This window comes from Barbatula barbatula (genome assembly GCF_947034865.1).
Source record: "Barbatula barbatula genome assembly, chromosome: 9".
Lineage (NCBI taxonomy): Eukaryota > Metazoa > Chordata > Actinopteri > Cypriniformes > Nemacheilidae > Barbatula > Barbatula barbatula.
This window is the reverse complement of record NC_136772.1, coordinates 1,214,723-1,281,589: the sequence shown is the minus strand read 5'-3', so window position 1 is coordinate 1,281,589 and position 66,867 is coordinate 1,214,723. Positions and strand designations below refer to the sequence as shown.

Sequence of the window (66,867 nt, the reverse complement as noted above, 5' to 3'; positions counted from 1 at the left end):
GGGCGACTGCCCGGTTCCCCGTGCCTAAAACCGCTACTGCCCAACAACATCACAAAATAAACACAAAAGGGCTTTTGTGCGACCAAAGTCAAACAACACATATCAGAGTTAAACACTAACACACACATGATCAATGATTCACACAGGGTTTAAAACAAACACACACAGGCTTGGAGTTTAGCGCACGCACGCACACACACATGATCAGAGATAGACACATACTATACACACACAGAGAGTTCAACACACATGAACACACAGACACTCATAGTTTCATGCAAACACACACACAGTTTAACACAGAAGCTCCAGGGTTGTTGAATACTTTGATCACATCTTACAGTATCACACCTGCAGCTAATGCACTACATCTGAAAGTACTGTGTGCTGGTTCCTGGAACGTGTGCTGTTCTTTTGTCGTATCATTTCTTTGCAGTTTTTAACAGATTATTAGTGTCAGGATGTCGTAGCGGTCAGCGCACAGATTTTGTGTGTGTGTGTGTTATCTGAAGTTAGCACTGCCACGTCTCCGATACTGTAAATACACACGAGTGAGGAATTTGGCATCTGCTGGTCCGAATGTGTGTGTGAGATCTCTGGAGATATCCCGACACATGCCAACACACTCTTTATTAAGAGTTGAGCTCAAGGATTGTATCTCATCGCCACATGGTGATAAAACACACACAGACGAGCCAATAAAAACTGTTATTTCAATCCAAACCTTTGAGGAAACAAAGCAATATTCCCTGCGTTCCCTTTTAAAGCAGATGGGTGTTTACTTGACATTTAGATTCTCATTCGCCGCTGACATTTCCAGGGAGATAAAGATGTGCACGCTGTTGTGATACATTATTCAGAAGAGACATCCATGGTCGTGTCTTATTGCATCACATTCTGACACGAGATCATATTTCCCCGTCCGTTTGTTTCTCACGGGAGTCGCTTTAGACCCAATACATCTTGAAAAGAAGAACTGTTGGGGTGGAATTGTACGGGTTGTAGCACATTTGTGATTTAGGAAAGTACACTTCAAAGTGTACTCTGAGTTAACTACTTGTTTGGTATTTCTGTGTAGTTCAAGTACATTTACATTTATTCATTTAGCAGAGGCTTCAGGCAAGCGATATGTCATAAAGGAGCAATAATACAATAGGTGCTAATACAAAGTTACTAGTTTCAACAAAAGCCAGAACAATAGCTGTTGAGAGAAAGAGAGAGGGTTAGTTTTTTTCTTTGTAGTGTACTTAATATCATACTTATAATTATTTAAGCACTTATAAGATATTCCACCCCAAAGCTGACATGTTACCAGGGGCGGACTGGGCATCTGGCGTAACAGGCGGTTTCCTGGTGGGCCGCTATCATTTGGAGCGAGTAACGTACACTTTGGCCGTTCACACGAACGTATTATAAATGCGATAGCAGGCAATGCAAATGAAAAATAAATGCAAATGCAAAGGACACTTATGCGCAACACCACCCAAATCCCCAAATCATGTCCTTGACTTTCTGATGTCTGATGTCCAGAACTGTTTAACAATTGCAATTACAATCTGTGATTAAACGAAGCAGAACTGTTAAAACATCGCCTCTGTCTGGCCTTGGTCTCATAAGGATGACACATCAAAGCAGAACGAATGACGGTTTATTTTCTTTAGCATCTGCACCATCACCCCAATAAATCTATGTCTCTCTCTCCTTGGCATGCAGCTGTTTGCCTTCTACAAGGATGCTACATATAAATATATATATATATATATTCATATCACAGCATGTCCCAGACATCGGGCCAATAAATTCATGTCATGCTTCATTCCCCTAGAGCTTTGACTTATTAGAAGACTTTAATGGAGTTTTGTAGCTCCGGTTTTGTCACGTATTATTTAAACGGGAGGGTTGCTATCACCTTGCTTGACTTCTATAGGCAATCTGGACTTCTAAAGAATAATCACGTTTGAGAAAATGTTAAAAAGGCCGTCGGTTAGAGAGGACACCTTTATATGAAATTGATTCATTCTTTATTGCAGAAATTGAAGTGATAATGTGGAATCAAAGACATCGCGAGAACAGACACACATGTCTCCGGTGATGTTTATACAGTGGAGTCACTCTGTATTCAATCTACAAATAACACCTGTGAAATTGGATGTGGACGCAGCTGTGTTTTGATCTGGAGAAGGTTGGCTCTCTGTGTTGTTCATTAAAACGGGTTTACGTGGCATTAAGGCTCTCTGAATAGATCAGCAACATTGATTTATTGTAATCTGCCTTTGTTCGGCAGTGCTTTGTGGCGTTTGTTTGGTTTATATTATTTTTCCGTTTAATTTCTCTCCGCACGTCGACAGATAAAATGCCTCTTCACTTCGCTTTTCCTCATTCTTGCTCACATTTTCGTTGTTGGAGCTGTGAACGTGAGACACCGAGCGGTCAATCTGTGTCATTTCGTAACATTCAAAAATAAGATGATTCTTGAATAAAATAAGAAGAGAATTGAATTCTCAGTCGGACACGAGTGCAAAAACCCATGAACATAATATAACAGTTCAAACCAAATATTAACATAAAATTCCCTAAGACTGAAACAAGAGGGAAAAAGTGGACAACTGCTTTTATATAAAAACATTCACTGCAGAAAACAAGGTAACCATTGGTTCTCATCTTTCCCCTGAAAACCATGTACCAGGCCTACCTTACACTTGTTAACGGTACTTTAACCTTCAAACTTTTCTGGTATATTTTTATTTAATAAAAAGGATAGATGTTCTTTCAGAGCAACCCAGAAAAACTTTCTTAATAGCCACGTATCTAACACGTCTCTAGACAGAAAGCATTCAGGCAGCAGTCTGATTCAAACAATATACTTTTGTTCCTATAATTTACACATTCATAAATACTGTATCTACATACTGTACCTACATCAACTATGTTAGTTGTTAAAGAAAGTACTGTACAGTATTTTAACTGTGAGCAGTGTGCAGCTGAAGAAGTGTAACCTGAGGATATGATTAATGATTTATTGTCAATAATATATCAGCCTATATTGTATTTTTTATTTGAAACAGAATATAGTCTTAATTATTTTTAGGGATGCGGGATAAATTATCGGCCATATCGGTGTCGCCCGATAAATAGTCATTTTTAATGTTATCGGTATCTGCCGATAAATAGTCATTTTTAATGTTATCGTATCGGCCGATAAATAGTCATTTTTAATGTTATCGTATCTGCAGATAAATAGTCATTTTTAATGTTATCGTATCGGCAGATAAATAGTCAATTTTAATGTTATCGTATCGGCCGATAAATAGTCATTTTTAATGTTATCGGTATCTGCCGATAAATAGTCATTTTTAATGTTATCGTATCGGCCGATAAATAGTCATTTTTAATGTTATCGTATCGGCCGATAAATAGTCATTTTTAATGTTATCGGTATCTGCCGATAAATAGTATTTTTTTATGTTAACGTATCAGCTGATAAATAGTCATTTTTAATGTTATCGTATCTGCCGATAAATAGTCATTTTTAATGTTATCGTATCGGCCGATAAATAGTCATTTTTAATGTTATCGTATCTGCCGATAAATAGTCATTTTAATGTTATCGTATCTGCAGATAAATAGTCATTTTTAATGTTATCGTATCGGCCGATAAATAGTCATTTTTAATGTTATCGTATCTGCAGATAAATAGTCATTTTAATGTTATCATATGGGCCGATAAATAGTCATTTTTAATGTTATCGTATCGGCCGATAAATAGTCATTTTTAATGTTATCGTATCTGCCGATAAATAGTATTTATTTATGTTATCGTATCAGCTGATAAATAGTAATTTTTAATGTTATCGTATCTGCAGATAAATAGTCATTTTAATGTTATCGTATGGGGCGATAAATAGTCATTTTTAATGTTATCGTATCAGCTGATAAATAGTCATTTTTAATGTTATCATATGGGCCGATAAATAGTCATTTTAATGTTATCATATGGGCCGATAAATAGACATTTTTAATGTTATCGGTATCTGCCGATAAATAGTCATTTTTTATGTTATCGTATCTGCCGATAAATAGTCATTTTTTATGTTATCGTATCTGCCGATAAATAGTCATTTTTTATGTTATCGTATCGGCCGATAAATAGTCATTTTTAATGTTATCGTATCTGCCGATAAATAGTCATTTTTAATGTTATCGTATCGGCCGATAAATAGTCATTTTTTATGTTATCGTATCGGCCGATAAATAGTCATTTTTTATGTTATCGTATCGGCCGATAAATAGTCATTTTTAATGTTATCGTATCGGCCGATAAATAGTCATTTTTAATGTTATCGTATCGGCCGATAAATAGTCATTTTTTATGTTATCGTATCGGCTGATAAATAGTCATTTTTTATGTTATCGTATCGGCCGATAAATAGTCATTTTTAATGTTATCGTATCGGCCGATAAATAGTCATTTTTTATGTTATCGTATCGGCCGATAAATAGTCATTTTTTATGTTATCGTATCGGCCGATAAATAGTCATTTTTAATCTTATCGTATCGGCCGATAAATAGTCATTTTTAATGTTATCGGTATCTGCCGATAAATAGTCATTTTTAATGTTATCGTATCAGCCGATAAATAGTCATTTTTAATGTTATCGTATCGGCCGATAAATAGTCATTTTTAATGTTATCGTATCGGCCGATAAATAGTCATTTTTAATGTTATCGTATCTGCCGATAAATAGTATTTTTTTATGTTAACGCACAGCCGATAAATAGTATTTTTTTATGTTAACGTATCTGCCGATAAATAGTCATTTTTAATGTTATCGTATCGGCCGATAAATAGTCATTTTTAATGTTATCGTATCGGCCGATAAATAGTCATTTTTAATATTATCGTATCTGCCGATAAATAGTCATTTTTAATGTTATCGTATCGGCAGATAAATAGTCATTTTTAATGTTATCGTATCGGCCGATAAATAGTCATTTTTAATGTTATCTGTATCTGCCGATAAATAGTCATTTTTAATGTTATTGTATCAGCCGATAAATAGTCAATTTTAATGTTATCGTATCGGCCGATAAATAGTCATTTTTAATGTTATTGTATCTGCCGATAAATAGTCATTTTTAATGTTATCGTATCTGCCGATAAATAGTATTTTTTTATGTTAACGTATCAGCTGATAAATAGTCATTTTTAATGTTATCGTATCGGCCGATAAATAGTCATTTTTAATGTTATCGTATCGGCCGATAAATAGTCATTTTTAATATTATCGTATCTGCCGATAAATAGTATTTTTTTTATGTTAACGTATCAGCTGATAAATAGTCATTTTTAATGTTATCGTATCGGCCGGTTTGCATGCACCCAGATTTCTTAAATCTTTCTTTTGATTGCTAATTTTGAGTATATCACAAAAAGACTGAACGATTCTCCGTGTGTATATGCTGTTTTTATTCTGAAGATGTTGAGGTGGTGTACTCTTACGTGGACTCTGACATTCGCTGCTGTATCTTTTATAGAAGCTCCATCTGTCAATACTGTATTGTAATGAGAGAGCATGGCCTTGAGTTTTGACCTTGCAAAGTAATACAGTTTACATAAACTAAATTCAAGAGTTTACTATGTGATTCATGAAGTGCTGGACTAAAATTTACATTGCTTACTAATTAGACTGTTAAGCAAACTAAAAAAGAATGCTCCATCTACAATACAGATGTGCATAGCTAATACTTTTCAATATTTGTTAAAGTAATAGTTCATAAAAATTCTCCAATTCATGCCATTTCAAGGAAGTGTAAACACACACACCCATTCTCCCCACTGTTTGATCAATACTTCACAGTACTACACTGTCTCCTCCCGACCGCCTTTCCTAGAAAATGACACTCATTGTTTTAGATGTGCTTAATGATTTATTTACTGCTCCAGTTGCACTTGCAACCGGCGGCCCTCAGGCGTCACACGCAGCGCCGTCACATTCTTGCCAGATTCATCTTCAGGCCTTTCGGCCAATTAGACGAAAGATGCTACTCACGCCTTCTTTTTAAAGCAACACTTTGCGAAGGAACGTCTTTATATCATTATATTCTCATCTTTCGTAACGTTACGAAATCCTCCGCTGTCTATTGATCCATAGCACACACATGTTAAACATTTAAGGATGTCAGAAGTAGGTGAAAGTACTAGAGATCTGTACGTGTGCTCCATGAGCTTTATTCTAGGTTTTCTAAAGGCACTGAAAGACTCGTGCGATGAACAGGAACATGATGTGACACTTTTGAATTCAGAGGTTGGGGTTCGTGATGAATGATGTAATGCGGTGGAAAGGGTTTTGTGATATTCTCTGAAACTTTGTGCGTTTCAGATGATGAGGGCGTTCCCGTGTGCCCTGATGTCGTGTGTCATAACAGAACATTATTGCTGTTGAGCTGTAAGGCAGATTTTTGCATCATTTTGCTTTGCAATTTCCAAGCAGAGCTGCAGGTGTATGAGGGCTGATGTCTGATGTGTTCAGCTGGAGTTTGGACTATATCCTTAAAATTGTCATATTATTCAGCATAAAAAAATCTTGAACTGGTAGCAGGTTTCCGTTACATATAATCATTTTATTACAGTCTGAATTCAGGTAAATTGGGACACTTTTTGACATTTCTCATCTCTTGACTGTCAAAAAGTGTCACTGTTTACCACTATTGAGGTTTCTTTTCAATTAGGATGCTGTCTCACAAGGCAGCTGCCTGTGAATCTTGTTTACATCATTGTCAGTTTCATTATTATATAGCAGCTAAACATTTTTATAACACATATGAATCTATAAACATAACCGGGTGATGCCACAGCCGCCTGTGGAAACAAACAGAATGAGAAAATCAAAGCTGACCGGCAGCGTTGAGTTCATTTCATGTTGTGACTGTGAATGTGGATGTGAAGAGACTCTTCAGATAAATGACACGCTTTGTAAAGATGTCATCAGCTGCTCAAATCTGATTGGTTCTGCCGTTAGACAGAAGTCATAAACATATGAACGCTGTTGCAAACCTGCTTCAATTAATATGTACTTCAACAGGTCAGATTTGATTTTTAATGGAAATAGTTTTTGGGGGGAACATCTTTATTTTAGAAATATATCTTTGATAAACTCTGGATCTAACAGATAGATCGATTTATTAATGCAGCTTTTACATTTCTCAACCATTCTGGTTAATTTATTCGGACGGTAAACACAATTTAACTTGTGAAGTTAGTTCAGCCCAAACTGTTAAAAGGAATAGTTCATCCAAATATGAAATTGCTTCATTTCCTCCCTCATGTCATCCCAGATGTATTAAAGGGATAGTTCACCCAATAATGAATATTCTATCATCATCACCCTCTTGTCATTTCAAACCTTATTGACTTTCTTTCTTCTGCAGAACACAAAAAGAGATATTTTGGAAAAAGTTGGTAACTGTACAGCACTAGACCCCATTCACTTCTTTTGTATGAACACAGAACCAATGCAAGTGAATGGGGTGCAGTTAAAGGGGTAATTTGACGAGGCTAAGACTAATATTATGGTTTGCTTTAGATGTAATACAATGTGTATTGATGATTTAAGGTTTAAAAACGCTGTATTTTCCACATATCGTGCATGTTTGTATCTCCTCTTTGAAACGCGCTGATATTTTACAAAGCTCATCGCTCTGAAAAGCGAGGCGTGCTACGATTGGCCAGTTCACTAGTGCGTGGTGGTTGCCTCGTCCTTTGGAAGGGCAAACAAAGAGGCTTTCGTTTCGCAACGAAACACACATCGTCTCCACGACATGGCTGCACCAGCGACGGACCGGTACAATGAGATTTACAAGACCACCTTGTGTTTACATTTGGGCGGTCTTAGTCAAATCAAACCACGAGCTGGCATCAATTTGCCGGGGTGTGGTTACACGAGGCGTTTCAGGCAGGTCTGGGTGAGCATTCGCTTCTAGATAAAATACATCTTTTGTTCCGACACTTACATTTTTGCTATTTTACGTGTCTAATACATGCATGGGCAACTTATAACACACAAAGACAAAGAAAAACACGTATGTCCGGCAAATTACCCCTTTAACAGCGTTCTACAAAATATCTTACTTTGTGTTCACTAGGAGAAAGAAAGTCAACATATACAGCTGAACAACATACAGTGTTAGTATCACAGATAACAGTCCTATCCGTGTTTCATTCAGCACGGCGTCCTGCTGTGTAATTGGCGTGTTTGTCTCACTTACATACACAGAAACAAGCCTCTGAAAGAGAAGACGGAGCCGATTGCGGAGGGAGACAGTTTTCCAGGGATTCGTGGGTTTGAAAACAAAAACAAAAGTTTACACTGCATTGGTTTGGTGTGTAACGTTATTTAGTGAAGGAAACAAACAGGAGAACGTTTGGGAACCTGCTCGATTTGGCCATGCTAGAAATGACTTTAAACCTTAAAGAGAGGGAGATTATAGATGGATGTTCAGAAAGCGAGATAATCAAACATTTTGGAGAATGTGTCAGAGATAAGTGTAAAATAGTGCTTCTTTAGAAAAAAAAAGTGTTAATTGTGAATTTACCAAGCTCACGAACGCTCACTGTATGGAATAATGTAACATAATGCATATTTGATGAGCTTATCTGGCCTCCCCGCTTTACGGCAATATATCAAAACTTTTCATTCAGTTTAATGTAGCTGCACTCTTTTAATCGTCTGATAGATTTTTTAACGCCCTGATGCTTGCTGTTTTAGGAAAGCCCAATTTACTTCAATCCCTTAAGCCTGAAATATGCAAATGATGAATACGTGCTAATGTAAGCGTGTCAATCAGACTGTTACGAAAAAAGAGCAAGTGCTCGCGCTTTATCTAACAGAGGATTGCTGACGCTGTTGTATTTGATTTTATGGTGTTGGCACACCGCTGGGCTGGTTAGCATGCCGCGGGCACAGGGCTCTGCCATTCATCTCCAGACTGAATAAATGAGACTTGAATGTTGAAATGTGATGAGATACAAAGGTACGGCTGTATCGATTTGTTGGTGGTGGAATTTGATATGTGCATGACTATGAATTCCTGGCCTTGATTTTTCTGGTAAATCATTTGTGAGGTGTATTTATGTACATTTCTATGAATATAGATATTTCTGAGCTCTTAAAGTGCTTTGAGAAATTGCGATTTTGATTCATTTGATATGTGATGTGTTATCGGAAGGGGTAGAAAATGTAAACAGATTATTTCTGGGAGATTTTTAAATTATGATGGCAACATAAAGTTCATTCGAAGCTGAGATCAGTCGGATATAAGCAGCAGCGATGTGTCGATGGGCTTTGACTTTATGTCAATTTTATATGTATGTATAATAATGTATAACGCCCTCAATGTATTAGTACTCACAAGAGTACTATTTCAATACTCAAAACTTAATTGGCCCATTTCTAGTTTATAAAAGGATTATTTTAAGTATATTTTAAGTATAAAAGTTGAACACTTTGACAATTGCGTTTTGCATTTGCAAAAAAGCAGGTATACTATTAGTTTACTAGTTCAATAAGTATAATCTCAGTTATCTATTAGTTTAGTATACAGCAAGTATTCGTTTGTTTTCTTTAACTGAACCTATAGAATCATATTATAGTCTACTATTCACAGTATATATTCGCTATCCTTCTGAAACCTTGGATGTCAAAATTTTTGGAAATGGAAAAAAAGCTTTTTAAAAAATGAGTTGACAACAAAGTTGACAAGCACTTTTTCATACCTTTTATTGATTAGATATTTGCAAAACCAAGTGACAAACATAAATGCTGACTACTAATAAAAAAACAAATCACGAAATATTGATATGTAAGGTTTCAGAGGGATAGCAGCGATATTGTTTATATTAACGTATAATATTTATACATCATTTACTAAATATTATCAAAATTTTCTGCACTTTCTACACTACTGTTTTCCCATTTTGGTATACATTTTTAAACTTAAAAATAGTGATGCACCGAAATTTCCGTTGCTGAACTTTTCGACTGAAAATGGAAACAAAAAGCTGAAATAACATTCACTCTATCTGTTTTCAAAGGATGATCATGTAAACGCGCCATAACAAAATAACGCGTGTAGCAAATTAGAGCTAAAACTAATAAATATAACCATAAAAGCTTTTAAAATATGTTCCCTTTGATTTTTCGTGGTTTAAGTGTGTTCAATTTATACAATTAAATAAAACCTATTTCGTTTTTTAGAGTAATTTTACTTTTCTGTATTCGTTTTCGACCAAGTGCATCCTGAGTTTTTCAGTATCGGTTTCGGACCAGAATTGTCATTTCGGTGCATCACTACTTACAAATATACTCTTAACTGTACTTTAAAGGAGTAGTTCGCTTTAAAATAACCCCCTATTTACTTTGAAAGTGTTAAACTACTCTTTTAAGATTTGAAGTTTATCTCTATCAAAAGATTGAGAGTAATTTTAAGTATACATCCGAAAAAAAATAAACATATTTTTCCTGTATAGATTTATTTCGTTTTTTGAAAGGACAAATTTGATGTTTGACAGACTTGATGTTTGTTTCTGGTCTTGTCGTGTACGATTAATGGAGAAGAGATTTCTGAAAGCACATTTGCAAAACTTTGTGTCAAACTTGCCTAGCAACATGTAGAAAGAACTGAAAGTCTGTGTGTAGTTTTGTGTTTTGAAATGAGCTCAGGTGGAGATGAGAAAGATTGCAGCTCAGTGTCTCATCAATCTGTTATCTTCAGGATATTATTCAGTAAATGAGTTCTTCTCTGCGGTAATCTTCATCTGTTCTTGTGTTCTCAGTCACACGTGACGTTCCTCGCGCTTCATGAAAAGAGCTCAAGTCATTAGATATATAATGGCATGTGGAGAGCGTGTTCTTCACATGATCTTTGGTCCCCGGGTTCAGTCAGTTCTCTGAGAAATAATGTCTATCAGGGGAAGATCGTGGTGACAGACTTCTCCATATTTCATTTATTCTTTTAGTTTTTGTCCCAGTTTCCCATTAAGGTAGCAAATCACAAATGTTACAACTTTAAAGAGGTTTTCCTACGATGGATCATTGTTGTAGAGTTTGCTTTGTCTTACCTCTTATCTAAAATACAGCATCTATAGTCTTATTTGTGTTATGTTGTTTGTATCATCCAGCTGTGTTCATCATATAAACCCTGAACGAATTACACAAGGCCTAGAAAAACAAGCATTCGTTCAGACAGCCCAGCTTGTAGTCGATTTGGAAAATATCAAGCATTCTGCATCAGGACACCCAACATCCCTCTTTCTTCAGCTCACTATTCATTTCTGTTTTTACAGTCGAATGTTTTTACATTTTACAGTCATGATGGTTAAACTTTCTTTCTCTATGTGTGTGTGTGTGTGTGTGTGTGTGTGAGAGAGAGAGAGAGAGAGAGAGAGAGAGGGCAAGAAGTAGATTAAGAGCGCCTGAAGCTGGGAATCACGCTGTGATATGTCAGACTTCTGCCTTTATCTTCTCGCTTTACATCTGTGCTATTCCACACAAAGGTTTTGTCTGATTTGTCTGTCTGTAATCATTCCATTATGTGCTAACGTGTGATAAACACAAAGTCTGGCATCAGACAGTGGGGTCTTACGGAGGCTTTAATTAGAAGTTGGGTGGGAAAGGGTCGTCCTCAGGAGAACATCAGCATCTTTAGCGAGACCTTCATGCATCATTAAATATCAGACAGACTAAACGGTCTTTCAAGTCTTTCAAATAGGAAGAAGATGATGATAGACCGGACCGGACGGGAAAACACAGAGTGGGTGTATGTGTTAGGATTTCATGCATTATTTAGCATTTCTCTCTCTGTATAGTATGTGTGTTTCTATGTTATATCTAAGCGTGCGTGCGCCTTCTGAGCTTCGTTTAAATTGTTAGTTTATGAAAACATGCTTAGGTTGGACATCTTTGGAAATGCATTCCCACTGGGCAGAACATTTTCAATTATATGTGAAGAGTTTGGTTACAAAACGAGAAGGAAAATAAAATCATGTTTTTATTGTGTTAGTTATTGCTTTTATTGTGTTATAATTATGGCTTAAATCAAAACAAACCAACTGCAGTTTGATTGATATTACTTGGAATGCACAAATAAAAACTTGATTTTAGATTTCAGATACTTATCTCATTTTGGAACCAAACTCTTCACATGTACTATTATATTGAATATTAAACCTTGGCCTGATGTTTTTTTCAAGATGTTTTGAGTGTTTACAACAGGGATAGTTTAATATATTAGGTATTAAGTCTACTTATATAAATGAACAAGTAGAATATTTGTAAGTGTGCTATTTCAATACTTAGGACTAAACTGGTCAACTTTTTAGTTAATAGAAGTGTTGTCTTTAGCATACTTCAATTGTAACAGTAGTACACAGCTAATTATGTTTTTTCACAAATTACTACGAGTGAACTTTTTGTATTAGTATGCTGAGTTTACTAGTACTATGTACACTGTACACTTTGTGCACTTGGACACTTTGAAGCATACTCGCAGTAAACTACTAGCTTACCAGTTTTTATACTGCAAGTATTCTTGTTTTTATTTAGTTAACTTCACAGTTAACTTTGCACTTGAAGTATGCTATTCTGTTCCAATTTAGGTATTAAAGGTTATACTTGAAAAAAACCTTTACGTGTACTTAAAGTCGGCATGAAATGATAATTCCAATTGTTTGACACAGTGGTGAAGAATTTATTATAAATTAGGTATGATTAGGATTTGTATTTATTTGTACTTAATCTGTAATCAAAAACATTAAGCTCCTCCCCCTCTGAAAATGACATCTCTTCATTTCTGGTGACGAGGAATGGCGCAAGGGCGGGGCTCCAATGACTGACAGATTGCATTAACGGTTCAATAATTTTTCAATGGATGAAATTAAGTCCCGCTCTACATTTTTTTCTAATGTTAGATGTCGTTTCAGTTATGTATACGTCACGATACGAAGAAAAAGACAATCACTACTTCCGTTTCATGCCTTCTTCAAGTATATCTACTATCGGTATTATACTTAAGTGTCATTTTTAGTATGTTTCTCAGAAGTATATATTAGAAGTAGACTTAAAACACCCCTCATTATTTTAGTTTAAAAGACGTACTATATTTTAATAGCACACCTAAATAAACTTTGTAAAGGTTAGTATGACCCTTTAATAGAAGTACTTTATCTTTAAGGAGTATTATTGTTGAAGTGCACTCTGATTGGCTGTTTTAAACAGTAGTCCAAGACGTTATTTGCATCAAAGATGGATTAGGTAGATTAACGCTGTAACGCATGTGTCTCACGTGAGCTAGAAACACCAAATCGGTTTTCATGTCGTCTTGATGGTTTCCATACAAATAAAGACTTGTAAATTAAAAGTGTCATCTGTTAAATCAGAAATGTCTTTATCGGTTAGCTGTCGGAGTCGACCGCCCTGAGTATAAGACTATAAATCACCGCCGTGATGTATAGAGGACAATATAATTGCTCTCTTTACTGAGTGGGCTGCAGAAAGCCAAACCTAGCGGCTAGAAGAAATAGATGCCACCGCTTTGATGAATAGGTGTCGTCACAATGTGCTCCTGCGACGGATTCGCCCCCCGTCGCACCATAAATCACAGCACACGAAGTATCTTCTGGTTGTTTCGGGTAATTATTTCAGTGGATTGGAATGTTTCCCTGCGGTTCAAGATATGACTTGTATTTTCCCTTTTCATGAATATACATGATCTTCCAGGATGTTTTGCAATGCGTGCCGATCGGGGCGGTATGGGCTGCTTCTGGCGATGCGAGTTCAGGCCTACCTCAGATCTCGTGTGTAATAACTGAGGAGATGTTTTGAGATTTCCATGGGAATTTACAGGCGTCTTAATGCGGTGGGTCTCATTATATAGAATATGACTTCAGGTGTAGCTCAACATGCAAGTAAATAAAGTTTCCTTCGTGTGCTGTTCGCAGAAGCAAGCTTTAGTATCACACACGAGAGAGATATTTACCTGATGCATTTTAGTGCCATTTTTATTTATTTTTACTACCTTTTTCTCCTGCGAAGTGAAATACTGTGTCACCGGTTTCCACAACAGTCCAAAAAACTGCCTGTCAGGTGAACGGGAGACTTCAGTCACTGTCTGAGGGCTTGAGGGAAAATCACATGTCTCTCATTAGATTTTGTCTGTTTAAAAATAGTACAACTTTGAAATTTAGGACAAAAGATCTCAGGTTTACTTTACACAGAAGTGAAATACAGTCTGATGATGCTGGAAAAAATCCTGTTATTAGCATTTAAATGAAAATCTCAATTGCTTTTGATTTGGCAGATGTGCCGATACACCTTGTGCATATCCACGTGTGTATATGGATGTGTGTGTTACGAAATGTGTGTTTGTGCTTGTGTGTGGGTGCTTGTGTGTAAGTGTGTATGTGTGAGCGTGTCAGTTAGTCGGCATGCGTGTGTGTGTGTAAGTGGGTGAATGTGTGTTTTTGTAATTCAGTTAATGTGTATCTGTGTGTCTGTGTGTGTGTGTTTGTGAGATAGTTAGTGTGTGTCTATGTGTGTGTGTGTGTGTGTGTGGGGGTGGGTTTGTGTGTTTGTGAGTCAGTTAGTGTGTGTCTGTGTCCGTGTGTGTGAGTGTCTGTGTGTGTGTGTTTGTGAGTCAGTTAGTGCGTTACTGTTTGTGTGTGTGCGTGTCTGTGTGTGTGTGTGTGTGTGTGTGTGTGTTTGTGAGTCAGTTAGTGCGTTACTGTTTGTGTGTGTGCGTGTCTGTGTGTGTGTGTGTGTGTGTGTGTTTGTGATTCAGTTAGTGCGTTACTGTTTGTGTGTGTGTGGTCTGTGTGTTTGTGAGTCAGTTAGTGTGTGTCTGTGTGTGTGTGTGAGTTAGTCAGTGTGTGTGTGTGTCTGTGTGTGCACACGTGTGTGTGTGTGTGTGTGTGTCTGTGTGCGTGTGTTTTTGTGATTCAGTTAGTGCGTTACTGTTTGTGTGTGTGCGTGTCTGTGTGTTTGTGAGTCAGTTAGTGTGTGTCTGTGTGTGTGTGTGTGTGTGTGTGTGTGTGTGTGTGTGTGGGTGTGTGTGTGTGTGTGAGTTAGTCAGTGTGTGTGTGTGTGTGTCTGTGTGTCTGTGTGTGCACACGTGTGTTTGTTTCTGTGTGCGTGTGTTTTTGTGATTCAGTTAGTGCGTTACTGTTTGTGTGTGTGTGTGTATATGTGTGTTTGTGAGTCAGTTAGTGTGTGTCTGTGTGTGTGTGTGTGTGTGTGTGTGTGAGTTAGTCAGTGTGTGTGTGTGTGTGTGTCTGTGTGTGCACACGTGTGTTTGTTTCTGTGTGTGTGTTTTTGTGATTCAGTTTGTTACTGTTTGTGTGTGTGTGTGTGTGTGTGTGTGTGTGTGTGTGTGTGTGTGTGTTTGTGATAGAGAGGCTTTAAGTGCTGTGTGGGTTCATCTCTGGCAGTCATTCCACTGTTCTGTTGCTATGGTGACCTCCTGTCACTCAAACAAATGAGTGCACCTGCTGAATCAATTAGCAAATACATTTGTTCTTATAAATGATTTACTATGATGCCTTTCTATCATTGTTAGATTTGGACACTAAAACACGGAAACTGTGGCTCGGAGACAAAACCTAGCAAGCTGCCTACTTAGGGAGTATTTAAGGAGTATCCTTGATTCTTTTGACAAATTCCAGGGCAGCAGCGTTGTGTCGGGTTAAATTATCCCATAATGCACTGACAAGCTCTAACCAAAACAAATCTTTCCATCATGGTGGATGAAGTGTGAGAAATGAGTATAGGTGTACTTTTATAGTTCAATTCAACACAAGGTTCTGTTATTTGCCTATATGTATATTTACTCGAGCTGCTCGCGGCAGACATCAACACAGCCTGCTAGGTTATAGAAGAGAGCAAGTGTATTCAATTTCCTCGATTGATTCAGCTTTAGAGGGGGTCCGTTTTGTCCCTGAATAAATCAATTGATATGCAAATTCACCAGCTTATGAAACAAAAGCGGTCTGTGTGCACCTCACTGTTTCGCTCTGTAACGACTCCAACCAAAATGAGCCTTTTAATGAGCTTCTGAGACAGAGATGAGCAGATAAATGCCATCATTTACAGCAGCACCTGATCTATTATGTATACCTGATATGCATCAGACCTGTGATTTGTCAAAACAATCACTAAAGAGATTAGTTACAGGGATATATAGTCTGCCTAAAGAAATATCAGGATCATAATAAATTACTGTAAAACAGAGATTATTTTGATTATGATGTAGAAACCATTTAGCTGAATTCAGTTTTGAACTGAAAACAGCAGTATTATATAAATTGATGGATGGATAGAAAGATAACTTAGACAGACAGACATATGGACAGGTAGATAGATAGACAGAAAGACAAATGGACAGAAAGATGACCAGATAGACAGACAGACATGTGCATAGATAGACAGAAAGATGACCAGACAGACCGATGGACGGACAGACGGCAGACAGACAGACAGACAGACAGACAGACAGACAATATAGATGGACCGATGAACAGGTAGATAGACAGGCAGACATATGGGCAGGTAGATAGACAGAAAGACAAACAGACAGAAAGATGACCAAAAAGAAAGACAGACATGTGCATAGATAGACAGAAAGATGACTAGATCTGACAGACCGATAGATGGATGGATGGCAGACAGGCAGACAAATGATCAGACAGACAGACAGACGAGATAGACGGACTGATGAACAGGTAGATAGACAGGTAGACAGGAGAGAGACATTTGGAAAGGTGACTTTAAAACAGTAAATCATGAATGTGTTTGCTTTGAGCTTTTGCATTAAATGTCTCGGACGAAACACTGAAGTAATAAATTGAAGTGACACACAGCTTATCTCCATCAGCTCGAGACTCTCTGTGACCTTTTCCTTGTTTTAACAGAAGCTTTCAGCCTCCTCAGGTCTTTATCTGTTTTTACAGACTACATGTACTCGCTATTTGCCTGATAAACATGCTGGGATTGTGAAATTATCTGTCAAACGTGTGTGTGTGTGTGTGCTTCTGGCAGCTGATCTGGAGTAAGATGTTATCAACCTCAAACTGAAAAGAGGAAAACGTCATTCAAAATGGATGAAGTTTGTTATCAAGTCTCGGAAAAAAAGAGAAAAGCTGATAAACGTTGTTCAAAACAACAGAAGGAAGACTTTGTTTTAAAGTAGTTTGAGCATCATATCGTAAGTTATTTATGATTTCTTAGGCCGCCTGGTGCCTCAATTCATTCTGCTTGCGGATGTGAGCTAGTATAGGTTTTCTTAGCTGACAGCGCTCTCATGAAGTGTCGCTTTTTCAACTAACACCAATTTGATCACTATACACCCAAACAATATTCACCAAAATAATGTAATCTGCTGACTGTGTTTTCACATCATACCTGAGAAGAATGAGAAATTCACAAGTTGACATTTATCTTCACTAAATGTTGGAGTTATGTAACGACTCTCTCATTTCCACACGACAGATGGTCGCCAGTCCTGGCAAACTACTGTGAAGCTTAATGGCAAGCGTTCATATCCCATAAAGAGATCCGTGCGGCCGTAGACGTTGTAACTCTAATGGAATCTACAGTCGATGATTTTCGTTTAGACATTTGTAATAAATGTGTTGAAAACTCTCATCTGTCAGTAATTGATGAAGAACATACGGAGGTTTGAGAAAGACCTTTGAGTGGATATTCATCAATGATGGTTAGGAATAAATGCGAGTCTTTTTGGTGGGTCAATAAAAAAGATATTTTGAGAAACGTCTCAGTGGTTTTGTGTTCATACAAAGTGTAGTTTGGTTATCAACATTTTTGAAAATATCTTCTTGTGTTTGGGATGACACGAGGGTGAATAAATGATGTTAGTTAAAGATAAATATGCCTTGAATGTGAACTCATAAGAATGTGAAGAGTTACAATTACCGGCGTGTCTATTAAAAGTGGACCGACTGCCACGATGATGATGACGATGATGAAGGGCATACGTTTCATTTCTATTTGAGCTTTATAAACTGTCATGAGAGATGAGTTCAGGCATTGCTGATCCGACCGCGCTCATATAATTTCAAACCCTTGTACAGAGACGACGGACCATATTACAATCTGTTTCACAGACGTTTGATTTAGTTTGACTTTTAAGCTTTTATAGTTGTCGTTGTGTTTAGCCGATTACCTTGTTGTTTATGCAGGACCACGGATTTCCATTTTCATTGCCGTTATATTACGGTGGACCAAAACGTCTGTGTAATGAAATCAAAATGATGCATTACATAGAACCGAATTCATATCTTCAAATGTTCTCTTGTGTTTTTTCTAGATGATACGTCCACCGATCAGAAACTAGAATGATAAATGGTAAGTACAGGCAAGTTTTTATATAAATGTGTATTTTTCACTTTGTAATATTTCCTATTTCTGTTATAGAGGCTTGAGTGCACACTCATAAATCTGAAGGAGACAAATATGTCAACGCGACTTTTTACCTCTAAATTATAATAAGAGAATTTTGAAGCCATTAAGAAAACGAAGCCTGTTTTCATAAGCACTTTCAACTTGCTTTTGACATTATTTTCATTATTTGCCACGCATGCGTTTGAAGGGTTTGGCGAAATGTACTTGCATTAAACTGTTTATTTACCATATTTCATAAGGAAAAGCAAATTAACTCTGCACAAAGAAGCGAAGGCATCCGTCTGCGTGCCGAGTTTAATGTCAGTAAAGTCAAGCGACGAGATGAAATCTCCGGCTAAAAAACCCATTCAATTTTGTTTGGATTATATTGCAATAAATCATTTCTTTGTAAAGCGCCCCGGTGATATTTTCTCACTTGCACAAATGCGCTTCAGATTGGTTATCGTTCCCACTGAGAGAAAGATTCAGGCAGACAGCGCGGAGCTTCTTATCAAAGTGTAAACGGCTGCAAACTTCAGAGCAGAAATCACATGGTGGGCTCATTTCCATACCCGCATCATAACAGATGACTGCTGCTGCTTCCAAACATATGCAGACGCTCATGCTATTCTTTAATACCTCCTCACATTAACAGTCTCCTGCCACGTCTGTACATAGAAATCATAATATTTGGTTAAGCGTTTAAATATGTTGTCAGGCGGGGGACAGTAAAGCCCGGTGTGCTTCTCACCAGCAGGAGGGACGGTCTGTACTTGTTCAAGTAACCGTGAAGATCTCTGTGTTTGGTCGAATTAATTTCTCCCCTCTTTAAGAAACAACTCAAGCAAAAATGATTCACATGCGTGCGAATCCAAAACCGTCATTTTTCAGTTTATAGTGGACATGAACACGATGAGTTAAATTGAAACCGTTGTTGCATGGAACATTTCTCCTTTAAAGGCGCAGTTTGTCAAATCCACCCACACATTCAAAACAGATATGTTCAACACCACAACAAGGGCGTAGCTTGATGTCGCTGTGAAGGAGCGTGGAAAAATGGGTACTGTCGTCTTCAAGTTTTATTTGATGATGTGATTTTATTTCATTATAATGAATTAAACGTAATTCATGAAATTCATTTATTACCATTTAAGCCTGATTATCTAAAAATGATTACTGCCAGCGTCACGGTTTAAAATGAAAATTCTCTCACGTTTTACAAGTTGGAAACATATATAATACTAAATATATAACACTGGCCAATTACAAACTGCATCTCTAAGTAAAAAAAGTAAACGATTTTTTGGGGTAACACGCGTTCGTTTTGCTTTTCAGAGTCTAGCGGAACACGTGGAAGAGCGTCTCCGGCTGGATGGATGCTCATCGTTTTTCCATGAAGGACACACGCTGGATTCTCAGCATCTATTTCTGACAGTAAACGTCACGCAGCGTGCAGATGCGGCAAAGATCTGCACATCTGCCTGAGGTCGTGTCGCTAATGGCTGGAAAGCCGTTCGAGATTTACAGCTCCGACCGCACGTGAACACCTCACTATGCCTTCCAAAGTCTCATGTCTGTACGTGCTGACGGTCGTCTGCTGGGCGAGCGCTCTCTGGTACCTCAGCATCTCCAGATCCACGTCATCCTACGTGAGCCAGCTGTCCACGCCGGCACGCAAACCCGCCAGAAGGGCCACCAACGACACCTTGGGGAACATCAGGACGCGGCCGCTGAACCCCCACGCATTCGACTTCATCATCAACGAGCCAAAGAAGTGCGAGACCAACGTTCCCTTCCTGGTGATCCTCATAACCACGACGCACAAGGAGTTTGACGCCCGGCAGGCCATCCGAGAGACGTGGGGCGATGAGAGCACGTTCAGCGACCTCCGCATCATCACGGTCTTCCTGCTCGGACGCAGCGCGGACGCCGTGCTCAACCAGATGGTGGAGCAGGAGAGCGAGATCTTTCACGACATCGTGGTGGAGGACTTCGTCGACTCATACCACAACCTCACGCTCAAAACCTTGATGGGAATGCGCTGGGTGGCCACTTTCTGCAACCAGGCCAAGTACGTGATGAAAACGGACAGCGATATCTTCGTCAACATGGACAACTTGGTGTATAAACTCTTGAAGCCGGCGACCAAACCCAGACGGAGGTACTTCACCGGTTACGTCATCAATGGGGGACCTATAAGGGACATGCGAAGCAAGTGGTACATGCCCAGAGATCTGTATCCGGAGAGCAAGTACCCTCCGTTCTGCTCGGGCACGGGGTACGTGTTCTCCGCCGACGTGGCCGAACTGATCTACAAGACATCTCTGCACACCAGACTCTTACATCTAGAGGATGTTTACGTCGGCGTGTGTCTCAGAAAGTTGGGGATTCACCCGTATCAGAACAGTGGCTTCAATCACTGGAAAATGGCTTACAGTCTCTGCAGGTACCGGAGAGTCATTACCGTACATCAGATCTCCCCCGAGGAGATGCACCGGATCTGGAACGACATGACCAGCAAGAAACATCTCAAGTGTTAGATGCCCGAGGACGTGATGTGCCCTTTTTTATACCCGTAATGCATAAGAGTTTTGGGATGCGTGGAGCAAATACTGTAGACATATTTCTTAACAAAAAACAACTAAAACCCTTTTGAGACATTAAAGCGAACAAAGAACCAGAGAAATGGATTTGATGATGTAACAGTGGGACGAGAATTGATAAATGAAATATTTGTTCATGTTAGAACTGTGTTGGTCTGTTTAAAAACTAAAGCCGGTTTTAAATACACGGATGCACACTTGTACATCATCGCAGGAGGCGTTTTCATGCGGATGCAAAGCAAATGTGCATCAGATCAGATGAATGTCGAGGAAATTTTGTGTCGTTTTTGCACCGCCAGGATCGAACAGGAACTTTGCACACAGAAATCTGCACTTCTGTGGATTTCTGTTAATTTAAGGATTCAGTATCATGGAATTACACAGATTCTCCTCCAGAATGAGTGCAGTAAAAGTGAAACGTAGATTTGTTTTGCTGTTGGACAAATGATGGTTCAAACCCTTACAGTAAAAACTCGTGGGAACATCAGCCAGATCCCATGGGTTTCACATCTCTTACAAAAAAGGTTCATTTAACTGTGCTATTAATTTACTAAAAACAAGAAAACTTTCAGTTCACCTTTTAATGTACTTGTGTAGTTCTAAACTAGTGTATTCATAGTTTACTACTGTTGCACTTAACATACATTTTTATAAACTAAAAAGTGATTAATTTATTCTCAAGTTGTAAACTTACAAGTATACTAGTGCTTTCTACATAAAGTATATTTAATATATAGTTGATCCTTGCATACTTTTATTTAATAAAATGAACTTGAAGTATACTTTTTTGTAAGAGATGGGAGCTAACATGAAAAATGCAGATGTGAAATTCATGTGTCTTTTCTGTGAACTATAGCAGTTTCATTTCAGTATGCGAGACTTTTATTTCCATGTTCCAAAACATAATCGCTTAAAGAAAAACAACAACAACAATGTAAAGTTCATTATTCACAAATCTAAAATTATTTTCATATTCCTGCAATGGAAGCATTGCTTTGGGCTGACACACGTTTATAGTTTTATTGTAAATGAAAGTGGCTTTAGTATGTAGTGAGTATTTACTGTACATGATCAATCCTGTAGAGACATGCAGTGAAGGTTTGCTGTAAATCTGACGTTTATTGAAGCACTTTGAAAAGAAATGTGAAAAATTGGAAAACATGTTTTTCTTTTATTCGCCAAAATGTGATTGATATGTATTTTTCCTTATAAATTGGTATTGAGGGATAGTGACATTTAACTGTGAGAACAACATACCATCCCTATGGGTACGATTGTATTATACTGTGTATTTTTTACATAAAAATATATAATAGTGTGCTTTTTTATAAGTGTTGACATTTTATTTATATTATTTTTCTATGTAACATAAGCACTAAGCGAGAGATCCTTCATTGTTTTATGTCATTATACAGTATTAGTCTAGTATTGTTGGGTGTTTAAGTTTGCCAAGTAACATTTCAACCTTCACCCTTCAAGGGCATTTCCGGAGATGACAAAACTGAATACAAAGAAGAAATCGTCCATTTTATAAACAAGCCAATTTTACGATTGGTTCCAATTATTATTATTTACACACACATCAGGCTTATTCCTGTGGTGAGACTTTAGTCCCTTTAAAATCCGACACGTTGGTTCTCTTAGGAATTCGCCGGTTCTGCCAAATCCTGCCACTGCGCAGGCCGGTCAGACGGCTCGCGATGTGCCAAACTATGATGTTGCCAAATTCTGTCGGCACCCTTGACTAATAAAGACAGTCTTTGGCATCGTCCGTCTGTGTTGTAATGGAGCCAGCGCTTTTTACAACCCATTTTCTGTCAGGAATTGCTGCCTATTATGGGATGCTTTCCAGGGAAGCTGTTGTCATGGCAGGATTAAAAGCAACAATCAGCGTCCACAAGTGAACATTTTGATCCGGAAATGAGTATTTTCTGTGAACAGTTTGCACATTAGCATTCGGTTTGGGAGGCACAAATCACTTATTTGTAGTGTGGATCTTAAAATGAATGTTGAATTGATTCAACTGATATATTTAGTTCATTGCGAAGTTAAAAAATAATATTTTTATTAACAAACTGCTTTACACATTTATCATTTACTCATAAAGCAAAGTAACAAATTTAAAGAAATGCCTCTCATTCCAGTGTCTTATTTATTTGAGCTCAATCATTCAACTGTGTTGGCAAAGCCAGAAGTGTTTTTCTTTTATTTTTGGGAAACATGTTAACAACTACAAACCAATGTTTACATACAAACCCGCTGAGTGCTAGCTTGTCTAAATAACTTTATGACACCAGAATTTTAAACTTTATTTAGACATGAACACTTTTGCAAAGCTTCTCTAAACTCAAATGGATCCTCTACTTTCTAAATGCCTTAAAGAAACTCGGCTTCCATGTTTGCAACACCTCCAGTCATACAAGACCAAGTCTTATCTACTTAAAGCAGACTGCTAAGAGACATCAAGTTAATCATATTTAGTTTTTCTAATTGACATTGCACTAAAAACTTTATTCCTGTATTGATCGGTGCATTTTACTAGATCAAAGAACGCCGTCATCTTGTTGTGTTCACACTATGGTTACCTTTGGTTTGATCGGATGTCCATCCATCCATCCATCCATTTTCTACCGCTTATCCGGGGCCGGGTCGCGGGGGCAGCAGTCTAAGCAGAGATGCCCAGACATCCCTCACCCTATACACTTCCTCCAGCTCTTCCGGGGGGAAACCGAGGCGTTCCCAGGCCAGCTGGGAGACATAGTCCCACCAGCGTGTCCTAGGTCTTCCCCGGGGTCTCCTCTCGGTCGGACGGGCCCGGAGCACCTTCTGGGGAAGGCGTCCAGTAGGCATCCGTAACAGATGCCCAAGCCACCTCAGCTGACCCCTCTCGATGTGGAGGAGCAGCGGCTCTACTCCGAGCTCCTCCCGGGTGACCGAGCTTCTCACCCTATCACTAAGGGATCGCCCAGCCACCCTGCGGAGGAAGCTCATTTCAGCCGCCTGTATCCGGGATCTTGTCCTTTCGGTCATGACCCAAAGCTCATGACCATAGGTGAGAGTAGGAACGTAGATTGACCGGTAAATTGAGAGCTTCGCCTTGCGGCTCAGCTCTTTCTTCACCACGACGGACCGGTACATCGACCGCATTACTGCAGAAGCTGCACCGATCCGTCTGTCAATCTCACGTTCCATCCTTCCCTCACTCGTGAACAAGACCCCGAGATACTTAAACTCCTCCACTTGAGGAAGGAACTCTCCACCAACCTGAAGTGGGCAAGCCACCCTTTTCCGACTGAGGACCATGGCCTCGGATTTGGAGGTACTGATTTTCATTCCCGCCGCTTCACACTCTGCTGTAAACCGTCCCAGTGCATGCTGAAGGTCCTGGTTTGAAGGGGCCAACACGACAACATCATCCGCAAATAGCAGAGACGAGATCGTGTGGTCCCCAAACCTGACACCCTCCGGCCCCTGGCTGCGCCTAGAAATTCTGTCCATAACAATTACGAACAGAACCGGTGACAAAGGGCAGCCCTGCCGGAGTCCGACATGCACTGGGAACAAGTCCGACTTACTGCCGGCAATGCGAACCAAGCTCCTGCTTCGGCCGTACAGGGACCTGACAGCCCTTAGTAAATGACCACAGACCCCATACTCCCGAAGCACCCTCCACAGGATGCCGCGAGGGACACAGTCGAATGCCTTCTCCAAATCCACAAAACACATGTGGATTGGTTGAGCAAACTCCCATGAACCCTCCAGCACCCTGTAGAGGGTGTAGAGCTGGTCCAGCGTTCCACGGCCTGGACGAAAACCACACTGTTCCTCCTGAATCCGAGGTTCTACTATCGGCCGTATTCTCCTCTCCAGTACCCTGGCATAGACTTTCCCGGGAAGGCTGAGAAGTGTGATCCCCCTGTAGTTGGAACACACCCTCCGGTCCCCCTTCTTAAAAAGAGGGACCACCACCCCGGTCTGCCATCCCAGAGGCACTGTCCCCGACCGCCACGCGATGCTGCAGAGGCGTGTCAGCCAAGACAGCCCCACAACATCCAGAGACTTGAGGTACTCAGGGCGAATCTCATCCACCCCCGGTGCCTTGCCACTGAGGAGTTTTGATCGGATGTCAGGAATTAAAATTCATAGAAAAAAATTTGTTTAAAACAAATCCTATGGTGCTTTATTGATCAGTGGTTCGTATTAAAGTCTCGCGGTTCAGAGCTGGGTGAGAGAACTGAACAAAAATAGTTTTCAGTCTTTTGATGAAATTCTGTGAATATATAAAGATGAAACAGTCTCTCTGTTCCTTAAGAAAAACTGAGCAAATGCACTTTTTCAGAGGTGCAGGTCAGAGGAAGAACCTATTTATTAAATGACGGCACACTTACTTTAGCAAACTTTACTTAACCAACATTTCAGACAGGCTTCGTGCCAAAACGATGGCTAGAGTTTTCTTAAGTTAACTTCTCTTCTTCTACTGTGAAATTGACTTTTTTTGTGGTGTTTCCATATGACCACATACCCATTGCAGCCATTCACCTTTGGCAAAGTCTTTCACGTCTCAACTGATCATTAAATAATAAAGAATTACAAATTACACTACAAAACGTGCATTACAATGGTTCCCCATATACAACACTTAGACAAAGTTGAAGTTAATATAAACAAATGGTGAAGAAGTTAATAAGCAAAAATACATTTTGTTTTTAATTGTTATCATGTTTTGTGCGTGTGTGTGTGTGTGTTTTATTGTGTTAGTTAATGAAAATAACCAAACTGCAGTCATATTAATTAGAATAAATGATAAAAACATGATTTTAGAGTTATCGAATTTTGCAATTTAACATATAGGCCTAGTGAATGTTTAATATGTCACACAGTCGTGTGTATTCTCCACTATACTGATGTTTGTTTTTTATATAATCTAACAATTTAAACACTCTGTATCTCTTTCTATGGTTTTGCTGGTAGACTTCACCAATTACAGCTCAGAAATTCATTCTTGCAGAGATAAAATCAGATTTGATGTTTTCCCCCCCAGGTACAGCCACGCTTCATTTTAAGAGTAGCAATTCTGTTTTATTTGTTGTTCCTTTGCAGAAATAGTATATTCTTTGCAGATTACATAAAGGGAACATGAAGAGTAATATACACGCATGGTATATAGAAAACACAATTCAACTTAAAATAATAAAGTATTAGCTCTAGTTAACATTATTTACACATGGGTTGAAGACAGAATAATTTAATTCAAGCAACTAGTTTTAGACACACGGATGGCTTTTCTGTCGTTCAGTAGTAGACGTTTGGTTTCTTTCAAGAAATACTCGCTGCATCTGACACCGATGCATTTTGGGTTCAAACACATTCTAGTGCTGTTAAATAAAGTCATCATCAGTCGGCATTTAAAATACAATACGTCAGGATTAAAGTGATGCGTCTGTCACGTGACAAAGCTCGAACGCTTTAACTGCGGAAGGTTCCTCGGGGTCATAGACGCAGGTGCGTGTTCCCCTCGCCGCGTGAAATCAAAAGTGCATCAGCTGTTATTTTAATGTGACCACTGAAAACACTATCGGCCGATTCTGCTCGTGAAGCAGCATGATTTTCTTTTCGGAAAGCTTCAAGCTTCTTACCTACTTTTCTTAGGCACGGATAAAAAACAAGGCACCTCTAGCTTTGAAGCATCAACACTGTCCTGAAAATAAAGCAGTACATTTGCACGTGGCAGCATTCGGTCCTTCTCTCGTACCCTTGCAATCGAAAGAAAGGCTCTTTATATACAATACAGTTGAAATGTTAAAATAACATTTATAACATGAAAATGTGCTTTTTACATTCAGAGGGACGACGCGTCTACAATCAGCACACGCTTCTAATTCGACACGTACAAGAGAAAACAAAAGGCATTTTTAAATAATAACAACAATAATAATACAGAGCTTTGTTGAAAGCAGAGGTAAAACAATAATATCAATAAAATAATAATATCTTTTTTTGTTTCACTAGCTTGCCTCCTGAGATGATGGGGTCCTGCTTTGAATTCTGGGAAATGTGTGTTGGAATGTTTGGTGAAAGGTTTTGTGAATACAGCTCTGAGGGACGGTGTGTGTGTGCGTGTGTGTTTGATTGAATAGGTGCATTCTTTCTCCACGAGGAGGAGGACGGGTGGAGCAGGGTAAAGAGAAGCTGGATGAGGAATCAGGAGGTTTGCAGCGGAGCGATTCATCGTAGAACCGAACTCCTGTAGCGTTCAGTCCCTTCAGACACACACATCCGTGTACCCTCTGCCCACCTCCTCTCCCGTTACCGCGGTAATGAGATGCTATCAAGTGACACTCAGCTGTGCAAAGCCAATCAGCTTCACCTCATCTGGGATTTCTGAGCTGTCACAGCCAGACGCCTGCAAACACACAAACGCACACCGGTAATGGAGTTGAAACAAAACAGAAATGTTCCAGACAAGTTCGTCTCGATCGACAGCATCTGAAGCATTATTACCGAAGAAAATCCTTAAGACGTGACAATTATTTTTCCTAGACATCAGTGACATTAAATTAGGGCTGAAACGATTCCTCGAGTGATTCGAATACAAAAAATCATTGAGGCAAGCTTCCTTTAATCCATTTAACTACAGTACACACGGACCATTATTACCAACGCACAGCCCCCTAAACTGTTCATGTTACAGGACTCTCAAGTCTCACGGATCTAATCAAAGTGATAAGTTATTAACATGGTGAACTGCTATTTTACTTCGTTTTAGTCTATTTTGCAGGTGAAACTTGTTTTCCGGCTTCATTGAGTCCATCAGATGCGGACATGCCGAATCCTGTTACGCCATACGCCTGTTTGACTGCACAGTTTAACGTGCTACACACGTGACGCTCATGCATTCGTCTGCGTCCGCAGACACTTCATCTCCTGAGTTTTTCCCGAACATGTTATCGTTTGAGTAAGGAAACAGACATACTACATAATTAGTTTTACGATAGCCTGCCAAAATAAAAGTCGGATTAACAACAGTGTTTTATGTGGACAAATATATTACTATTTAATAGTAAAAAAATTTAAACTAAGACTAATTTATACAAACTTGATGCATCATGCATAAGATAAAGTTAGTTGTTTACCTTTGAAATTATTCTTTCTATTTTTCTTCATGTTTTCTATTTATATATTTGTATTATATTGCATTTTGAATTTAATACGTCAAACAGTTTTCGCAGATATTAATGTATGCAATTTTAGCAATAAATATTTACATTTTTCTAAAAAAGAAACAAATTTGTTCTTTTTATTCATTGTAAGAGACCTGTTTCATTGTTTTACTTGTATATTAAGTATTGCTCTTTCATAAAGAAAAGTGCTTATCATCCCGAATACCTGATTAATCGATGGAAAAATCTGTAAAATACTCGATAGCTGCAGCTCTACATTTAATAGAGAAGAAATGGAAACTTTCGCTTAAGTTTCATCTGCGTCTCAGACATTTCTCCTGAGAAAAAGAATCAGAAATCTGACAAATGTCTCTGTCATGAGAGTTCGTGTGTTTTCTCATTTGTTTCTCTTTTATTTCTCACAAACATTTTCAAGAGAAACATCCGAGATATTGTTTTCGTGGTTTTTGGATGTTTTAATTCATAAATCGCTCTCTGACATTCCCCCCGCGCGAGTCAAAGTTACTTCCTGAAGTAATCGCCATTATGCCACAAACCCCGTCGATACAGCCTAACTGCTATTGAACGGTGGAACGCTCTTTTAACGGTTACTATTTCCAGTACCACACTAGAGGAAAAGCTGAGAAAGTTTAAAGAGGAAAGGTCAGGACACGGAGGAAAAAAACCAGAGCCAGTGACAGTAAGAGATTTCTGCCCTTATGTCTTTGACAGATGTCCAATCATTGAGCAGCAGATAATCTTATCACAGGTAACACACAGGACGGACGTCTGGAAGCCATCGATCGCTCGCGCTCTCGTGTCCATTTTCTCTGGAGGACACAGAAACTATCAGCCACACGGGTTTGGAGAAAAGTGTGTGTGTGTTTGAGGTCAAACCCAGAAGAAAGGAAGAGAAAAACATGCTGTGTATCAATGGTCTGTATGTTAGGCTTCATCTGTGGCATTGGATGGAGGAATCTTTAATCTTTAATACAGCTTTACTTCACGTTCCTGTTAAATAAAAGTGACTACGACCCGTGTTAAGATCTGTCTGTAAAACTGTTCGCTGACTTAACTCAGAGTGAAACATTATAAATCACTGTGAGATGAAAGAGGAATTGTTCTTTACTGCAAAAATAAAGAAACTATCTTTATACTATTTATATAACTATAAAGATAAAGTTTTCAAATCATTCGAAATTAAAGGAGTAGTTCACAATAAAATGGAATTCACTCACCACCACCACAGCCGTCTGTGTGTTTATTTCTTCTGTGGAAAACAAATTGAGGTTTTTGAGGAAAGCTTTCCAGGGTTCTTCTCCATGTACTGTAATGGACTTCAACGGTGGGCTGCAGGTTAACGTCCAAATATCAAAAGGCACTAAACGACACCAGCTGACGAATAAGGGTGTTGTCAAGTGAAACGATTGGTCATTTTCCAAGAAAACTAAAAGATGATAACATTTTTAAAGATAAATATACGACTTGCACTGCCTCCGTGATGCACGGCTTCCGTGTTACGCAATCACGTTGGAAAGGTCACGTAGATTTAAAAACATTGAAACATCCCTGATATGCACATGAACTGACCGTTTTGTCCATTATACGGAGAAGAACCCTGGAAAACTTTCCTCAAAAGCCTCAATTTGTTTTCCACCGAAGAAATAAAGACACGGACGGTTTGTATGACCGGTGGGTGAGTGAATTATCACGACATTTTAATTTTATAGTGAACTACTCCTTTAAAGAGAATAACAACTATAACAATAAAGATAGATGAGAATGATATCGATGGGATCAATTCCAGAGCTGATGAACTATAAAACTCTTCCAAAAAATCTGGCGCTGAACAGATTCATGAATATCCGACTGCTTTGAACCGAGGCCGACTCATATAAAACCGTGAATAAAATTTGTCTTATAAAGATGACAACTCTCCTAACAGATTGATTGCTTCTCTCGTCTTGGAAGAATTTCATGTACTCGAAAGCGTCTGTTTTTCCTTTCGTTTCTTTGTAAAGCGTAAAGCAACAGCAGGTCATTAACATTCTTCTTCATGATTTCACAAGGTTGTCATTACGGTCTGTTGGTGTAGATGCTTATATGATTGTTTATAGGTATCATTATCGTCTATAATAAAGGGCCCTTCATAAAGGGAAAGTGTATAGTTTCTAAAATTAATAAATAGAATATACAAGAAATGAAATGAGCCACGGCAATATTGGCATTGCAATAATAAGCATGTGAATAAACAATGTTTTAAATGCGAAGTGCAAAGAACACAGAAGGATTTAACCATGCAAATTTCATCAGTGCCTGCAGTGAACATGCAACGTGGGCAACAGGAAGTGATGTCATGATCTCAAGGCTTGTTTTATTATGCGTTAATAAATGTATAAGATAACATGAACTAGCAATGAGCAATATAGTTTTCCAGCACTTCATCATTTATTCATCTTTGTTATTGTAAGACAATGTGGGCTAATTACAAATGCTGTAGACGAATTGTTCATTGTTAGCTCATGCATTAACTAATGTTCAAATACAACCTGATTGTAAAATGTTACCATGAATATTAATAAAGACTAATATAATAATATAATATTATATAAAAGATATCTTAGTAACTGACATTTCTGGGGCATCATTGACTACCCTAGTAAGAACATTTACGATACGATAATACGATAACTTTCCTACTATGGTAGTCAATGATGTCCCTGAAATGTCAGTTTCCATATTTGTCTATATTTCCAAATAGGGCTGCACGGTTTATCGCGAGCAAATCGCACCGTTTAGAGAAATGATGATATCGGGATTGTGTCGATTATGTGTTTTATTTCAGAAACAAATGGTGTTTTCCATTTAAGGTGAGAAAGAAATGAGTGTCTGCTACATTTGTATGAGTTGTTGACTACGGGGATGTGATCTACCCTGCTTATCTCCTTCCTCCCTGGATGCTTTGTATCACGGTGCTCTGAGATTTATTACTGATTGTTCATTTTCAACCCATCGTTGTGAACTGTATGAAAATGTTGCTTGGCCTTCCTTGAGAACTCTTGAGAAAAATGCATTGGCATTTGTTGACATATAGGGCAATTCTGGGTCATTTGCCATATTATCTCTGGAGCCTTATCTAAAGGACTATGTCTGGAAATCATTCATTACTTTCTCAATCAAATGATAACCTTTGTGTGCCCTTTGCTAGAGCTGAGCTTGGTAAAAACCATCCGGGCATTTCTCGCCTTCTGCTTTGTGCATACTCAGGTTTCTCACATCCTACTCGTGACTTTAATAATTCTCGCATACTATATAGTATGGAAGTAGGCTATTTCGGACGCATGGTACATGTTCTTCACTCAACAAAACTTTTGTAAATAACTTATTCGCCTGCGGATAATTGAGGATTTACCGTGCAGCCCTATTTCCAGATATCTTTCTTTGTGTTCAACAGAAGCAAGAAATGTATACAGGATTGGAACTTGAGGGTGAGTAAATGATGAATTTAGGCAGAGCATCCCTTTAAGATGCGGACAGGATCTGGGCGGCTTTGTCACTTTCAAATGTCTATTGCCATTGAAAACTGTTTGAATGTGTGAGAGAGCACATCAACCACAAACAACATTTCTATTCATGCTTCAATATTCAAGCAGCGCTGCACATTGTAGTCCAGGATGACATCAGTAAATGAGATCATTTGACCAGGTATTCCCAAAACACATGGCGTCTATTCCTTTCCCAGTTTCTCAGCATTCTTCCAGTTGTGTTTTCTCTAGAGACGGGCAGATGGGGCAGAAATTAAAGCATAAAACTCCACTCTCTCCAACATGATTCTGGAAACAGAGCAGGTGCGGCTCTGAACGCAGACACAACCTTGCTGAGAAAGGCATTCTGGGAGTTTGTGAGAGGTAAAGGGTGAGGTTAAGGGTAAGAGCAGGCAGATGTTATAGAGACTGCGTCGGAGCGAGACGCATGCAAACGCAGATGTTGTTTACTTCCAACTAAACCGAAGATTAAACACGACGCGCGGCCCATCCGCTGGGACCTGAACTCAGAGGTAAATGTTTCTCACGGTTAAGGGAAAGAAAAATTGAGCTATTTCCATTATTTCCACAGTTTTTATTTTGTATGGTAATTTGTGTATTATTCACATTTTTGGTATGAAATGTCCTTTTGACACTCACAGAGATGACAGAAGATAATTTATTACTATAACGATATTGCATCAAATATTACTGTTCGACTATTTCAATTCATATGAAATAAGAAAGCATCTGTCAAGCACATGTAAATAAAACATACAACAATAATAGGATAGACTGTAAAATGGATTAAAGCATCTTTCATTGATACTAATCCTCCACAGAGAGCGAGATAAAAATGCTACACACATTCCCACAGGACGTCCACGCGGGGCCGTCGCTTCTCTCCATCTGAGCGCATTTAATGGGAACGCGTGGTGACACTTTAATTTGGGTGTCCGTGTATCTGTCACAATATTCCAGTTCTGTCATTTCGAAGGCATTAAAAAGCATCATTAAACACTATCCTAATATTCTCTAAGATCTGTCATGCGCTCGCTGTAATCAATGAGGAGTTACGTAATGAAAATTCATTACGCTGTCATAGAAGCCGTTTGCACAAATAATGAATGAACGCTCGCGGAGGACCTGAGGGAGACACGCTGTGTGCATTCAACACGCAATTCGTTTGAGAAAATAAACAAAGTTGCAACACTTTGATGTAATAAACTTTCATGAGTTTTTCAGTGGTTCAGGATTATCGCGTAAGCAATTGACGTTTTAACTTGTTGCACCAACAGAAAATTCCCAAAGGTTTTTCATGGCTGCAAAGATGCTTTGTGACATTTAACATCTGAATACTCACCAGCTTAAAGGTCAATACTTTATAGGTAATTGGGTCTTCTACAATCTTCTGAAGGTTAGCAGCCACTGTGAAAACACATGTAAAGAAAACATTGACATACATATAAAACATCGCTGGGAACGCAAATGCTCTTTTATTTCAAATGCTCTTTTAATGTCAGGCATATTTATAGTGCGATCCGTCTGTTTCACAAGAATCTTGGCGTGAAACTCTTTTTTAACATCAATGCATTTGCGTATGTGCCCAGATAAAGAGAAGATAAATTGCATTACCCACTAAAACATCAAGTCCGTTGACTAGCCCCGCAGAAAACAGTTCCTGAGAAACTCCGTCTGCAGTATCTGAGGAGAAAACACAACGTTTAAAAACACAACGTGTAAACATACGACATCCCTTACCCAGTGGTTCTCAAACCGGGAGTCGTGGCTCCCCCCGGGGGGGGGGCTGAGATGGATCAAAGGGGGCCACGGATTTTGTGGCATTTTACAAAGGATATAAATTATCATACGTTTTATGCAATCAAACATCAGAAAAATAAACCCACCAACCAACACAAAAGTTGATAAAAAATGACTTTATTTGGGGGGTCCTACACAAAGGGGAGACCCCTGTCCTCCCCAGTCACTGTACACACAAAAAACTAATGAACTTTAAGTTTTGTATAAAAATAGAGAAAAATTATTTTACATTTTGTATTGAATTTAAAATAAAAGCAAGGTTTGATCTGAGATAGAACAATTCTAACAAATATTTCAAATCGAAACACTTCAAATCAAAAAGACATTATGATCGGATAGTCAGATCTCTAAAAGATATTTTGATCTATTTTACAAATTCGTTTGAAGTTTTTTTATGTTTTAAAAAGCATGTTTTGAATCATTGTGTCAGAACTACTAGCTGTGTATGAACATCAGTGTACAGTATGTCCTATATAAGTTGCCTTCTTACAGCTGTTCAGCCGTGCCACGCTCAATACCCACCCCCTTCCCCAACTCCACTTCATCTGACTGGATCACCAGGTACCTTTTATTTGATCCTGCATGCATTTCTGTGTATCTTCCCTTCTGACAGGTATGAATCATATCCTTGTAGTATATTCGATTTGCATATCACTATCGTGTAAGGCATGTATATCTCTGTGATTAAAATAATTTTGCTTAAATAACCGTTCTCCTGCTTTGTTCATGCAATGCTGCATGGATGGGCCGAGAATTTTCCCAGAACGGTTTCATTCCGCCAACCTTATATATTGCTATTGTTTAAATCTTTGACGATAGCGTTTCTGATAGGAATGTTGAAGAAAACGTCACGCAATCAGCCAGTTTATGAGACCATAAATTCTGAGGGATGAAATTAAAACTTCCCATCATAAGCACAAAAATATAAAAATATCAAGCCTGTGCACTTTCTTTCAAGTGTAAAAAGATAAAAAAGACAGTATAATGATGTGACCGAGACGGAGGTACTGACCCTGTCCTGGTGTGAACTCAAACCGTATGTCATTCAGCTCCTTCTTCGAGTTCCTAAGAGAGAAAAACATTCAATTCAGTCAAATTGCATCACTAAGTGTGAAACTCAAACACAACAACAACAAAGTAAACTGCAATGCTATCTGACCCTGAAGAATACAGAATTTCAGGCTGTACAAAGTGACAGTTGGAAATTGAGCGTCCTCAAAAGTTTTTAACACTGTTTTCACACATCTCGCTTTATTCTTTTGCAAGTCCAGCTGCAAATGCTTTGGCAATACAAATGTCCAGTTTAAGTATGCCAATAAAGTACCCTTAAAAATGAAAGGAGTGAAAACAAAAAAGAGACCAGCGCTGAAAAATGAGCGTCCACCTTTCCGTCTTTCTGTTAAGAAGCCAAATGAGATGACGGTCCATCTGTGCTGCGTCTCAGCGAGACATGAACAAACGCAGACGAGTCGTGTACTCTGAGCTCTCCAGATCATCATTTCTCAAGACATTTCACTGTCATAGTAAGCAGCCGACACGGCTGTTTCATAAAGCAGCGAGGTTCATGTAGGATGAGCGAGATGAGCTCAGGTGGAGGAGGACTCCATCTTCCTTAGCTTCATTTCACCGTCAGCCGATCTCTGATTAAACTACACGAAACCAACAGATTAACATCTCTGATCCGTGCGTGCGGTCAGGTCACAATGCTGAACATTTCTGGGGGGAATAATCTATGAATTACACAGATTTCTCTGGATATTGAAGCAGGAGACACATCTTTATAGTCCATCTGTTGCTTATAAAACGCTTGCTTTCATGGTTCTTTAATGGAGGGCTTTTGTGGGTTAGTCTTGTGTACGCTTTCGGTAGAACTGTTGTGCAAAATACTTTTTTAATCAGTTACGTTGCTACCTATTACAAACAAATAACGTAAGAGGGGGACAGATTAAGATTCCCGATGTTTTATGGAGCATATCTCCATCATTCTGTGAGTCTGTCGAGCTCAGTAAACACACCTGGAGTCGGGCTACGCTCGGTTTCGTCTCGCTGATGTTTATGATAAAGCACCCCTGTGTGTTCGCCCAGATCTGAGGCAGACCTTCACTTTGTTCTCTGGGACATCAAACGCTCTGTTCTGCCTCAGCAACAAGGTCTGACAACATCATAAAATTTACAAATGCAGGAGGAAAGGCTGTGGACACAAATAATAAGTTTGGACAGCAGAAAATACTGCGGCGATGAAATGCTCAGCGTGTGACGAACGGACCGCTTGCACTGCGGACATGACAGAAAGTTGACGGTGTGGATTAATATCACATTAAGGTCAACCATTTAAAAAATCATTGTATTTGCTGGTAATTTTGTGGACATGATTAACACCACTCTTAACTAAATATTTCAGTTACACTTTACTTAAAGCATATATGTAAAATACATTATAAAAGTAGTTTTAATGTATTAATGATGCCTTGTAATGCACATTATAATGTCTCATGAATAATTGTAAATCATTGTAATAGTTTTAGCAATATTTTAATTTAATAAGTTTAAGTTTAATAAGTTATTAGCAATTTTTGGTATATGCTTTTGTCATTTTATAATTTATTGGTTTATTTTGCGATATAAGATAATACATTTATTACTTATACTTATTTTTGTTTGTTATTATAATTTTAGTGCTTTAATCTTATTTCTGTTTATTTTTGAGGCAACATTTACATTTTTCCTTTAGTAAAGTTTCTCCCCAAGGATTTTTGATCAATTTTTTATTTTATTTGAATGAAAAACTAAACTAAAATAGCCTTGTGTTGCTTTTCACTTTACATTTTGGTGATAACTCTTTACGACAACATTTCATGTATTACAACACGCATCATGAACGATTACAGTATATCATTTAATAACCCTTAATATTGCATTATGCCTAAAGGCTTTAAGTAAAGACTCAGGGATATTTCTTTAAAGAAGATCATGTGCAGATTTAATAATGAAGTTTGGGAGAAAGCTCTGTATCTCACTGACAGTTCCATTACAAGCGATTACGCCTCCAACATGCTAAAACCTTCCACCCTTATAAATCATGTCAAAAGCTACTTAAAAGTTAGAAAACAACAACGGATGGTGTTCTTCACTTTGACCTTTAAATGTCTTCAACATAGAGAATGAAACAGGAAATCCTAATGCCACTTCCAACACCGTCCAAATCATATTATATTACAACAGATCTTGTACTTTCAGACTTTCGGGAACAGAGCGATTGACTCGTACGGTAAGTTTAGGGGGCACAGAATCAATCGTGCTTTAATGTCAAATATAGATACAAAACTAATAATTTTATATAAATTTGTGGATAAAAATAAGAGAGCACTCCATATTTTCATTTAAACACAATTTCTAGATGTATTGGGGTCATTCCAGTCCAGTGTCTTTTCTAGTTCAACAAATCAAAGCTCAGGAGTGACATGAAGTCATCCAACAGCAATGTGAAAGACTGACAGCATGACAAGACACGTGAAAACTGTCACGTAAATCCAAATTATGTATTTATTCAGAGAATCAAACCAAAATTATAATTATACCTACAACACATGCCTAGAAATAGTGGATGTTTGCTTGTATATAATTTAATAAAATATTAATTCATTATATATTTTTTTCATTACAAAACTTGTAAAAAAAAGATTTTTCAAATGGATGGAATCTTAAAATGGTTTAAAAAACATCTTGTCATAAAAGTTGACTGATAAAATAACAAGACGACATCTCTGTCCATTCTTGACAAAGGGTGACTCTAGTGAAGATGCTAACTGATGCGTTTAGTATAGAATTAGCATATACCGAACACATAAACAACACTGGTCCATATGATTTCTGCTCATCATTCATACAAGCTGCTATTTTACAAAGGGTGTACACTGCGTAATGCAAGTCGCCCGCTTTCACCAGCTGCGCTATAGAGCCCGGTGGACTTCTTAAACAGATTGACACTTACATTAGCCTCATTTTCTCCAGCACTGAATTATAATGACAGCACTCATCATCATCATCATCATCATCAGTGATGCATCTCTCCGTCCTCCTCCAGCAGGTCACTTAACTGATCAGTGAAGAATTATCATCTCACTCCAGGCTGATATATGAATGTCAAATCTCACATCAGCTTTATATAACCACATTCACATGCAGGGCGGGTCCTCAATGATACGATGGACCTTGAAGACTAAAAAAGGATTTTAAAAAGAGCTAAACCAGTACGCCTGGCAGCCGTAAATCAGTGACGGAGATAATAACAAGAGGTGTGAAATATTCTTAGAAGACAGAAACAATCCTGTGTTCCAGTGCTTACTATACGACCCTATTTGATACTAAAAGTGACGCAGATGATGAAACGTTGGGCCGTGTTAGTGTGCTAATCCTTCTGTCTTTAACACTGGATATTGTGAAATGGCCAACGGCTATGACTTGACACAGCTCATCTCCTCGCTGTCTCTGTTTTGACAGATTTCTGAGGTCAAGCTTACAAACAGCTGCACAAACACACTGCCCGAAGCCGTCCCCGTTTGGCCTATCAATGTTATCCAGCCAATCAATGACGGGAGAGTTGAAGGTGTGGAATAAACCTCTCGCTGGACACTCGTCTTTTGTGAGCCGGAGGAAGAGTTTCTCCCGCTGGACACCTGCAGCACTTTCTCTCTCCTCTGGTTTTCTGATCTGATGTTTGTCTCATGATAAAAAGTCACCAGCATCCTAAAGCTGACTCTCTATAGGTTCATTTTTATCTGCAAAGTATAAACATTGATGCTATAGAAACGTGGCTGCGATAGCATGTAACAAACTTAAATCTAAAACAAACTTAAAGGAAAAGTTCATGCTTTCTATCTGTATTGATAGTCGTGAGAATACTGATATGATATAACACGGTGCAAAAAAGTTTTTATAAAGCACAATATCATTTCTTAAAGGGATTGTACAGCCCTAAATGAAAATGAGTAAATAATGAAATATGTTTTATCAGTCCAAACCGGTTTGTGATAAAAGAAGATATTTTGAGAAATGTCTCAGTGGTTTTGTGTTCATAACAAGGAAGTCAATGGGGTTTAGTGATGTTTGGTTAAAAACACTCTTCAAAATGTCTTCGTTTGTGTTTTGCAGAAGAAAGAAAGACATACAGCTTTGAAATGGCATGATGGTGAATAAATAATGACCATTTCTTTAAGAAATTATATTTTGTTTAAAAAACAAAGCAATTTAATTTCATATGAGTGTTCTAACACCTGTAATGCATAATGAATAAATAAATTAACTAAATGAAATAAATCATTATCATAGTAAAACTAACAAGTAAGTAAGTAAACAGTGTATACAGTATCTCACAGAAGTGAAACATTCACGTAAATATTTTATTATATCTTTTCATGTGACGACACTGAAGAAATGACACTTTGCCTCAAATGTGAGGGGTTTTCTCACTTCTGTGATATACTATATATAGAGAGAAATAATCTATATGTTACAGTAATGATCATTACAATTACAAGATACTCGATCACAAAACAGACGATTCATGAAGACACTCCAAAACTCGAAACTAACCGTCCTAATAGACTTGAAGCAAAACATCATTTCCTGATGTGACGGCCCCCGAAGCCTCCAGAATAAACACAAGTAAAAGAATGCTATTATTGATGGATTCAGAGTTGTTTTTCACTACAATTAAAGTGTTTTTTCCTTCTGTGCACTTTACTTTTCTCCAGAGAGCCGCTAACTAATGAGCATAAAACTTGAATCGAGGAAGCGGATTTAATTCCAGCGGTCCAGCGGACGTTATGAGCTTTCACTCAAGGGAGCTAAAAACACAAGATTATTTTCAAACAACCTAACAAATCAAAGTTACATACTGAGGTCGGTCCTGAGTAACACATCCAAGCGTCCAAAACTGTGTTTGTTGTTCTTATTAATGCACATATTAATGTACGTTTTTCAAGAACTGATTTCAGGAAAGTCATAATGGTGTGATGACCACGCCGAGTTAAAATAGCTTTAGCCGGACTGTCCGGATGTCACAAAAATACAAGCTAACCCGCTGGACTTAATGTAACTCTTTACAAAGAAGTCCAGGCACCGAGGATCACATCAGCCGCCAGTCTTTACACACGAGCTGAGAATAAAGAGCTTTGAGAAAGACTGCTACGGAGACAAATCCGCATCATATTTCTGCACAAAGACTGTCAGAGACGATCGGCCAGACTCCATATCTCCAGCTAACGGGAACTGACAGTACTCACCTAAAACCATGGAGTGTGATCTGAGCTGGAGCGACGTCCACAGCCAGCAGGCCGGATAACAACACTATTAGATGATTATATGTGTGTGACTGCACACATGAGGGAATTTAAACGCTCCCCCGGCTCCATTAAACGGCCTTCGATCGGCCCAACGTGAGAAATATTCTGCAGAAAGTCAATCGTCACAATTATTCAAACAAGAAAACGAGAGCGAACATCTCTCCGCTGGGACATGAGCATCCGCAAATGAAGCCTGAGAAGGAGGCGTTAGGAGCACACGGGCAAACACGTGTAGAAATGAACTAAGGATCATTTGCTGAAATCGGTCGCTATGGGGGTTTCGGAACAAACACACACGTACGTTCAGCAGAAAACACTCAAGTGTTTCTCATAGACAACAATGAAATTAACTGAAATCTCATCTGCGTCTCAGATATTTCTTAGAAGAAAAGGAGTCCGAAATCTCACAAATGTCATGAGAGTTTGGGAAGAGACGTCAACAATGTGTCAAAGCGAGCTTGGATCTGAAATCAAAACACAATATTATTGAAGATCCATTAAGATGGGCATCAAGGGAACATACGGAAGTGTTTGTCTGGAATGAAGTGAGGTGTCGGTCGAGTCTGTTATCAAATCAAGCCAGACCTTACAACACAACACACAATAAATGAACCTTCCTCAACTCTAATGCTGTATCTTGAACGTGTGCTTGTGAGAGTCATTTATATGAATAATATATGAGCTTAACGTATGTTGGATCGTTCAGAATCGAAATCTAAACTACACACCTTGAGCTCCTCCTGTTCCCAATAGTCCATAACACACAACAAGAAACGACATCCCTCTTCTGACCCTTAACTCAAGAACAACCATGAAAGCGCATCAATTCACATTTATTTCGGCACTGTGAAACATTATCTGCCTTAAGTTTTAAAGTACAATCAAATTGGTATTTCAACTCCTTCAGACGGTTTCAAAGCAACAACATAAACCAACATTCATAGAAGGCCCTTAACTTCTGGTACACATTCACAGATAAGAGTGTGCCTGTTCATTATAACAAGGAAAAGAAACAGAGAAGAAGCGTTATTTGGCTAAACTTGCCTCTGCAATATTTTGAATTTAGACTGTGATACCAGCCTCAACCACTAGATGTCAGCGCACCGTACGGTTCCTTTAAATGCGACCAAACTACAGGACCCGTTCACCAAATTGTTTATTTAATACAATTAATATACAATAAAATAAATATAAATCAATAAATAAAATATATACAGTTATATTGTTAGACACAAGCCAAACACAGACCGAAAGTTAAGTTAAGTCTATATTCGGGCTGTCACGATTATGAAATGATCGTCTCATCACGATTGTTTGACCTCATCACAAGGGTTTCAGATCACTGCAATTATTGCAAATCTCTATAGAAGACACAAGGGGAAGCTGTAGTGCCTGCGTATTGCATATTTTAGTGCATATATTGTAACTAAAGTATGGTAATACTGGTCAAATGTACCACCAAAATTGAAGTAAAGTCAGAAATCAATCAGAAATGTGAGCGAGTTAAATGTAAAGTCCTAAAACAGACAATTAATCGTCAAGCAAATGTCATAATCGTGACAGCACTTGTCTATAGAAGTGGTTGATGCCACTTATAAAAGTAACATTAAAATAATTTTGTTGAGATAAAGTATTAAATAATGATTCAGAAAGAAAAAGGTGTGCTACTATAATAAAGTGAGAGGCAATGCACATTGTACATTAACCGGATCGGAAAGAATTGCAGAAAGGATAAACTTACATATTCCAACAAATCATAACCAGAATGTTTTAGCCAATAGAGTCAGAAAGTGCGATCACAGGTGCGAGTTTATCATCATTTAACAGGATTTTTAAACACTACTCGTGTTATAAAACGCATGAGCTTAGTGTTCGCCTCACGCCTTGATATGAACTCTCAAGGTATCATAGAGAATCTAAATTCAGAGCGATATCTGAAAACTCATCCTCTCCTGAGGATCTCCAGCTCTCTCTCCGAACGCCTCTACACATCGCTTATTATCTTATCAAATAAAGACATTTTTCTCTCTGCAGACGAATCGCAATAAAGCCCAGATTTATAGACTTCTGCTTTTCTACGCTCCGTGAAAGCGTTCAGAGATTTCACACTGTTCTTTCGCTTTCAAAGGAAAATCTATCAGACCATCAAGAAAACCCGCTAAAACAACTTTCCCACACCGTGAGTGTTAACCTGTGTTTAAAACAGCATCATTCATTTTTTAGACACGGTAAACTTCTTACATTTTCATACATTATTCAGATGGTATCTCAAATGTTGCTTTACTAGACCACGTCTGCGTTTTTTTGTGAGGATTATTCGGTATATCGATAAATCAATATCAGGATGTGAGTAACTTCACAGGATACATATCAAGATACAAATATAATTTAATATTATATATTGAAATAACAGTATTATTTACATATGACTTACAGATGGACCTCTGACACTGTCAAGTGTTGTTTTGATGAAATATTTGCAAGATCAATTAAAGTCAATTTTACAACCATTTAGCAAACACACACAAACAAGTTTGTTTCCCCCATTATGTGATGAGCCGAACACCTGCCGTCCGCTGACCAACCCATGCCGACCATTCATCTGCATTCTCTCTCTCTGTCTGTCTCCGTCTCTCTGTCTGTCTCCGTCTCTCTGTCTGTCTCCGTCTCTCTGTCTGTCTCCGTCTCTCTGTCTGTCTCCGTCTCTCTGTCTGTCTCCGTCTCTCTGTCTGTCTCCGTCTCTCTGTCTGTCTCCGTCTCTCTGTCTGTCTCCGTCTCTCTCTCTCTGTCTCCGTCTCTCTGTCTGTCTGTCTCCGTCTCTCTGTCTGTCTGTCTCCGTCTCTCTGTCTGTCTGTCTCCGTCTCTCTGTCTGTCTGTCTCCGTCTCTCTGTCTGTCTGTCTCCGTCTCTCTGTCTGTCTCCGTCTCTCTCTCTCCGTCTGTCTCAGTCTCTCTCTCTCCGTCTCTCTCTCTCCGTCTGTCTCCGTCTCTCTCTCTCTCTCTCTGTCTGTCTCCGTCTCTCTCTCTCTGTCTGTCTCCGTCTCTCTCTCTCTGTCTGTCTCCGTCTCTCTCTCTGTCAGTCTGTCTCCGTCTCTCTCTCTGTCTGTCTGTCTCCGTCTCTCTGTCTGTCTCCGTCTCTCTCTCTCTGTCTGTCTCCGTCTCTCTCTCTCTGTCTGTCTCCGTCTCTCTCTCTCTGTCTGTCTCCGTCTCTCTGTCTGTCTGTCTGTCTCCGTCTCTCTCTCTGTCTGTCTGTCTCCGTCTCTCTCTCTCTGTCTGTCTGTCTCCGTCTCTCTCTCTCTGTCTGTCTGTCTGTCTCCGTGTCTGTCTGTCTCCGTCTCTCTGTCTGTCTCCGTCTCTCTCTCTCTGTCTGTCTGTCTCCGTCTCTCTCTCTCTGTCTGTCTGTCTCCGTCTCTCTCTCTCTGTCTGTCTCCGTCTCTCTCTCTCTGTCTGTCTGTCTCCGTCTCTCTCTCTCTGTCTGTCTGTCTCCGTCTCTCTCTCTCTGTCTGTCTGTCTCCGTCTCTCTGTCTGTCTGTCTCCGTCTCTCTCTCTCTGTCTGTCTCCGTCTCTCTCTCTCTGTCTGTCTCCGTCTCTCTCTCTGTCTGTCTGTCTCCGTCTCTCTCTCTGTCTGTCTGTCTCCGTCTCTCTCTCTGTCTGTCTGTCTCCGTCTCTCTCTCTGTCTGTCTGTCTCCGTCTCTCTCTCTGTCTGTCTGTCTCCGTCTCTCTCTCTGTCTGTCTGTCTCCGTCTCTCTCTCTGTCTGTCTCCGTCTCTCTCTCTCCGTCTGTCTCCGTCTCTCTCTCTCTGTCTGTCTGTCTCCGTCTCTCTCTCTCCGTCTGTCTCCGTCTCTCTCTCTCCATCTGTCTGTCTCCGTCTCTCTCTCTGTCTGTCTGTCTCTGTCTCTCTCTCTGTCTGTCTGTCTCTGTCTCTCTCTCTGTCTGTCTCCGTCTCTCTCTCTCTCTGTCTGTCTCCGTCTCTCTCTCTCTCTGTCTGTCTCCGTCTCTCTCTCTCTCTGTCTCCGTCTCTCTCTCTGTCAGTCTCCGTCTCTCTGTCTGTCTCCGTCTCACTGTCTCAATGTCCGTCTCACTGTCTCCCTGTCTCACCGTCTGAGCAGAGATACTATGGAGATACTTTCCTGCAGAGAGACATTGCTTTGATTCGGATCATTATGCACGTAACTTTGGTTTTCTGGTTATTAGATAGATATAAATTGCTTATTCTAAGGTATTACAAACATAACGGTTCATGGCGTAAGGTCTTTATAGACCTCTGAAGAAGTAGTTTTGTATATTATATTGCATTTCTGTCAATAGATCATGTTAATACCCCGTATTGTTCCTTTAAATTGCAAGTCTCAAACTTCCATGTAAACGCGGCCTTCTGCGTAGCCGGTTTATGACTATGCATGTTTCTTTTATAAGCTGGTTATTGATAGATATGTAAACACACTCAATGATAAAACCGATAAAGGATCTTGACATCCTCATTTCAAACTGAATGATGGAAATATTTCAGATGTAAAATCATTTAGAAACATGCATTTTTCTGACACAATCTGTCATTATGTTTGCCATCGGTAAAAAGTGCTTGAATAAAGCTACATATCTTTTAGTGGAGTACGGGATATAAAATCATAAATTAAAAATATACATTTAATAAAGGTTATGAAAACACGTATTTCTTTACATTAAGCCAAGGGCTATAAAAGACAATATTCAATCAACAAATTACACAATATTAAAAAAACATGTGACATTTACGACGTTTAGTGCTGACTTTTCCTACCACAACATCAAATTTAACACAGGAATTGAACTCGTGGCCCTTTCCTGCCGATCAGAGAACAGTTGCTGATGGATGTAAATGCAGATGAAGCAGGGGGCTGCAGATAAAAAGAGACATTTTTTCGCGCCGAGCAATTGATAAAACGCATTAACCGCAGTGCACTTCAACATGCGGCGCGAGATTGAGAGGGAATGTTTAAAAAGACGCACACAGTTCTTCCCACACGCCCCACCATTAGGCCACTTTATAGGCAACACGCCTGAGTGCTTCAGACGCTTGGCTGTTTTTAGTCAAGATCAAAGAAGTGTGAAAGGGGAGCGTAGAAGCATTTCGACTCACCTCAACCTCAGGACCATGTTCAACAGTCCCGGACCACTTGAGGATTTCTCCAACGGTTGAACCTGGATGGACAAAAACAACAACAACGAGTTACTGTATGTTCCATGGGATTTAAAAGCTCAAAGGTGTTTGGGGTTAAATGATGTTCATACGGTCGACATTGATGCTTAAACACAGGATTTGAGTAAAACAACTTATTTTGGCGATTTGAAGCATCGATGACATTTTTTTGTTATATTATATACTTTATTTTAATGTTTATTTGATTGACATGCTGAACTCTAAAAATATGAACGAATATTATAATTGTTTTTATTTTAAACCAAATCTAAATGTTGGTTTTATATTGTATATGCCAAATATCCATGGTAATATCCGCCATTTCTCTCGCTTCTTCCGCCATCTGTCTTTACGAAAATAAACCACAAGTAAAACCAAAAACCACCATAGGCACAAATCAACCATGGTTTTGCTCTAGTATTTTATTTGTAGTAAAACTGTGAATTAAAAAATGATAAAAATTCCACACATTTATTTTTTAGTAAAACCATCTATCACAATCTAGTTTATCAGCTCATCGCAATGAAATATGGGATTGCCTCAAAAGCACCCATACGATGTTGCCTTTAGATTCCGGCCTCACAATTATCATAACCAGAGCGTGCTTTCTGAATCTAAAGGAGCTATTGCATCTAATAGTCTCCCTCAAGGTCAGTCGGGCTTCCGGGGTCGTGTTAAGGGCCGTTCACAAACCGGCTGGTCACAGCATGAAGCGTCAGAGCCATTGAATCAAGACAAATCACAGCTGCATTGTCAGGACCGGTCGGCGCTCACCTGGGGATGCTGAATGGAGAGGTTCTCTACCGGGAGACTGTTGGCATTCACTTCACCCTGCAGAGGTAAAATGAAGTGCTTAGGAGTGCAGCAAAGTACAGAAAAACATCTCCCCATTCCTTTTCAATCCGTCCAAGGAGAATCCGGTCTCTCCGCCGCCTCGAAGCCTCTAATAAAAGTCATGACATTTTATAATCCGGTGAGAGAAAATACGAGTGGGGCGTCACACGCAGAGAGATGAAGATACATCCGTGTTTGCGTTGCTTAATTGCTGTGTGTCCACTGCGCTTGAACAGGCCACGATTGTTAATTATTTAATACGTCGTTTATTAGACAAATACCGCAATCCCATGACACCCTCATTTTCAGTCCTTAATTAAATCTATTCAGAGCCGAACATGGTCAGGAGAGCCTAATGTCTATCGGCTTGAATTTATAGTCCATGCACTCAACCTAGGCCACGTTTACACGATGAAAAACCGAAACGTTTTTCTTTTGCGTTTTTGAAAAGTTTCACGTACACGCGACAACGTTATCAAAACAATCCGCGTTTACACAGATTCGCAAAAATGACAAACGCTGTATTACGCATGCCACGCCAGTCGTTTTATAAAGAGAAGATACCAGAGTCCCTGACTGATTGACGGTTTAGTGGAAGGCGGACCATTGAAGCTCGTCAACAACGCCATTGACAAAGTTGTCCCAACTGGTACAGTAAATCTACAAAAGAAAATCCATTTAATCCGCCATTGTTGTATTTGAAGCTGCAATCTTAAAAATAAACTAAAAATGTATTCTACAAATACAGAAAAAAAATTCATCTTTGTCAACTATGCATGTAAACTTAATATAACGATTTGTAAGTTAAGCTGACAAGTGTGAATGTCACTTTGACGTCATAATAACGTTGAATTGACGTAATAGTAAGTACGCAAGTGTTATTTCTAAGACAACATATTTTCATTTCCCTTTAAACCAACTTGTGTTTTCTCTTTTATTTATGTACTATTGAGCACAAAATCACACATAATGTGTTTAATACCGTGACACAAACACGTGTTAATATTTAAGACATCTTTTTTGAGTGTATTTCAGACGGAGATGGCGACCAAAGGAGAACAATTACGGACTGCATCATCGATATTTACATCCCAATGTGACATTTCCAAGAGTTTTTGACCATATTTATACATCTACTGAATAAAACGTCAAAACTAGGCGTCTTTATGACCCATCCGGGCATCGCTACACTGTTGCTAAGGAGATCCGAGAGGTGCTTGTTGCTAGGTGCTTCCTGGTCCATGTGAATTAAGTCAAACCCTTTACAATATTCAGGGCTAAATATGAAGTTTGAGTTGAACTTAATTGCAATTTTAAGTCTTAAGATACAAGTGACACAACAAGCCACATACAGTAGATTCCACACAGAAGCCAAACACTCAGAAATAAAGTCTGTTTACCTTAATCGAAGCAATGTGACCAGAATCATACATCAGGAAAGTAATGACGGTTGTGATTTCACGTCGACTTTAAATACACTGAAGAAATAATGCGTCACTCCACACAATTTCACAAATGGAATGAAATAAAGAAAACTTACGTGCTGGTTTTCTTCTCTGACCCTGCGTGACTGCGAAAGCAATAATAAGACAAGATACAATTATGTTTTTGTTCTTGTAGAAAGTACGAAAGACAGATGTAGCTATTTGTGTGGGAGTGCAATCAGCAATGGCTCATTTGCATACCATAATAAACAATAAACACAAGCGCAACGTCTCCACGTTCATTAGGCGACACTGATTTGCGGACGTGTTGCTACAGAGGCTCTGATTGTAACTTCCCGATGGAGACGTGTGAATGTTTTATATTCAACATTTAGGAATAAAAATGTCCCAGCGGCCTTCATCGACCTGAATTTGTCACCTTCTGTACGATACACGTACAAGCAAGAGTTTATTATTGTAAATATCATATGGGTAACTCCTGTTCAGCACATGTTCACACGCCCATCCTATATACACCGAATAAAATATTTCATTATTTTCCTCTATTCTGTTATCAGCTAAATGTTTGTTTCTTTCCCATCTTTTACTAACGTTTCAAACAAAACATTTCTTTTTTTTACTTATAATCAGGGTTTTTTGGGGGGTTTTCCATTAAATCCTTTGTAATGTTTGACAACCATTATTCAGAAATGAACATACAAATTATCATTTATAAAAAATGAATTATACAACATGATAAACTAGGGCTATCATACGAGTAATCGCATACAGAATCAAAGTTTGTGTTCACATAATATATGTGTGTGTACTGTGCATATTAATGTGGTACTTACTGTATAAACACATGCATAAATGAGCACCACATATAATAATAGAAACGTTTATAAACGTGTATGTATCATTTCAATTATTGGTAAATATAAATAAATACTGTACATCTAAATATTTCCTAAATCAATATGTTTTTGTGTTTATAAATACCAAATTCATATTCACATCCACATTACAGAAATACAGTATATAATGTAAACACAAACTTATATTCCAGAGGCGATCAATCGTTTGACAGCCAAAATATTAGCGATGGATTTGAAGACTTCTGTGATGGTTTGTGAAATTGACCAAAGCATATTATGAGATATTTTCAATTCAAGTTTATTTAATAAGGTTAATTATTTAATAGGTTAACATTGTTTCAAAGATGCTTTACAGGAAAGATCGTTAGGATCTGAGGCCACACCTACCCTTCCGTGATTGACAGCTGCTTTCCCCTCTTCACTTGTTTCATCCATTTCATTATCACTCCATTCCCAATCTCCATCTTCAGTCTTGTGCAGATGACCACTCGAACCTGGAACCCTTCTGACCTGTAGATGGAACGGAAAACACAGCTTGAGACCGCTTTTACTTCGCTAGTTCGCTCCCATTCATTTCTTTAGAAGACATGAACCAAACCAAGCCGCTCGGAGAGGAATTGCCACATAACAAACTGATTTAAAGCAAACACAAAAAGGATCAAATCAACATGATTGTGTACTGAATCCTTTTATGAGGAAATACATTACTTTGAAGTTTATGAACGATGTCAACAAACCAGATATTAAATATTTAAGCATTTGGAAGCTCTTATGACAGAAAAACCTCAGTCAAAGCCGATGGTCGGTCTGTCTTAAGTCTGAAAACCAATGTGTTCAAATGGGAAATTAATGGGTTTTATAAAGCTCCACAGCATCAGTTGACAACTGTTGTTTTAAGGGTCAGTGAAGTGATGAAATTAATTCATCTACAATCTTCTTCAAACCTGCTCGATATCCATCAGCGCTAAAATATTCCAACATCCGGCTAAACAAACCAAATCAAAACCGAGTTAAATCTGCTCTCTACCAACATCACACCACGAGCAGGTCTGACATTAAATCTCCAAAAATTGTCAAACAACACATTTTATCATCAGTATCATGTCTTGCTTTCCACTTCTTAAGGAATCTCTTCAAATCAAAATAACATGCACCTGAAACACAAACGTTTTCAGAGAGTTTCTCTCAGTCTCGTCTCATTGGTTTGTATTGATTTATTTAAGTTTGCAGAAGCCAAAAGTTCATTATCTTTCGTACATCACATTGCTTCAGGTTCATGCTGTTCTGGTACGTTTACAGGAAAAATACTGATTAAGAAAATGTTTTGCCATCTTGTTCCAGTCTCATCCTCAGATGAGATGCCCACAGCGTCTACTGATGCATACAGCGCGCGGAAATTAAATCGCTGAAACCGCAGATTTAAAGGTGATTGCCTGCCGCTACATCATTTGCAGAAGTCAGGGGGATGTGTCGGACCACCTGGAAAAATAAAATGCTTACAAGATATCCAAATGAGACGGTGAGAGATCTCCAACAACAACAGTCATTACTGGACCTGACAACAACATTCAGACTTGAGGAGATTAAGTTGATATGCAAGTGAGAATCTCAAATGTTTCTCTTAAAATGGCTTAGTTGAAACAATCTTGCTCACGATTTAATTTCACTCATGTCTAGGAGAAATATTAATGAAATCTCATCTGTAAATTTTTCTTATTTTTCTGTCTTATGGGACCGTTCATGTTGGACAGACTCTTCCGGTCAATGATGGAAAGCATTATCGAATAATGATGTATAAACTGACCAGATCGTGTGGCTAAAAAATCCTTCCAAAAATACACACACATCACATTATGCACCTGCAGGCCGTGTGCTCGGAAATAACACACACACACACACACACACAATCATTTCAGGACATTATATGAGCTCAGGTAGCCGGTGATAAATTGCTCTCTTAGTGCAGTAGCTTGTTGTGAAGCCGACAGTCAATTACACAAAACAACAAATTAAAATATATTTTTTAATAAAAACAAAAGGCGCAGATTTCATTTTGTAGTATTAATTCGTTCTTTTTTTAAACGCATTCAAGTTTCAATTTTTCCTCCTCATTATTTCTTTTTGCATGTATTTTCTATATAAGCTCTAAAACTTACATTTGGACTTAAAGACGCAGCCCTTACGGAAAAGACAACATGTGCAAAAAACACACGTAAAATGTGTTTTTGGAAAATTGTTGTGTGAAACACATAGGATAACGTGCAAAGGCCCATGGGATGACATGTGCAACATGTGAAGAACATGTGATCACAAGTGGGGAGATCACCACATCGCACATGTCATCCTATGGGTTTATGCATGTTATCCTATGTGTCTCACATGGGAATTCACACCAAATGTTCCAAAAACCCACATTTCATACATGATCACATGTGCACATGTGAATTTTGTGAGTCTTTTCTGTAAGGGAGGGGTCCCTGATCCATCTCTCTGTCCAGTACAGGATCAATGATCTGATCCTAAAAACACTTTTAAATCTCTACAAAGTAGCGGACATCCTGCCAATCATTGAAAGTCTTCAAAAAATGTATTTATCTTCTGAAAGTGTCCCTTGAAAATCACTGAGAACGGAGCCGTGGGTTTGGGTGTATTCTGAGAATAATCAGAAAGCTGTTGCGCCCCCTAGTGGCCAAAACCTAACTCTGCTTCAATTTTACAGATAAAAGATAAATGTTACTTAGTGTGATCTTGTATATACTGTATATGCATGCATATCTTTTTTTACCTCAAGCACACACAGATTAGACCGACAGTACAGATAGATGGACCAGGATTCAAGGACCATAAGGGCTCGCATTGAGGATCTCAAACGGATAGAAAAGAGAGAGCGTAATGAAGAGTAATAGTGTTTGTCAGAATGGTTCAGGTCACAGAGACGATAGCATCTGTCCCGGGACGTATCTCTCTGCAGGCTGTGGGTTTGCTGACTGGATGCATAATACGGAGAGAGGCGGGGTCACATCAGCAATGAGGGAGGACACAGAGAACACACACACAGGACAGCAGACAATGACATCATCAACATTCATGAGTCATAACTGCATAATTCACAGCAGGACAACAACAACAGCATAATTTGACCATCATCTGAAGAAACAGTGTTAACCCGCCGTAAGCTGTTTGTGCAAACAGTATCTGTTGATGGCTTTTGGCAAGCTGAGGTCTTTAATACTCTACGACGCAATAACAACTCCAAAAACTCAATCCAGGAGTTACAAACAATGTTTCCGCCGCGCAATTAAAACTACATTTCCCAGAGGTGTTCAACACAGAAAACTACGCCCCAGGAGAAAATAACCTTTATCAAATCCACGAGACTCGTGCGCTCCGTTCCGCCCGAGTTTCTGGTCCAGACGTCGCAAAAACATCACATATCGCCCAAATCAAACGAACCTGCATTTCACTTCCTTTAGAAGTGGGATTTTAAAAGCAGGTCTGTGCTGGTCAAGTGATCCCAAGCTCAGAGAGAAATCCTGTTATCAGTGAAAAACACCTTTTGGTGCAAACATGTCATTAAAACTATTAAACATCCATTTAAACACACGCAAGGCACTGTGTCCATGCATACGAGAGCTGCTCTAATTGTTAATTCACATTTGTTTTTATCTTCCGGTGATATTTAATGTCTTTAATTCGTGCCTTTGCTTCGAATTAGTTTAAAAGAATGATATCTTTCACCGAAACTGTGTCTTGATGTGTTCTGCTGCTCTCACAGAGCTGTGTCTATATATAATATTTAAAAAGCCCTTTGTGTCAACTCTTGTCTTTCTTTTTCCACTGACACATCTCATGTCTTCATCTCTCTCATTCATCCAGTGTGTTGGGTTTGACGTAGGGCTGCTCGATTATGACACAAATCATAATCGCGATAATTTTGGTCAACCTGCATGCAAGCGGCGGTTTAAATGCACCACAATGTCACCCAAGCGGCATCATTAAAGCCTTCGGAGCAGAGACGACATCTGACTCCATGCATTTATTAAAAAAAGACACACCTATACAACATCTATACAGGGTTGTGCCAAATATATATTCGTTATTTTATTAAAAACAAAACTGTATTTAGTAAGAAGATATAATAATCGATGACTTGCATTAAATAATGCAGAAAATCAGCAAATAAGAGGTCATAACTCCTTCAATACGGTTTAAGAAGTCAAGAAGCCGAATGATAATATGACAAGAAAACATTTCCTCAAGTTCTGCATGCTCTGGATTGTTTGGAACATTATAGCTGTAGTTTGATGGTATTCGACAGTTTTGATGAGTTTACCGTAAAAAATAAAAGTGAAGTCACACTAAACTACTCGTTGTTAGCAATTCATTACTTCCAGAATAAAAGTTTGTGTTTATAATAATACATGTTTGTGCATTTTGTATATTAATATAGTATTTACAAACACATACACGTATATTTTTAAGAAAGATATGAAGCATAGAAATGAACAAATGTTTATATATCATCGAAATTATACATAAATGTCTACATGCAAATATTTCCTACATAAACGTGCACGTGTGCATATATTATGGAAACACAAACTTTTTTTTTGGTTGCGATTAATCAAAAGCTCTACAAAGTGTATTCGGACTGATAACATCTACAAAACTTGCATTCAGAAAAAGAGTCACTTTATAGAAGGGTTTTTAGTTTACAGGCTACAAGTTCATTTTTCTATTTGGACACAACAGTGTAAAATAAAAGACATGTGAGAAAAACGCAAAAACAAACTCCATGAGCAAAAGTGTGCAAATAAAACAGCACGTCCTGAATTCTGGATTATTTATCAAGAATTCCATGTGAATCAGAGCTGTGTGGCGGGAGAGAATGAGAAAGCGTGTGAAAGCGTTACCTTCTTGGCTCTTTGGATTACATTGGGTCCTTTGCTTAGCAGCCTTTCAATCAAATACTCTCGATTCTACAACACAGACAGAAACAGAGAAACGTATCAGTGATGGACCGCTGTGAAGCCATCTGAAGATGGGAGAACGAGTATAGAGCCATACCTTGGCCTTCTGAAAAAATTTACATTTCAAAAGCTCGGCTGCCGTCGGCCTGTGGAGATGGAAGAGCTGAGTTAGAGGACATTTCAAGACCGATACAGTTTATATACCAAAGCGCTTTTCTGTCGGCACACTACTGTAGCCTTCTCTGTTGGGAACGTTCAGCATCACGGGCCGCTGGCATCCGGATACCTGAATCAGCTCTTTAAAATGCCAAATATCTGCTCCACTGAGCCACACGTCTGGATATAAAGCTCTTCTGCATCTTTTGATCATCATCTGATGAATTACTGATGCCGTTCTTACCAGAACATCTATATAAGGCTCATTTTCAATGCTGTTTTCTGGGCCGGGAATGATGCAATGGTTAACAATTAAACAGCAATGACTGTAATGAATGAGAAACAATCTACAAAAAAAATACAAATCATGATACTGTACAAAAACAATATAGTGTTTGTAACAGAATTATTTTACGACAAGTCTGGTTTTTTCTAATAGTTGAACCGCAAACACAGGACCTGCGTTGACATGTCACAAATAACACATTTTTATGTTGTGCTTTTACTGCTTTAAGAAGCTCTTCTGTAGTTCCTTTCTTAGTTTAAGTTTTATTTTTCAGTGACAGACTTGAATTTGTATTCATTTACATATTTTTCAATTACACCTTGAATGTTGTCAATTCTATACAAGGTTATTTTAAAATTAAAACTTTGCAAACGTCTCTGTTCATTGAAATCAAATAAAACATTGACCTAAAAACGAATGGAAACTTGACTAAAGGAAAATTTGAAATGTTGCCTTAAAAATAATAATAAAAATAAAAGTTTAAAGCACTTAAGTTATAGTAATAAACAAAAACTAAAATAGCAATTAATATTATATAGCAACATAAAAAATAAGTTAATATATTACAAAATGACAAAAGCATATACCAAAATTCTTTACTAAATTTAACATAAAAACTAAAGATCTGAAAATAAAAGCGAATTTAAAATATTAATAAAACTAAAGTCAAAACTATAATAACTCTGATTCTATAACAACTAAAAGTTTTTTTTAAATAAATCTGAAATGAAAATGTGCGTTTCAGTTACATTGTTTTGATCAAAAAAACCTTGCATCATCATGAAATTATCACCGATATTATCTTGAGCGTTTATACATTATAAAGGGAAAGTCGAGTCAAAAATACAAATTCTGTCATCATTTATTCACCCATGTGTTTGTAAATCTGTATGTGACTCATTTTCTTCAGCGGAACACAAAAGAAGATATTTTGAGAAATGATGGTTATGAACATTCTTCAAAATATCTTCTTTTGTGTTCTGTAGAAGAACGAAACTTTGGATTTAGATAGTAATGAGGGTGAATAAATGAACTATCCCTTTAAGAAAAATCACATTTCATACCCTATGTAGTGTATTGACCCGTTGAGGTACACGGCATCAGTTCGGTGTCTTTTGTCTGCATTTTCTCATCTGTATCTATTTGTGCCTAATCAAACCAGCTTCAACAATCTGCCCGCACTGCGTTTCTGTTATCGACTCCAATAAATCTTCAAAGTGGCCAAAACGACAGCAAATTCTTTCCGTTATCTTGCACCGAGGCTACTAAAGGACAGACAATAAACTGCTATTCAATGATCTACATCACACATTACAAATCAATATGTTTGCAGCCAGCAGCAGCAGCAGCAGCGATAGGGCTCTGTTGAGATTTCTGCTCATGCAGTGGAATAGTTTAGTGCCGTGTGGTCTATTTAGCAGAAACAGCTCTCGTTTCTCTCAATTCTCAGATGTCGATATTCTCATTTGCGGAGGCAAAAAGACGCGCCGCTGTCAGATACCTTTTCGCTGGGTCTTTCTGAAGGCACAGCGTTATGAGTTTTCTGAAGGATTTCCCGTACTTCTTCAGCATCTCTTTGTCCTCGACGCCCGTCTCCAGGGTGGGAGGATCATTCTGCAGCGTGAGCATCAACACCTGCAGCAATCACATCGGCATAAAGCACTTTTATATCAAGTCCTTATTGATATTTAGCAAAAAAAATGTTATTTGTCATTAAAGTATCATTATTTGATGAGTTCGGTTGGATAAAGTGAGCTGTGAAAACAATTTTCACCTTGTTAAACGCTGATGCTGATCATAAATATGCATATTTCGTTAAAAGGGCATAAAATGAAAATTAATCAAACACATGAATAATAAACTGTGCGCTGCAACAGGCATTGATAACACTTGATGCTGATTTTAAAAACACCATAAAAGACAATTATTCATTTGGCAAATGCTTTTATCCAAAGCAATTCAAGCTATATTATTTTGTTTTGTATCAGTACGCGAGTTCTCTAGAAATAAAGCATCACAGATGAGAGACGTGTAGTTTGTGTGCTGAATGCCCGTATGAGCAGCCGGTCACCGCGGTTACCTTCATAGGGGGGTATCTATGGTAAGGCGCCGAGCCTGTCGCGAGTTCAATGGCCGTGATTCCAAAACTCCAAATGTCAGCTTTGAAGTCGTAACCCCGCACCTGCGGTCACATGATGCTGGTCACTGACAGCTTGATGATGGAACGGTGATGTTACCCTTTCAGGTCATATATGACTGTTTCATGCATTTGGTTGGCGTGTTTACAGTACATTTAATCCTTATGTTTGTTACCAGGGAATCAAGCAAATTGACTAACAATTTAACTTTCAGGATATTGATATTGACTAAACATTTAAACATATCTGAAAAAATTAAACACTCCAAGGCACTCGTGTTATAAAGTTTAAAAGCCTTTAATTCGCCGGGCTACAAAATTTAAAATAGTAAAAGTGTAGATCACTTTCGTTAATATAATAAGTATATATAAAAATATATGAGAACTGACCTGCTCCATCACCTCGGGGGCCATCCAGCACGGGGTCCCAACAAAGGTTTTTCTGACTTTGTGTCTGGTAACGTCTCCCCCCGTGGCCAGAAAAGCACTCACACCAAAATCTACAGAGTCAAGCCAACCGAATGATTTACAGCCTCATGAAAACTCTGACAGACAATTAAAGGTTATCTGGTATAAATGGTATTGAGAAATGGACTGATATGAACTCTTTCACCGCAATCATCGAGTTTTAAAGGATGGTTCTCTGCCAAAGACGAGTTATTACGGCAATCTGTGTTTGTACTGTTGTACAGCAGGTGGCGCTGTTACACATCGTTGGAAAAAGTACAGAATATCTCAATCTACAACGTATATATTACAGTATATACTTTTTAAATCATCGTTCCGAGTCTATCCGTTATCTCAGCTTTTTAATCAAAATGATGCATTTTATAAGAAACCTAACCACATTTAAAGTCCCTTTGAAATAAATGATAAATTTTTTCATGAAATAATAATATTGCAGCGTTTATTGTAAATAGTTATCAATGTGTGTCATTCTCTTTTTTCAATTCGTGTCCCCTCATAATCTTTAGGTAAAATCTTAAATGCACTCTTGCGTCGACGGTTTGGGCGGAGCATCCAATAACTCCTCCCCTTCAGCTGTCAGTCTGCTCCCAGTTCCATTTCAAAATGCAATGGCTGTTTATACATCCAATCAAATCGCAGAGAAAGACTCATTTTTCTCACTCGATATGCCATTATACTCTGAAATGCGTCAAAACACGGAAGTGAAAAACGATCGCAACTTCCGGTTCACGGGGACTTTAAGATGAGATGAAAAGAACAAACGAAGAAAGAAGAATATGGTTTCCTTTGTTTAAAAGCAGAGACTCTGTTCTTTCATTTGATTTATTGTTTGTTCATTTATTTATTACAGATAATGTACTGTGAGCCATCAATTTTTTGTGAAATGTTCAAATGGGTCTTAATCAGGTCTCTTTTAAAGTCATGTTAGAGGAAGCCTTTATTTCTTCTAAATGAAACCTGGGGTAAAATGTGACCTTGACATTATATTGATAGGTGGAATTTTCCATGAAATCACAGAAATGCCTGATGGGAGCTACAATCTTTGCAGTTTGAGTCAAAGTCTACTGTGGAAACCCCTGTTACTGTATATTAACAGATCGATATTTTAGATCTGCATCAGACAGATTCCCTCGGGGATGGAAAAAGGCCCATTTCAGTGTCACACTTCTGTCCACTCTGATCAATGTCACAGTCCTCTTGCTCTCCTCTAATGCGCCAGAAAGATTTAACTCACGAATTCATCACACAAAATGACAGAAGCGGTCAACGGAGTGCAGAGAATAAATCACTGCTCATAATCAAATCACAATTAACATCATTTAAAGAAAATGTACAAAATGATAAATGAAAGTGACCAGATGACGTAAAGCGGTCAGCTGTAAGATATCACTGCTGTAGTCCTGATGTCCACTGTAATTAAAGCAATGACCTCTCTGTCTCTCTCTCTTTCTGTCTCTCCGTCTTTCTCTCTCTTTCTGTCTCTCTCCCTTTCTGTCTCTCTCCCTTTCTGTCTCTCTCTCTTTCTGTCTCTCTCTCTTTCTGTCTCTCTCTCTTTCTGTCTCTCTCTCTTTCTGTCTCTCTCTCTTTCTGTCTGTCTCTCTTTCTGTCTGTCTCTCTCTCTTTCTGTCTCTCTCTCTTTCTGTCTCTCTCTCCCACTTTCTGTCTCTCTCTCCGTCTCTCTCTCTGTCTCTCTCTCCCTTTCTGTCTCTCTCTCCCTTTCTGTCTCTCTCTCCCTTTCTGTCTCTCTCTCTTTCTCTCCGTCTCTCTCCCTCTCCCTCTCCCTAATGTTGCTTTATAGCTATGGAGCATCAGCCAATACAAATGTCATCTGAACAAAAGCTTCATTAACTCATGGCTATAAATAACATTTATACAGTCTGATATTGTTATTATTGTGTGGCTGAAGATTCTGCACTCTTTCTAACTCATGAATTAAATGTAAGCAAATTTGTGAAACATTAATTCAGATTTCTACTGAAGTACACACAAAGATGCTGTTTGAAGCCTTCTCAGATCCCCCGAGATCAGTTTATCCTGAACACCCAGGATTATCTCCTATAGGCCCAGCGGGAAATGTTAAACCCAGGATTCTATTTATCAGGGTTTTGAATGACTAGCTGACACGTTATTAGTTTGAAGTGTAATTTTCGAAGCATTAACAGTAACAATAATCAACTAATTCCCGATTAACTGCTATAAATGTACAGCTTTTGGATCCGTATATGCTGTACGGTTTAAAAGGTGGGTAACAGCGACACCTACTGCATAACAGCGGAATAAAATCTCTTTGGTAAGAGTTAAAGAATCAGACACTTATGTTGATTGAAGTTTTTGAGTACAAACCTGCGATCTGCACCGATCCATCTTCTCCAAGGAGAATATTACCCGCTTTAACATCTCTGAGGACATCAGGACAAAACACATTCACGTCACACTTTATTATAATCTCAAACATCAACAACACTCCCTAGTGGTTTGAGAATGCATTATTACTAAAGTGATGGCCAAGAGGAGACCTCCATCAGTATTGCTTTGAGACACTAGATATACAGCAGAGGAATTTAATGAAGGCATATTTTACTCTAGAGACCAAAATTCACCCACCGTTCACAAGTGCATTTATACATGCGATTTAAACATGCGTTAGATAGTCAGACCGAATCCTTTAGATGTGTTAAAATAAAGGACAAAAAGATTTGTCACCTGTGAATTTGTCCGTTTTTGTGTAGATAATCTAATCCCTCCAGTACTTCATTTAAAATGGTCGCTATTGCCGGTTCATCTAGAACACCGTTTTTATGCTCTCCTTTGCTGAAAGTGTGTTTGATGATGTCCAACACTGAACCTGGAGCAAAGCAAACTCATGTCATACAATTTTCGTGTCTACACAGAAAATAGATGTGCACAAAATAAATCACGGCCAAACACATTTTTGGACACTATAGACGCACTTACAAGCATATGATGTCATTGCATAGAAAAACAACATTTCAAAACAAGTGGTTTTATTTTAAGAAGAGATGCACTGACACACATTCTACCAAAATAATGCATTATTGATCTCACAGATATGTGACATGTACATTTCATGCAGTTGACAGACGCTTTTATCCAAAACGACTTTTACGGTGCATTCAAGATGTACATTTGATCAATACGTGCATTACCTCATTTGTGTTTGGATTTTAGTTCATAGTACAGACAGTTTTAGGTGTGGCCAATAGTTTTTAGGTCGTTGGACGCGTGAAATCTCTGATGGACTTGTTAGCAATCATTTGCATAATTGTATTCACATGAAACATTTAAGGCGGTGTTCAGACTTGACTTCTTTTTCTGTTTTACATTATAATCCTATAAAGTAAACCGTGTTTTCAAAAGACGTCCTGAGCGCTTTTTTATACGCCAGCGCCATTTTCTGCAGCTCAGGGCATCTTTTTAAGTTGAAAAAAGTTCAACTTTTCTGAAAATAAAACGTCAAGCTCCATTTCACAGCTAACCAATGACAAGCGAGTAGTGTGTCGTTTCCATAACAACAACATGAATGGTCGAGCAGGATCAAGGCGGCCGAAACGCCGGTTGGAGCATAGTTTTGTAGAAAATATAAGTTGAACTTTCACATTCAATAACTTTAAATTGCATTTGTAGCGAGAAATTTGTATTATAGTGTTTAAATATGTGATTAGTTATTGCAATACGCTCCGTTTATAATTCAAGTAGACTTCCATAACGATTATCTGTAGCCTTTGTGCACAGACGCTGCTTCCGAAGTCATGACGTATTGGGCAGCGAGTCAAAAAGTCATTTCCATACCAACAATGACAACAAGAAAAAATGGAGAATGTGCCGGTGGATAGATTAGCGATTAACGTCACTTTTGTAAACGTTTTCTTGTCAAAACAGACAACAACTGTGTTTATTGCCTAAAATATAAATAAAGATCTCACCTCCGCTGAGAAGTTTCATGACCAGCCACAGTTCATCTTTCACAACAAATGAGGTGAAGTAGGTCACCACGTTTGGATGGTTACACTGACTCATGGCTTGAATCTCTTTCTGTGGACACACATGACGTTTCTTCAGTATAAAGTAAAATTTAGCTTTAATTATATTTCTTGTTTAGGTCTTTAGTCTTCACACAACTGACATTTACATAACACGTATGCGTTTCACGCACCCCTTTATCCAAAACAATGTACAGTGGATTCACAATATACATTTATTCTTTTTAAGTACGCTGTAACTTTTGCTCTGTGAAGTACTTTGGTCAACACTCGTGTTGTTTTAAGGCGCTTGACCTGCATGCGTTTCCTGGGAACCCATTACCCATGAGCCCATGCTCTACAAGAACATCTTTTTAAGAATTGTGACATACTCCTGCAATATAATGATTTTGCAAAGGACCTCTGGAAGAAAGTTTTAAACGTGACATCTGTGAGTCAGCATAAAATAACACGACCCCTTATTTCTGCATCTGCCAATCTGAGTAAAGCTGAGAGATGTTTGTTTTAAACTTGTTTTTACAGCCGCAGAGCCATTAATCAAACCATCAATCTCTCTTTCTCTCTACCAAACTAAGATCAATGAAACAACTCACACATCTGTGTGTGTTTGCTTTTTATATCCCGGTGGGGACCTAAACCTGAACACTCACCATCTCATAGGGACTCGTGACCTCGATTTTGGTCCCCACGGGCAAAAAAAGCATATAAATTGTACAGAACTATATTTTTTGAAAATCTAGTTTTCTAAAATCTTTAGGTTTAGGGGAAAAGAAAATATACAGTAAAAATCATTACACCTATGGACTGTCCCCACGGAGATAATAAACCAGATGTGTGTGTAAGCGTGCGTGCAAAAATGATTACAGTGTTGACAGATATTAACAAAGACATTAAAAAAAGATTGCAAAATAATCAAACACCATTGATATTTGATCTTGACATGTCACCTTAAGCTATTTGGGATCCTGTTTGTATTGAACATGCTTGTGTATTTGTATGGTCACCGTCCCCAGCAGAAACAGACACACATGTATACATGTTGTTTCTCACCAGCAGTTCATCCATGCTGGTCTGGCACTTTTCCAGGTTGATTCTCTTGATGGCGACGCGCTCTTGTCGAGGGCTACACAACGCTGCCTGAACAACCGCCGTGGCCCCGCTGCCTGCAAAACACAACATTCACGTTGTGAACGAACAATGCACGTGCCGTGTCAAATGCATTATTCTAGATGAAAGGCCGACAGCAAACCCTCTGAAAACATCACAGCGTGAACACAACAGATGCAACTCATCCTATTCAGTTTTGCAGAAATTGTGAAAATGACTTACATAATAAAATATGGTAAAATATAATGCCATTATAAATATAAAATGATACTGCTAAAAAGTATACTGCAATATGCTGAATATATCCAAACATAGTGATTTTTTTCAGTTTTTTCTGAAGTACTTGACTGGCAAAAACCTCTGAACAACATCACACATTTACTATACATTACTACGTTACTCTCACAAATGAAATGCCAATGACTGATTCACCACAGATGTAGCACCTCACACTTCTTCTACACTCTCTACTGTACACACAAATGCAGTGCTGCTATTCACACCGCAGGAGTGTGTGACACGCTGCCAACTGCGGCTGACAGATAAGAAGAGCTCCTGATGCCACACACTGTACTGATCAACCACAGAAGAAACACAGAGATGCTACAGCAACTCTTATCTTAAAAGATACCATACTGCTTCAACATGCATGCCTACAGACACTCATCATTCAGTATCTGTGGCTAGGAGCCAAGGCCTTTGAGAAAGAAAGAAGGAAAGAACAAAGAAAAGAACAAAGAACAAAGAAAAAAAAAAGAAAGAAAGAAATGAAGGAAGGAAGAGAAAGAAAGAGAAAGAAAGAGAAAGAAAGAAAGAAAGAAAGAAAGAAAGAAAGAAAGAAAGAAAGAAAGAAAGAAAGAAAGAAAGAAAGAAAGAAAGAAAGAAAGAAAGAAAGAAAGAAAGAAAGAAAGAAAGAAAGAAAGAAAAAGGAAGAAACTTATTTTCATTCTTTTGAAATCTTTTTAAATCACTTGTTTCATCCACAGGGCAACTTCTCTTATTCTCTCTGGCCCTTAAAATTCAACATTTTTGCTGTTATTTTTAAGAAAAAGGTAAAAGAGAGGTTGTTGTTGTTGTTGTTTATGTCTTGTTCACAATGCTGTTACATGTTGGTTCTAGACTTTATTGGCCTCTTAAATCCGCTGCACAAAACTGTGACAGTAGTAATCATCAATAATCACAATAATCACAGTTCTGCTGAAACAAACATGTATAAAAGCTCTTTTCTAACACTGAGGTCTTTCAAACTGAAACGCAAAACAATATTACAGCACAATATTAACAAAACAATATTTGACATCCGCATGGCCTCACTGTGACCAGGCACACTGTCATGGATGTACACACGTGAGACGTCTTGTGATAAATGAACTTATTTGGGAATCTTCGGTAAGTTTTCATAATCCACTTGAAGATTAGATTCCTCACAACTCTAGAAGTGTTGTGCACAATACAGCCAGCAGAGGACGCCGTGCTCATGAACTCACATAAATGCATTGCGGTGTACAGCAGATGACACATCCGTTTGACATAGAGTCCAGATGTTCACCTGCGTTTATATATATATAGAGACATTTTACACTTAAATCCATCCGCAATACAAACAACTTCTTCACACCACTGAAACTTTCCGCGTCTGCAGTTCGTGTTCATCTCACAGATGTACTTCTGCTTCTTCTGATTTCGCTTTGAATAAAAGCTTCGGGTAAATGAACAGATGAAAGTTCGTGTCCGTGTCTTGTCATCATAATCGCAAAAACATAAAGGAGTTCATGTTAACACCAGGGGACTATGTGATTCATGAAGCGTTGGACCCATTTACCATTAAAACGGATTAACGTATTCTCGAAATAGATGAAGTTTGTAATAGTCTGCATTAGAACCTTTTGTCTGAATATGCTTCAGAAAACTCATTTCTTGTACCGCAATATATAGTAACAAAAGATGACCGCGACTGTTTTTCTCCGCAGTCATTTACAAAAATAACATTCACCTCCATCACCTCACATGATTGTGTCCGGCCCCTATACAGATGCTACACTGTTACGTCTGTCTGACGCAGGCCTACCGTAAAGATACAACGCTGTTACACTGTTGCGTGATGCTGTTATAGTTGCCTCATGTGCCAGTGATGATGCTCTCCACTGGCACGTGTCCAACAGAGGAAATGACACGAGCTCTATCCGTCCTGATAACATCAAACATCTTAAACGCACTTTCTACCTGATCGGAAGCGTCACTTTTCATAAGTATCGACATTATCGCGACGTGTCACATCCGCATCGCACTGCTGTCATCGGCCGGTGCGCATGATAAAAGCCGGTAGGCCGTCACCGACACGCACGCAACAAACTCCAGACACACACACCAGCGCGTGAACGCGACTCACCGATCACCTCCTGCAGCTCGTACGCCTCCTTGACGTTGGGCCAGCTGACGGTGAGCACCGGCTGCGGGGTCTGAACAGCCGCCGGGGAGTCGTCCTGCTCCGCCATGATGCTGCTGAGAGAGTCGCTCACCTCCGCGTTGCTGCTGCTGCTGCTGCTGCTGATGGATCACTACCGCCTGCGATGAACACATCCGGAGACCGACACGCGCGTTCTACTACGGCGAAGGATCAGCTCATGAATATTCATTCTGGGCGTTCCTAGGTCCCGGGGCTTATTGGATAGCTTATAAATATAAATGAAGAGTTTGGTTCTAAAACGAGATAACTTCATTAAAAAAAATCATGTTTTTAATATGTTATCATGTGTTTTTTTATTGTGTTAGTTAGCTGTATTTTATTTTGTTATTATGGGGTAAATCAAAACAAACGAACTGCAGATTAATTGATATTAATTAGAATGCGCAATAAAAAACCAAACTCTTCAAATATAAATATAGAAATGACCTTTGTAGAGGCGTAACCGGTCACGTTAGCTAATTATCATTTTTTATTATTATTAGTTTTCTTTTCCTTTGACCAAGATGCAAAATCGTTCGAATACCTCAATATGTCAACCGCACTCAAATATGATAAAATATGTATTAAATGCATTCTTTTATGCGGAGTGTGGAGGTGTTTTACATTCTTAAAAATAACAATTTATAAAAGGCATAATATTCCAGCAACATGCTTTTGCGTGTAAGGGAAGGAAACACTCAAGCCTACCAACAGATGGCGATAATTGTCATTAAACAGGATAATGTGCTAAAACAGCAGCTGTTGTTTGAGACCGTTTGTATTGTTACAGCTTCTCTTATAAAGAAGCTGTTGTACAATCAGTCTGTATAAACTCAAAGGCTGTGAAATGCACAAATATATTCAAAAACATTAAACATAATTAAAGGAAACATACAAATTCTACTTAAAAGTCTTCACAGATGAGTGTATTTATGATGTGCACAGTTATACACCATTGCGACTACAGTGTGACATGTTGGCCATTGCCCTGCAGATGGCGCCATTTAATAAACTGCTGTTTACATCCGTAAAACCAACAAGATACGTCCCTGCGAGCAGCAATGCCTTTTGGATGTCCTTTTATGGACGAATTTGGGAAATGAAAGCACTGCGTTGCATTTGAAAAAAATCTTTAAACATCTTTTCGAATTCCTCATTTATTTGATAAGGACATACTGCTTGACTCATGTGCCTGATTGACAAGCGGCTGAATCAATCAGCGTCAGGGAGGCGGGGCGCGTGGATTTGATCTAGTTTCCAACAAAAGAAAAAGAGGCAGAGAAACACCCAACACAGTATTGTTACGACGGACTTTATTGAAAATGGCTTCAAGAAACTTACCAGAATTTCTCTATTTGTGTTCTATGTGAAATATACTGTCAAGGGGGGGCTCTAGTCGACAAGCGGGTGAACCAATCAGCGTCAGGGAGCTGATTTTCTGTCATCAAGAAAGAAAAAGCGAAAGAGACTCACAACACAAGCACATTATGATCCACTTTATGGTAAAGAGCTTTAAAACACTTTAGAAGTTCTCTATAAGTAATCCACGTAAAAACTAAATTATACTGTTTTAGCTTCTTGATTGACAAGCGCGTGAACCAATCAGCGTAGCGTAGGCGGAGCGCGTGAATTCGCTCTTCATCATTAAAAAAGAAAAAGCGGAAGAGACTCACAACACAAGCACATTATGATCCACATTATGGTAAAGGGCTTTAAAACACTTTAGAAGTTCTCTATATGTAATCCACGTAAAAACTAAATTATACTGTTTTAGCTTCTTGATTGACAAGCGCGTGAACCAATCAGCGTGAGGGAGGCGGGGCGCTTGAATTCGCTCTTCATCATTAAAAAAGAAAAAGCGGAAGAGACTCACAACACAAGCACATTATGATCCACATTATGGTAAAGAGCTTTAAAACACTTTAGAAGTTCTCTATAAGTAATCCACGTAAAAACTAAATTATACTGTTTTAGCTTCTTGATTGACAAGCGCGTGAACCAATCAGCGTGAGGGAGGCGGGGCGCTTGAATTCGCTCTTCATCATTAAAAAAGAAAAAGCGGAAGAGACTCACAACACAAGCACATTATGATCCACTTTATGGTAAAGAGCTTTAAAACACTTTAGAAGTTCTCTATAAGTAATCCACGTAAAAACTAAATTATACTGTTTTAGCTTCTTGATTGACAAGCGCGTAAACCAATCAGCGTAGCGTAGGCGGAGCGCGTGAATTCGCTCTTCATCATTAAAAAAGAAAAAGCGGAAGAGACTCACAACACAAGCACATTATGATCCACTTTATGGTAAAGAGCTTTAAAACACTTTAGAAGTTCTCTATATGTAATCCACGTAAAAACTAAATTATACTGTTTTAGCTTCTTGATTGACAAGCGCGTAAACCAATCAGCGTAGCGTAGGCGGAGCGCGTGAATTCGCTCTTCATCATTAAAAAAGAAAAAGCGGAAGAGACTCACAACACAAGCACATTATGATCCACTTTATGGTAAAGAGCTTTAAAACACTTAAGAAGTTCTCTATAAGTAATCCACGTAAAAACTAAATTATACTGTTTTAGCTTCTTGATTGACAAGCGCGTGAACCAATCAGCGTAGCGTAGGCGGAGCGCTTGAATTCGCTCTTCATCATTAACAAAGAAAAAGCGGAAGAGACTCACAACACAAGCACATTATGATCCACTTTATGGTAAAGAGCTTTAAAACACTTTAGAAGTTCTCTATATGTAATCCACGTAAAAACTAAATTATACTGTTTTAGCTTCTTGATTGACAAGCGCGTGAACCAACCAGCGTAGCGTAGGCGGAGCGCTTGAATTCGCTCTTCATCATTAAAAAAGAAAAAGCGGAAGAGACTCACAGCACAAGCACATTATGATCCACTTTATGGTAAAGAGCTTTAAAACACTTTAGAAGTTCTCTATAAGTAATCCACGTAAAAACTAAATTATACTGTTTTAGCTTCTTGATTGACAAGCGCGTAAACCAATCAGCGTAGCGTAGGCGGAGCGCGTGAATTCGCTCTTCATCATTAAAAAAGAAAAAGCGGAAGAGACTCACAACACAAGCAC

At 38.6% G+C, this 66,867-nt stretch overlaps 2 protein-coding genes across 3 annotated transcripts; one reads left to right on the top strand and one right to left on the bottom strand.

Moving 5' to 3' along the window:
- Positions 1 to 20,000: 20,000 nt before the first annotated feature.
- b3galt1b (UDP-Gal:betaGlcNAc beta 1,3-galactosyltransferase, polypeptide 1b) lies at positions 20,001 to 20,987 on the top strand (the record flags this gene model as incomplete). The annotated part of the gene is made up of 1 exon (XM_079463635.1): positions 20,001 to 20,987. The coding sequence occupies one exon, from the start codon at positions 20,001 to 20,003 to the stop codon at positions 20,985 to 20,987; it is 987 nt and encodes a 328-aa protein (XP_079319761.1).
- A 5,120-nt stretch (positions 20,988 to 26,107) lies between these two features.
- Positions 26,108 to 63,986, bottom strand: stk39 (serine threonine kinase 39). 2 transcript variants are annotated; one of them, XM_079463824.1, is made up of 18 exons: positions 63,727 to 63,986; positions 61,281 to 61,393; positions 60,174 to 60,282; positions 58,933 to 59,074; positions 58,573 to 58,628; positions 56,152 to 56,261; positions 55,705 to 55,806; positions 55,126 to 55,259; positions 53,280 to 53,328; positions 53,126 to 53,191; positions 48,600 to 48,722; positions 47,451 to 47,480; positions 45,851 to 45,907; positions 45,017 to 45,078; positions 34,568 to 34,620; positions 33,370 to 33,438; positions 33,098 to 33,162; positions 26,108 to 27,453 (listed from the first exon to the last, which is right to left on the bottom strand). In XM_079463824.1, the coding sequence occupies exons 1-18, from the start codon at positions 63,830 to 63,832 to the stop codon at positions 27,379 to 27,381; spliced, it is 1,521 nt and encodes a 506-aa protein (XP_079319950.1). In that variant the 5' UTR covers positions 63,833 to 63,986; the 3' UTR covers positions 26,108 to 27,378. The 2 variants fall into 2 exon arrangements, 1 of the variants encoding a protein (XP_079319950.1); XR_013787113.1 differs by lacking the exons at positions 26,108 to 27,453; positions 33,098 to 33,162; positions 33,370 to 33,438 and adding an exon at positions 44,678 to 44,774 and having other exon boundaries at positions 63,727 to 63,945.
- Between the last annotated feature and the right edge of the window lie 2,881 nt (positions 63,987 to 66,867).

Excerpts from the sequence above, each read along its gene's own strand:
- stk39 (XM_079463824.1), bottom strand. The coding sequence starts at position 63,832 with ATGGCGGAGCAGGACGACTCCCCGGCGGCTGTTCAGACCCCGCAGCCG. Across the intron at positions 56,262-58,572 it reads TGGATCGGTGCAGATCGCAG|ATTTTGGTGTGAGTGCTTTT; the intron begins GTTTGTACTCAA and ends TTGACTCTGTAG. Across the intron at positions 34,621-45,016 it reads AACATGGTCCTGAGGTTGAG|GAACTCGAAGAAGGAGCTGA; the intron begins GTGAGTCGAAAT and ends TTTCTCTCTTAG.